The sequence below is a fragment of the Trichoplax adhaerens genome, genomic scaffold, assembly GCF_000150275.1.
Source record: "Trichoplax adhaerens TRIADscaffold_4 genomic scaffold, whole genome shotgun sequence".
NCBI classification, from domain to species: domain Eukaryota; kingdom Metazoa; phylum Placozoa; class Uniplacotomia; order Trichoplacea; family Trichoplacidae; genus Trichoplax; species Trichoplax adhaerens.
In genome coordinates this window covers 2,085,129-2,157,217 of record NW_002060946.1, presented here as the reverse complement: position 1 = coordinate 2,157,217, position 72,089 = coordinate 2,085,129, and the positions used below count along the sequence as shown (strand labels likewise).

At 33.2% G+C, this 72,089-nt stretch overlaps 10 protein-coding genes across 10 annotated transcripts in view; 4 read left to right on the top strand and 6 right to left on the bottom strand.

The window, feature by feature from the left end:
• The window catches only part of TRIADDRAFT_24662 (uncharacterized protein), a gene marked incomplete at both ends in the record, with an annotated part of 1,204 nt that extends 1,153 nt beyond the window's left edge, over window positions 1–51 (top strand). The window contains one exon of the mRNA XM_002111858.1: window positions 1–51. This exon is cut by the window's left edge and continues 260 nt beyond it. Within this exon, the coding sequence (XP_002111894.1) occupies window positions 1–51 (51 nt within the window).
• Window positions 52–2,348: 2,297 nt separating this feature from the next.
• TRIADDRAFT_2382 (uncharacterized protein) lies at window positions 2,349–3,467 on the bottom strand (the record flags this gene model as incomplete). The annotated part of the gene is made up of 1 exon (XM_002111364.1): window positions 2,349–3,467. A coding segment is annotated over one exon (1,119 nt), but the record flags the coding sequence as incomplete, so codon positions are not given.
• Window positions 3,468–7,388: 3,921 nt separating this feature from the next.
• On the bottom strand, window positions 7,389–8,780 carry TRIADDRAFT_23741 (uncharacterized protein; the record flags this gene model as incomplete). Its single annotated transcript, XM_002111363.1, has 1 exon — window positions 7,389–8,780. One exon carries the CDS (start codon window positions 8,778–8,780, stop codon window positions 7,389–7,391), a length of 1,392 nt encoding a protein of 463 aa, XP_002111399.1.
• A 3,757-nt stretch (window positions 8,781–12,537) lies between these two features.
• Window positions 12,538–15,766, top strand: TRIADDRAFT_24087 (uncharacterized protein; the record flags this gene model as incomplete). Its single annotated transcript, XM_002111857.1, has 10 exons — window positions 12,538–12,581; window positions 12,975–13,083; window positions 13,510–13,727; window positions 13,962–14,246; window positions 14,435–14,715; window positions 14,836–14,865; window positions 14,984–15,096; window positions 15,169–15,338; window positions 15,491–15,583; window positions 15,679–15,766. Coding segments are annotated over 10 exons (1,431 nt in total), but the record flags the coding sequence as incomplete, so codon positions are not given.
• A 9,078-nt stretch (window positions 15,767–24,844) lies between these two features.
• TRIADDRAFT_55371 (uncharacterized protein) lies at window positions 24,845–30,491 on the top strand (the record flags this gene model as incomplete). Its single annotated transcript, XM_002111856.1, has 23 exons — window positions 24,845–24,961; window positions 25,150–25,249; window positions 25,429–25,567; window positions 25,795–25,866; window positions 25,953–26,018; window positions 26,167–26,197; window positions 26,635–26,724; window positions 26,827–26,946; window positions 27,030–27,113; window positions 27,654–27,730; window positions 27,833–27,924; window positions 28,013–28,064; window positions 28,162–28,217; window positions 28,293–28,366; window positions 28,434–28,490; window positions 28,570–28,617; window positions 28,704–28,736; window positions 29,183–29,361; window positions 29,447–29,560; window positions 29,643–29,717; window positions 29,793–29,999; window positions 30,087–30,198; window positions 30,387–30,491. 23 exons carry the CDS (start codon window positions 24,845–24,847, stop codon window positions 30,489–30,491), a joined length of 2,100 nt encoding a protein of 699 aa, XP_002111892.1.
• A 533-nt stretch (window positions 30,492–31,024) lies between these two features.
• Window positions 31,025–33,670, bottom strand: TRIADDRAFT_23499 (uncharacterized protein; the record flags this gene model as incomplete). The annotated part of the gene is made up of 13 exons (XM_002111362.1): window positions 31,025–31,281; window positions 31,387–31,507; window positions 31,615–31,698; window positions 31,924–32,031; window positions 32,164–32,238; window positions 32,391–32,471; window positions 32,597–32,671; window positions 32,778–32,829; window positions 32,936–33,033; window positions 33,143–33,223; window positions 33,294–33,362; window positions 33,436–33,499; window positions 33,600–33,670. Coding segments are annotated over 13 exons (1,236 nt in total), but the record flags the coding sequence as incomplete, so codon positions are not given.
• A 5,216-nt stretch (window positions 33,671–38,886) lies between these two features.
• TRIADDRAFT_55369 (uncharacterized protein) lies at window positions 38,887–40,822 on the bottom strand (the record flags this gene model as incomplete). The annotated part of the gene is made up of 7 exons (XM_002111361.1): window positions 38,887–38,979; window positions 39,071–39,116; window positions 39,345–39,442; window positions 39,644–39,784; window positions 39,875–39,931; window positions 40,130–40,198; window positions 40,766–40,822. The coding sequence occupies 7 exons, from the start codon at window positions 40,820–40,822 to the stop codon at window positions 38,887–38,889; spliced, it is 561 nt and encodes a 186-aa protein (XP_002111397.1).
• Window positions 40,823–51,313: 10,491 nt separating this feature from the next.
• TRIADDRAFT_55368 (uncharacterized protein) lies at window positions 51,314–52,402 on the bottom strand (the record flags this gene model as incomplete). Its single annotated transcript, XM_002111360.1, has 1 exon — window positions 51,314–52,402. One exon carries the CDS (start codon window positions 52,400–52,402, stop codon window positions 51,314–51,316), a length of 1,089 nt encoding a protein of 362 aa, XP_002111396.1.
• A 6,879-nt stretch (window positions 52,403–59,281) lies between these two features.
• On the top strand, window positions 59,282–61,772 carry TRIADDRAFT_55367 (uncharacterized protein; the record flags this gene model as incomplete). Its single annotated transcript, XM_002111855.1, has 7 exons — window positions 59,282–59,341; window positions 59,442–59,693; window positions 60,062–60,247; window positions 60,429–60,627; window positions 60,885–60,931; window positions 61,214–61,462; window positions 61,572–61,772. The coding sequence occupies 7 exons, from the start codon at window positions 59,282–59,284 to the stop codon at window positions 61,770–61,772; spliced, it is 1,194 nt and encodes a 397-aa protein (XP_002111891.1).
• Window positions 61,773–62,543: 771 nt separating this feature from the next.
• TRIADDRAFT_24498 (uncharacterized protein) lies at window positions 62,544–65,246 on the bottom strand (the record flags this gene model as incomplete). Its single annotated transcript, XM_002111359.1, has 14 exons — window positions 62,544–62,687; window positions 62,775–62,832; window positions 62,925–62,977; window positions 63,070–63,213; window positions 63,308–63,386; window positions 63,513–63,601; window positions 63,697–63,786; window positions 63,933–64,058; window positions 64,177–64,241; window positions 64,353–64,443; window positions 64,535–64,616; window positions 64,723–64,804; window positions 64,957–65,101; window positions 65,193–65,246. Coding segments are annotated over 14 exons (1,302 nt in total), but the record flags the coding sequence as incomplete, so codon positions are not given.
• Window positions 65,247–72,089: the final 6,843 nt, after the last annotated feature.

The following is a 72,089-nucleotide window of genomic DNA, read 5'->3' as shown; positions in this document are numbered from 1 at the left end:
GTTATACAAGGTGGTTGTAGGATTGCAATCTGGTTATCAGAGAGGATCTAATATAAGAGTTGGAATGTGCATACTTTATTAATCTATTAAAAGCGGATGATGAATTGAACATAGCAATACTTGAAGAATCACTCGTTAATTTTACTTTATAATTATACTATATGTATACTTCCGTATTGTCATGCTGTTTTATTAAATCAATTGCTCTTAGTTGCTATGTGTATTCGATGATAATTTATTAACTGTTTTCATACCCATGCAGTTTTAATACTAGCGAAGCTTTAATCAAAAATAAGCTATGCTTAATGGAATACTGCTGTTAAAATAAGATGAAATTCATCAACAAATGGTAGTATCGAAAGGGTACTCTTCACTATTTCTAGTAAGAATGACGCTTGAAATAAAGTCAAGGATAGCATACCTTGGGAAAGCAGCAAACTAATTCATTGCAGATTAGACACATTTATATGATTAATAAAATGTAACAATTAGTGTAAGCAGATTTATATAAATGTGTGTTTCAGCGTAATACGTATGTGTCATTATCATGATCTTTACCGTTACGTAATTATAAATAACGTCTACTAGAACGATTTGCTTCATAATACGAAGGCTAATTCAGCATCGTTAATGTAACAATTCGAAATAAAAAGATTTTACAGTTGCAGACAAATCCGTTTTGTGCTCATGTGATGATTTACTATAACGTTAAATTATTTAAATTCTCTTAATTGTAGTCTCCTCTAAAGTTTCTCTTTCGCCGTTTCTTAAATATACAGTACTAGACGAACGTATACTCGTATTTCAATTGCAAATATGTACAGTACAGTAAGACATGGGAGTATTTAGCATCCTACAAGCTACTTTAACGGATTGATATTTTGATTAATTCATTTACGTGATATAGCCTTGCAGAAATGTTACATATAGACACGAATTGGCATCATAACTGGCTTACGATTGCCTGTTGTTATCTTAGATCCTTTGTCAGTAAACAACATTATTATTTGATATATCAATCCTTTATTATCATATAGTACGCAATTTTAATGATTCGCATATACACGACACGTTTGATAAAAAACAGGACTTATGCAAAGATCTTAAGATTTGAGATGCAAAATTGTGCATTTCTGCAAAATGATTTACTTCTTCCATAGATAGGTCTGGTCATAAGTAGTAAAGTCAGAATTAAAACATGAAAAGCATACGATACGTATTTCATCTGGTGCTGATAAGCATGAGTATTATCGGTCAATCACGTTATCGTATCATTTTGAATAGATTGTAAGGTATCTAATTGTGTTCAGCAGTTCAGTATCATAAGTTACAACCATACGCTATTAATGACATAAATTAAACAATAATATTCACAAAATATATCTATGCGCTATATACTGTATAGATGATTCCCAAAGTGCCACCATAGATACTATATAATTGTTGCAATGCATGATAGCATTGCAACGGATTATTAACAGAAATAGACACATTAGTAAGAAGTTCAACGCAATTGTTATGTTTAGCATAGCTGAATATGTATATATATATATATATGTGTACCAAACTTCACATCACTAACTACTTATAAAAGTCGATTTTATTGAATCAGATCTCTAAATCGTTAACAACAGTTAATCAAAAAGCTACACTTAATGTAGAACTAGTCAATATTATCAAGTGTGTCATAGATCACTTTTAAAACACAAGTATCCATCGATTTTGGTTGGCGAATAATTATATTGTAATTCATTATCTGATATAATGAATACTTACAGCGATCATGTACCGCGTGAACCTTATTAATGTATTCCTTTTAACAAGTTGTGCACAGATAGAAAAATTTCATTGATAGCGGAAATAGTAAACTGTTATATCTACACGAAACATTACAGTACAGTATTATACTTTCAACGAATGAAAATTGGTTGTAGTAATATTGTATACCGAATATGAATATGTCATAAGGTATAGAAACTACCATGAACAAGCAGGATTACGATAATGCATCGGCTTCTTTGGCAAAATACAAGTCTAACTCTGACAGGATTAATAATTGGTTATATCAAACTATATATTTTTTATAATGTTATTCACTTAATTAGAGGCAATAATGACAATTAATTGCTTGCAATTTTAACTATCTGTTCAGCCATTTTTATAACCGGACCTACTTTTTCATCGATCCACGCACTAGTGACCGACTTACTATAAACTTCATCGAATGATGATTCGGCATCTGCCTTTAATTGCATGACTCGTGTGTGCATATCTCTTGCTTTACTAACTTGTTCCTTTTTACTACCTTTTTGTGCCAATATTTTGATTTGAGTGTGCAAACCCTTGGCTTCGTTACGTAATAAATCTAAGCGACTAACAATGAGGAATACATCACTGCCAGGAAATCCACATTTTTGGACTTGATAAGTACCAGAGCTGTCATCATAAATTTTACCAGCACAACCCAAAGCATCTACAGATACAGTATGTATGACCTCAGGATTTACACTACCTCGATCCAAAGCTGTCAAGCACAAGGCTAATGATGGAAGACCTGCTGGTAGTAATTCACATAGTGGAGAAAAATGATCGAATCTTGACCAACCAGTTATAGCAATGCCAGGAATTTCCATACCATCTAAGTTGGATATAATTTTTAACCACTGTAACTGATTTTCAATATGCTTATTGAGTGGAACGATATCCGTATCTTTTCTCAATGCGCCTTTGAAAGCACTCGCTATCCACACTGATCCAAATACCTGCTTGTAGTTTTTCCACATCGTCTGAGGAAAGTATTTAGACAAGTTTTCTTCATAAGCCCAAACCATGGGGGTTGCTAAATTTTGTAGCGTCAACATTTGATCTACAGACCATGAGCGCAACATATCATCCCACATCAGAACAGTTAACTCAGGCCAAGATGATTTAATTTCTGTAAGTAGCGGCACCATATGTAATAAATACATGTCATGTTTTTTATAAGCTAATGCTTTACACTTGGTACATTTCATTAAGTCGTAGATTTCGTCACCACCAATGTGCAAATATTTGGTATTGGGATGCAAGGCAATGACCTGTTTTGCCATATCCAGCAATATTGGTAAGGAAGAATTTTGGCAAGGGCATAGCGCCTTCTTGGAAGTACTGAGAGCACGTAAATGTTTAAATTGTTGATGCTTTAACATAAATTCTAGATGGCCAAAAGTTTGGATTAAAGGAATTACAAGAAGTTTAAATTCTTCAGCAAGTTGGACAATTGCATTGACTTCGCTTTCCGTGTAAGCGTCAGTACGAGCTAAAACTTTTAAATTATCCTTATACGGAAACATATCTTCATACTCAATGAGTACTCCTGTAGCACCAAGCGAACGCAAGAAAGGAAAGAGCTTTTTATAATAGGTCATCTTAGGAGGAGCTCCTTTTAAATCTAAATGGATGACTCTATGTCCAGGAAATTTGCGTTCACTAGGCGGTGCATTAGCCGCTGCATTATTATCAGCAGGTGCTGGTTGTTGTTGTTGTTGCGCCTGTTGCTGCTGTTGATCTGCAGTTTCTTTTGAAGGATGTTTCAGTTTTACTATATTGGAATTGCCTTTTGTAGATGGTTTAACATAAGCCTCAGGCTTATTGGTTTTAGATTGAATACGTGCATTTATTTTGTTGGCATTAATGCTGTGGTTGACTTTGTTCCTCCTCAAGGGAGGCTGAGTCGCGAAAAGAATTAACCCAAAAAGGATAGCAACCAATAAAGCAATGGCCTTAATATTTAGCGCCCTTAAACGATATCTTACAGAACGAATCATTGTATCTAGGGATCTATTTTAGTTTTACAATTTGAATAAGTTAATACATAAACTACCACCAACTGCATAGACGACAAAACTAAATGTTGTAATTCCCAGTTGGCTCACGGATTTTCCATAAACCACCTCCTCAATGCTTTCTTCCAAATGTTGATACGTACAGTATCACGTGAACGCTATCGTATCATACAGTCCACTGTTGTAGTCATCCACCACCAGCCGTTTTCCACTATACTGTCTTCAAACTACCGTCGATGCCTACTTGAAAACACTGTCCTCTGGTAACAACGTCGACACTGACTAAGACTGTACAAAGCATTTATTGCTACAGTATGTGGTGTAGGTACTTCCAAGTACTCTACAATTAATAATCACCTGGCGCGGCGGCGTGAGAGGAATCCACTTGGCACTTTCACAGCAGCGTCCGAGGGCTATTTCGGCAGTCTATCTGGTATTAAAATAATAATTTCGAACCTTGTACTGGTATCAATCTCTTGTAGTATCGTCAATTATAATTTAGAACTTTACAAATTACTTGTCAGCACATCCAATGCCGTAGACCATGGAACTTCAAGGATGAGAGGAAATTGAATTTTTTCTCTCGCAGCATTTACACTTTTACAGTATATTGGACTGGACGTTGCAACTTTTAGTAGTCCTCTTTCCTGGGGAACGTACTGTCTGTCTGCTTTCCGGTTGTTCGTCCAGTTGAGTGCGAGGCCAATCCCAGTGTACCAGGGTAACTGTGCTACACCTTGTACTGTACAGTACTATCTGTCAGCACTCTTCATCCAGTACTGTACACTGTACACTGTACACAAGTCCGATGGAACTGGTGCTGCGTCCTAAACGTAAAATTTTTCCAGAATACAGCTGCGCAAGTCAAGAAATGGTAAACTTTGAGTGCAAAACACGAAGACTACAGTACGTACAGACAGACTACATTGTACGGTACAATAAGACTTGCTACCGGTACCAGACCAGTACAGCACTGTATCCACTTGTGACCGATAGTTTGTATTAGTAACTTTAAAGAAGATTACTCAATACTGCAATAAAAAGTAAGTAATAAAAATATCAAAAGCCAATTGTTCAAGATTGTACTGATCTGTCTTTGTGGAATTTGAGCCTAATTTAAATTTGCATTTCTTTCAAAAATTGAAAGATGATCTTTCAACCTCAAATACAGTACGGTTAGTCTAACCGGTCACGTCGTATTACCCTTTCTATTCAGTACAGTATTATGGCATCACTGGTTTCAACTTTTGAAATTGACGTTGCTGCGTTAATGACTTCACATTAATACTGAGGCCAATGAAAAATTGAGATACTGTATAACTAGCAATAAACTAGCTGAGGGTGCTGACTAGAAGCATCCAATATTGGTTCACAATGATCAATTTTTTCAAGTTTGAGTCACTATCCTGGCTCAATCACCGTACAATTATTTTATCATGATGCCGGCGTTAAAGTTTCATTTTTACTTATTATTGGTTAGCGTTGGTATTAGACCAACGTAAAGTTATCATGGCTTATCTTGGTAAGACAAGAATAGGTTAAAACTAGTTCTGATATCTTACGCTCTTAATGCTTATGTTTAACTGTCACACACCACTAGTGACAAAGTAGTCTACACACGCCAGTGCTTACGAAGAACGCCTCCTACTGACTTGAAGAGGCGAGATTCGCTATATCACCAAATAATTCAGTTCCAACGACCGAATACTAGAATATAATTATAGCGTTACTGATAGTGTAGACGAGGTAGTCAGAGATTTGACTACTGTTAATTACTCAAGAAATCTAGACAACCAAGATTATTGTATTGACAATTCAATAGCAATTGACAAATTAGTGGACCAACTAACCGACTAACTAACTAAAAAGTGGTCTTCAGGCACCAGCCTTTGATAGTCTCGTCAGAAACTCCTGGTGCGCATAAGTAAAACTATCCTTCAAAAGTATCTCTATGTGTTCGTATGTAAAACGCCAGCCTAGTTATCGGTGTCTGCCTGGCTCGAGCAATAAAGTTCAACCGTGCATCTACCGCACTGCGTTTTCTTATGAACCATTAATATTATACTTATGTTAGCATACCCCGTATATTATTTACAATCAATCACCGCTGGTCAATCAACATAATTGAGTTAATAAACCGCTACATTCTAGTTCACAATATAATATCAATCAATTTATTTCGTCAAATCAAGGGTATAATTGATTACATTTTAATTCAATTTAATTAATTGATAATAATTTATAGTATACAAGAATTATATTGTAATTCTTATCATGGACCTTGATAGAATACTAGAGGATTTAAAATTACTACAGGTAGACAGATATAGGGTCAATTGAACACATACTGTCAATAGACATGGTACACAAGGAATCAGATAAAATGCGCAACGACCAATCAAAATAACACACACATATAAATCACTCTAATATGTACTGTACTAGTGTAAAATAGTTCAAAGTTTTATTCAACAACCCACACTTACTTAACATTGTCCTTTGTAAACTTCTCTTCATGGTGGAATCATAATAATAAAAAACAAAGTGTATAGCTCATTGTAGTAACGACGAGCAGTCACATAACACTATACAATCTTAACCAAACTAGTCCCATAGTTACTGCGTATTAATAGGAATCCTTACAGACGTACAACATTAATTATGTTGTGTTAGCTAAATGACGATTTCCTATCTAAAGTTAGTCTATAAAAAAATGCTACAAATTCCAAAAGAATGCTGTAAAAGTACGAATCTATAATAAAGTAGAGGGAGATATCATATCAGTCATCTCAGTGATATAAGTACAGCATAAATAAGTATATGAGTAGTTATTTTACAGTGATATGCCTTTACAGATTCCGGAGTACATTTCAACAGGCAGATAATTAGGATCGAAAGTAAACTTGTAAGACCCGACATTGCAATTGCTATCGCATCGAACCGTATTCTATTATTTTTCGTTGATGCTATTTCTTCAATTATATTATTTTAATAATTCGTTGAAAATACATATATAAGAGCATGCACAAGGGCATACTTCCCTTTCCCTTTACATATGGATATCATTACGTTGATGATGATTTTTTCAAAGATAACAATGATTAACTACCTAATTCTACTTCTCTTGCTATACTAACATACTATAAGTATTGTATATGGTCATGATGTAATCAAATATAAAATAAAATTACTAGTGTAAACCAAAGGGCTAAAAATTCTAAAGTAGATTGTACTTTAGTAGTCGTATCTGGAGATTTTTTTTAAATTAAGTACTAAATAATATAAGAAATGCCAGAACATAAAATTATCCCACTATTTAACTAACTTGACAAAATTACACCACTATGAGAGAATCTTGAACCTTCAATAGGTATCATTGCAATGTAGATCTTAAAGTAACACAGGTGCTGATACCAGTCTTATAACGTAACAATTTTGTCGGTGCAATACTTACATTTATTTATTGACAACGTATAATGTATAGCACGTGATATGATATCCAGCAAGATAACTAAAGATAAATAAATAAATGTGCGTTTCCCGTCAATATACCACAGTTGAGGGTCAATTTGATGAATATTGCTGTAGAGAAATTAAGAGGTCTTTAGCTGCTTTTTTCTTCGATGCTACCCATTCATTCACCGTATTTGGATAATATATCTCATTTAAAGCCAAAGTTGCTTCTGGTATAAAAGCATTTATTCGCTGATCTAATTCTCGAATACTCTTCTTAGGTTCAGCCAGGATTGCTTTGTCTTTGTAAACATGGTAGCCCATCGGATCGTTAAAAAATCTTCGAAGTACCATGAGATCACTATAAATGACCTTCCATTTACTGATAATTGCAAATGTTTTACTTCCAGGAAAGTGACACTTCTCCTGGATATAGTCCTGAAAGCTAAAACTTAAAGAGATATTTTTCTGACATCGAAAAGCATTCGATACCTTCCGAACTAGTTGATTGTTAAGGTTTCCGAAATTTAAGATGCCAATGCATAATGCTAGCGATGGGATTCCGGCTGGAAGCAACTCACATAATGGTTGGTAATGATCGAAACGAGACCACCCAGTAACTGCTATACCTTCAAACTTGATCTTTTGATAGAATTTAATAATTTTCATCCAAGATAAATGGTTAGAAGTATGATAATCAATTGGAACAAGGTCATTGTCAGGTGCCAATGCTCCCTTAAAGGCACTTGCAATCCAAACAGTTTGAAACACTTTCTCGTAGTTTTCCCACATATTATCAGGAAAAGCATCATCCAGGTTGCGACGATATGCCCAAACCATTGGTACAAGTCCTTTCAATTTTTCCATTTCCGGTATTGTCCACGTTCTAATCATATCTTCCCAAAATAGCACATTTACATTTGGCCACTTTGATTTTATATATTTGTAAACAGCTATGACATGGCGGACATAAATCTCTTTCCTAGATAAATTGTGTTCCTTACACTTTGCGCATTTAGCAAGTTCGTATACCTCGTCACCTCCAACATGAAAGTATTTGGTGTGTGGATGTGACGTCATGACCTGATCAATAAGCTCCTTGAGCATTACAAGGGATTGATGGTTCGATGGACAAATTGCACGACGAGGTTTTGGAATTTCACTCAAGGAACTAAATTTGTCATGTTTTAATACAAATTCTAAATGGCCAAATGTTTGAACAAGAGGAATAAGTTCTAAATTCTTTTCCTCTGCCCAACGTTTAATAGTTTCTATTTCTTCATTAGTATAAGCTTCTTCACGCCTAATGACCTCCATGCTACCGGAATAAGGGAACATATCCTCGTATTCCATTAGGATACCGTCAACGCCTAGTGAGGCCATTATTGAAAAGAAAGGTTTATAGTAACTTAGCTTGGGGGGAGCGCCCTTTAAATCCAAGTGGACGATCTTTTTTCCTTTGAACTGATGTGGACCATCATGATCGTATATTTTAACGTCCATCTCGAGCTTATCAACGTTGTTAAGGTGGCCATTATTAAAAGCAATGATAACACTATCAGAAGCGTTGAGATAGGCGTATAACAAAGTCGTCAAGACCAGTAGGACAATGAATAATCCAAATTTTGCATTTGAAGCGTTCAACCTGATAAAGCGAAGCAGTTTCCATTTCAGTTCACGAAGCATAGCTTAGTTAACCCCTATTCAGCGCAGTCTATTATTGTACAAGTATGTTAATTTCTAGATTCGTATCACTTATTAAAACAATATGACTAGATTACATTCCAAGCTCAATGAAGAAGTAAACTCTTCTCCGGACACGGTATCTACCTACTATCTACTGTAGAAGTTAACAGACGTATTTACAACTCGATATCCGCATTATTCGGTTGGTATTTAGAAGAATCGATAACTACGTAGATCAGTACAGCAACCGTCCAACTAATCCAACTAACTTCTTATAATTTAGAGAAGCCGGCCAATACAATCAATGATGGTAGAGTAGAACGTTAATTAATAAATGTTCTTGGTTAGTTTGCACGCTTCCTCTGCTGGCATTCATTAGGGATGGAGCTTACTATACAGCCTCACTCTACTGACCCAAGTGTTAAGGTCTCTCACTCTTCAGACTTTAGGAAGGGAAAGTTATGGAAGTCGCTGGTACTCTATTGTTAGAGTAGTGTACAGTGTACAGTGCTTCAGAAGTTCTGAAGCTACAGTACGATTGGCTGTACTGTACTGTACTGTACTGTACAGTGCAGTACAAACACGTGGCACAGTACAGTACATAATGTACTGTAGCAGAACTGAACACAACTATTGAAATCTGAAACGGACGAAGAGCTGTCACTTATTAGTTAATTGAGACGAAAAGCCATTCAACAATCAACAATAGGATTCTAAAATAAGGGTCTCTACTGTACACAGTACTGTACCACGTGTTGTGTACAGTACAGTACTGCAGAGTCAATACCGTACTAACAACCGTATTGAAGGTTCGTACTACTCTCAATTAGCTTGGAGAAAAGAAATTGAAACAGTACAGTACAGTAGTTGAAGTTATAGTAAAACTAACTACAGTACATTGCGTTATAAGTGTGAGCTGCGCATGTACAGTATTAGCTCCTATTCTTATAAGTTATGACATTATTGTATTGAAAAGCGGCGGCTTACATACTGTACAGCGTACACTGTACAGTACATGCGCCGTTCACACTTACAGTACTGTACTGTACACTACAGTAATTAAGTTCGTGTAACAGTAGATTCATTAGTGCACGCATTTACTACAGCACCATAGACTACGTACAAAATACTTTCCGAGAAGTACAGTGTATCATCGGAGATATCCTTCTAACGGGGGTGTACAGCATTTAGTGGTTCGTGACTGTACTGTACTGTACTCATCATTTTCAGATGTGTGTCCTGTCATCCGTTTTCCGTACAGAGGTACACTGGTACAGTAATGTAGCTGACAAGTCACCATGATGGAGGTAATAGTAATTTAGTGTACAGTTCAAAACTGAAGCACGGGATGTACGATTATATATCAGCTTTGAACGTAAGCTAAATTACAGTACTATTATTACCTTCATCAAAGTGGCTTGCCTCCAACGATGAAAAACGGATGGCTGGACACCCATCTGAAAATAATAAACTTTACTTACAGTTAGTAGTTACTAGTTAGTACCATTATCATGGACATACTGTACAGTACAGTACATAGTGTACAGTGTACAGTACAAGCTCTTACGAGACGTAAATACTGTACTGTACACATAACCGGCCATCAGCTTGATTTCAGCTGATCCCTACTAAAAGATCACTTAGTTATTTACATAGGAGCAACCTTGCATCGAATAACCTCTGTCCTCACCTCCACTAGGGTAAACATCACCGGACTTTGAAGAATTCACTACCAATCTGCTCCAAAAAACGAGACTGATACTGGACAGTGTAAAGTACAGTACTGCAACAGTAGAGTTTGTACAAAGAATGAAAAAAAGTTTTTTTCGAACTTCTCACTCGCTCTTATTGTTTACACTATTGGCAAGACAATATACTGTACAGTCAGAATCAGCCCTGCCGAGCAAGACTGTACCGTGTACAGCCATACTGAGTGATAGGCAATTTTCACTTGCACCATCGCTTTAATTAATCAATTTTCTCCAAACGACAACACAATCAACAACAAGCTGCTTGCAAAGTGCTGTGTCATTCCATTGACGAAGTAGGAAATATTCTTTGATCGATTTGCTACATTTACTGTAATGAATAAAATAAGATAATTGTTGCACTGATAACTTCTGTAAAATTGAAATTGCTGTAGATTAACGTTCGATCGCATCACCATGAGCAAGGCAGATTCTCCGATACCTTTAGAAGATCCTACTGTGCTAAAGAAACAGAGTGAAGATCAATGTTATTGCGTTTTGGTTTTAGGAGCATCGGTAGGTAGCGATAGCTAGCTGATATTGTGCTTGCATAAGAATTCAAAATCTGTGTAGGCACTATTGCACATGATGCTTATACCATTTATCGTTGTACTGAATTATTTTACTCTTCGACTACGCCATGCATCACGTCGCAGTATTGGCATCCAGCCCTGTTAGTGCATAATTAATTAATTAATTGAATTGTTAATAATGATTATAAGTAAAGACAGGTATATAGCGATCGAAGCTCGGTCGAGTATGCCTAATTCCTAATTTATTTTGATGCAGCAGTAAAGTATATGGAAAACAAATTATAAGTTCTCCATAGACTTCAATCATTTTTATTGTGCTCAAAAAGTCTTGCTGTACGTACAGTACAGTAGCGCAGATGTACTCGTGGCGTAATGGACGTAGAAAAGATACGATGTTGATGTAGCTGACAGTTGCCTTCATAATTGCAGCTAAAATGGAAGCTTTTCCTTTAGTTCTGTATAGGTAGTTCTGTAGCAAGTCATACTCAGCGATCGAATATATCGATATGATCCGTATAGCGAATGCATGCAGATAGTCATCTCTCATATTAGGAGACTTGAACTCTGAAGATTTCTACCAAATCTTATATTCGTATGTCAAGTACCGAGCTCAAAAGTAACCGAACGTTTTAAGCAAAATTCATAGTCAGCTATTTAAATTCAGTTAACTGCTGTATTAACTTTCACACTTTTCGTAGCGGCGCAGCTATCGCTGTATTGTATTTACTGTCAATCTGCAATCGCGATTTGCAATATTGTTAATTCTCGACAGTCAAATGGAATGCTGTATAAACTCTGAAGTTTTAGCATTATACACTACAATAGTTGCATACATGAGCGGCTTTGATGGGTTTAAATGCTATCATGAGTTTTTCTTTATTAATTGTGAATGAAATTTTGCTGTTTATGTTGTATCTATATTTCAATTAATGTTCCGGTTTTATCTGCAAAGGTTACGTATTTCGATCGAGATTAAGGGTATTATATATATATGTTATATTACAAGTTATAGCACCTGTAGCGTAGATATTGATGGTTTGAGGTTGATCCTCGGCATGATGCCTATTTGTTTTGACATCGTAATGTAGCTTACTAACAGTGCATCCAGCACGAGATTCTAAAAACAGTAACTAATCAGTTATATACGATTGCACAATATCTATATGGATACAAACGTAAATGCGTGCCTCTATTCACAAAAGGACAGATGCGTATTTACTTGGTACAAAGTTATAACTATTGTTCTCGCTTACTCATTACATTCTAATAATTGCTGCTCGTATAATCGATTTATCAAAGGGTGATCTTGCAAAGAAGAAAATTTATCCAACGCTATGGTAAGACTTCTACGATACCACTTGCTTGATCATCCTATTGACTGGGACATATAATTTTTCATTTGTTTTTCCGTTATCTCTTACGAATTTAATTGTAGTAAACTAATAATTAATTATCAGTCCTTTTTCCCTCATACACTACAAGTATATTATTATACGTAAGCTGATAAATACAATTCTTGTATAACTCAGTAGTACTGTATTTACGCGTACATATATACTTCTTACTGCGGACCATTCAAAAATTGGTCTAGTAGTCCACCCTATTACCGGCTCTTAACGGTTTGCTGTGTAAATATCATATTAGGCGTAGCCAGTGCAGTAGCGTTATAACTTTTTGCTAACGATTGATGCTAAAATACACTGTATTCAATATCGCAATTGCTACCATAGGTTGCTTTACCGTGATGCTTTAGTACCAGAAAATACTTGGTTTGTTGGTTATGCTAGGTCCCATTTGAGTATGACTGAATTGCGCTCCCGCATTCAGCCATTTTTAAAGGTTAGTCTTCTAACTTGTGTTCTGTCTTAAATGTATACTGTATCTGTTTTATTTTTATACTGTACTTAACTTCAGTTTATTACATTGCTACTCATAACTCTCATGTGCTGAGAATACTTGTAGAATATAATCTGCCAGTATATAGCATGATATTTAAGACGAAAAGTTTTATATTATAATTATCAGCAACGTTACTGTATACTTTTATGTTCATCGAGTAGGATTGTGAAGCTGTAAACTTATAAAGCTTAATGTAATTATAATATTACAGATTTTACTAGGTTATGTAGTATGTACTGTAGATTTAGCATAAGTAGCCCATTTGTAGTTATATAAACAATAAAATAAATAATAACTGTGAAAAGTCAGTTCATGAAACAATAAGAATTTCTAGATAGTATCTCATGTAGGTATACTAATACTCAGGTCCGCAAGGGAGAGGAAGAGCGAGTTGAAAAATTCTTCGAGCGCTGCTCTTATGTAGCAGGCTCTTATACCGATAGAAGCTACTTCAGTAACCTCAACGATCATGTCAAGAAAATTGAAACGAATAAAAAAGGAAATAGAATATTTTACTTAGCCCTACCTCCATCCGTATTTCAAGACGTTACATCAAACGTTAGACATACTTGCATGTCTGGGAGGTATTTTCTATTCACCATTAACTACATTTTCGAAAAGAGTCAATTACTCTACGTTATTTGCGCAAAAATTGTGCGTGTACGGACAACATTAATATAGAGATATATCCTCAACTTGTAGTAGAACGAGAATATTACTGCACGATTGCATGGTTTTTGAACGCAAGGAATTTGACAATAAAATAAAATTTATTCCAGCCATCATACAAATATTTTTATTAATTTATTGTCAATTAGCGGATATAATCGCATTATTGTGGAAAAACCTTTTGGAAAGGATCTCCAATCCTCGAATGAGTTGTCAAATCATCTTTCTGGCCTCTTTAGAGAAGAAGAACTGTATCGTATTGATCATTATCTTGGGAAGGAAATGGTTCAAAATATTTTGATGCTGCGATTTGGCAACCGAATTTATGGACCAATTTGGAATCGTGATAGTGTTTCAAGTGTTATGATCACATTTAAAGAGCCGTTTGGTACACAAGGAAGAGGCGGATATTTCGATGAATTCGGCATAATAAGGTGCTATTTCAATTTTCATGCTTCGATTTTCTATATTATACTATTTACACTATGTAATAATATGCGCGTATAATTAATTAATATGTCGAAAATCAATTATGCCATTGCGCATATAATTGTAACAATACGCAATATGTGTTGTATTTCTAATTCGTAAAATCCTTAATATTTGTTATGAATCAATCTAGAGATGTTATGCAGAATCACTTATTGCAAATCCTTTGCCTAGTTGCAATGGAAAAACCTTGCTCCATAAATTCTAATGATTTAAGAGATGAAAAAGTTAAGGTGTTAAAAAATATGCAAGCAATTAAGTTAGAAAATACTATCCTTGGCCAATACGTTGGTGATCCAGAAGGAACTGGCGATGCTAAGAACGGCTACTTAGATGATCCCACAGTACCGCCAGGCTCTAACACACCTACTTATGCCATGTCTATATGCTATGTCAAAAATGAAAGATGGGATGGTAACTTACATGATATCATTATCGTATAGCGTTACCGATATTTAATCATTAGTTATGTGTTGCACGAAATATTGAAAAAGGGTGTAGGCTAATCAATTTCTTTTCTTTCTAAATCAATAGGCGTCCCGTTTATCATGAAATGTGGTAAAGGTTAGTTAAATAATATTACAGATTCTGCTGATAATAATCGTTGTATTTCTAATTTAAGGAGATTCTTACTTTATAAAAGCGTGGATAATAATGCAGTATTACGCTGTTTTGATTATAGCTTTGAACGAGAGGAAAGCAGAAGTAAGAATACAATTCCGTGACGTACCTGGTGATATATTTAACGGTGCCTGCCAGCGTAACGAACTGGTCATCCGTGTTCAACCTAATGAAGTAAGTTAATCAATTAAGGAAGGTGATTTAGGTTAAAGCATCGAATTATCCTGACCTTAATATTACTTACAGGCTATTTACATGAAGATGATGTTGAAAAGCCCAGGAATGATATTTAGGCCTATGGAATCTGAGCTTGATTTAACGTACAAGTCCAGATACAAAGATGCCTATGTGCCTGATGCTTATGAACGTCTTTTGTTGGATGTCTTTGCTGGTACTCAAGGAAATTTTGTAAGAAGGTAAAACAACACTTTTACGCTATTTATTGATTATTTTATTTGGCTATCGATTCATAAAATTGTCCAACTGCAAATAATATCAGGAACGACGACAGAATATAGTCAGATTAGCAGAGCTAAAATTTTTCTTAATTCTGCTTATATGTATATAGCGACGAGCTAGCTGAAGCTTGGAGAATATTTACTCCTATCTTACACCAAATTGAACAGGGAAATCCCGAGTTACATAAATATAGATATGGCAGGTTTGTGTAGTTGTAATAGCAACGGCGTTGTACTTTTAATAAAAAGGATAAATGATGATAAGTTAATACTTGAACATTTAATTACGATTTTTTAGTCGTGGACCGGAAGCCTCAGATAAGATGGCATCGGACAGCGGCTATATCTATTCCGGTACTTATCAATGGGAGCCACATCAGAACTAAATACTCATTTTACTCGACCTGGACTATTCGAGTATTTAGTAGTATTGTTGGTCTATTGGCGCTATTGTGCTTAGTGATTTACTTAAATAAGTGATTATATTAGCGTTATAGAATCTTATGGGCGATATAGCGATGTCCATTGATAGGCGTATGGTACTGGTAGTAACCATTTCATAGCTTAGCAATAAATTTGACTTAGAATTTGCAGCACTTGATTCTGGTTTCTATTCTTGTAATCTTATAATGGCACTGATTGTATTAAATGAATATGACTTAGCAGCGATCTCTTTATCAAATTGTGTAATCATTTTCCTCACTTATTAGATGAATATTAGCTACATTATATAATCGTATGCATGATAGATTGTAGAACGATAGCGATTATGTCGATAGTGTAGAATAAAATTTTATTCTGTGTTTTTTTGACACCCTAAGCGAAAGCAGTCAGTGTTACTATGTCTTCAAATAATATGATTTCCATATTTTGTGCTAACATCTAGCTCGAGGGTATACGTACCGTTGTAACGGGATCCCTATTCCCATTAATATCTAAAATTTATTCTCTTTAAATTTGATTGCATGCTATTCATTTATTCCGACGTTAGCTAACTGCAATCGTTAGAAAATAGACTTTTTTACAGTATTGTACAGTACTGCAAAAATTTCCTTTTACTAGCTTTTTTCGTAGAGAGAGATGCAATTATCGTATAGTAGACCTTCCTACTGTAATGCAAGAAGTTTCCATTTTATTCGCTTTTCCCCAAGAGAAATAGAATTATCGTACAATTGGACTTCTTTAGTGTAATGGAAGAAATTGTTCATTTTATCAGGCTATAGAGAAATGCAATCATTGTAAGATAATGTAAGAAATTTGGATTGGTTTTAATAGCTCGTAGTAAAACGAAATTCAATCGTTATGCAATAAACTTTCCATCAGTAAATGCAGTCAATTTCGATTTTACCAGCTTGGAATATCAATCAATGTCATTATCATACTCTATAGCATCTCATAGACCTCTAACAATCCCAGAATCTTCTGAGATTTTAGAAGTCCATGAACAAGACTGCGACAGTAATGGAAGAGTTTCGATTGCAGCAGTTTTAATCGACCTGCTGGAAAAATGTCAGAAATGGGAATTTCAATTTGGACAATTTTTAGTATGGAGAAAAAGGTGCAATACTGTACACTGTATAATCGAATGTATGCAAATTAGCACTTTATAACTGTATCATACAGCCAGTCTACTAGACGACCTAGTCTAGGGGAGGCCGGAATCGGCTGTTCATACAAGCTATCCTTTTGTCGCTGGTATTCATACTAACATTATTTGAAGTGTCTACTGTATTGTCCACTATACTCGATCGCATACTGGGTAAAAAGGATTCTACTGTACTTACTATTAGTCCATAACAGTCAAGTCCATAGCACTACCGCGGCGATCTCTTCTAAGACAGCATAGAAAAAAAATAATTCAGATCCATATTCTAAGTGTTACAGCAGATCAGAGCACTTAGCAATTTATAGAGTACTGGAAAAACTTTAGGGTAAGTGGATGATAGCCAATTTCATACCATGTTTGCCATCCTTTGGGTGTAATTATTTGAGAACTCAATCTAAACAGACTGCATGGTACAGCCATCATGACGTCATGATGGAATAGAGAAATTTCTCTTGGCCAACAAGGACAACAAAGTCATCGAATTTCATTCAGGAATTAATCGATTCTTGCTATTAATTTCGTCTACTTGCTAGCTGTAATATCTTGAGTAGCTATTCTGTCGTAATCGATAACATAGTCATAGCTATCTACAGTAATTTATTGTTTAAATTCGCTGAAAATTAATTCTAATTAGAAAGACGACCACCAATCATGACAGTGGAGTAGAGTAGAGTGGAGTACTATAGAGTTATGTGCGGTTTAATTAACTTTCCATTCTTTTCTAATATTTTTAATGGATTATAATCAATCTACTTGCAGAGCTACCGATATCCAATGTTGAGTGTTAAACAAGCAATACGTAGAAGAAAGAAGAAAGGAGACGATCACGAAACTTTAATTGATCCTATCAACCAAAGCGATAGTCATCACGACAAGCGCAACAGTAATACTAGCAATAGCAGCCGTAACGACGATGATTTTCAAGCAGATTTTGTAACTGAAGAAATGGAACAGTTTGAAGATCAAAGCGATAATGAAAGCATCAATTCTAACCATCAAGACCAGCAGCAACATCATCACGCTGCTAATAGAAATGCAGGAATAGCCGATGTAACGGAAGATAGCCATTCCACAGGGAAAACTGAAACGATCTGGGATGATCAAGAGAAAGATATTTACGAAAGTCAATTATTGCAGCTGCAGGAGCAGTTGGTTTCGGCAATGATTGAAAATCAAGCGCTAGGTATGATAATAATACTTTTTGTAGATGCGATCGATAGATCGCTTATATAAATTGTACAGTAGCGCTAAAATTAAAAGTTAATCGATTACTTATTAAATTTCTAAAGGCTGTCTTGACATTCAACTTGACGATCTAAACATTGCAGTATATTCCTGATATTTCTCCGCGATATTATTCCATTTTACTTTCGAGTAATGTAGATCATACATTGCCATTCTTGCTTATTGCTTTTAACATTAATCAGAAAATAGGACATATTTAGCATCCTGTACTTGTACGTATTGGTTGTCTAGCGGCATATTGATAGCATACTTATATAGTATTATAGTGCATGCAGGAAACTTGGGCTTCTTACATGTAGTACAATAATAATATATGGAGTGAACTTCTATGTTGTTTTTGATGAAAAATATTACTTTATGATGTTTACTTTCGCTGATTATATTATAGATATGAGAACAATGTCTGACATAAGCCCGATATAATATAATTATATCGTTATAAGATTCCCTTATAGATAATATATTATTATCTATTATGAGAATGTACCCAAAAAATATCCTATCTATATTAGCCTACAAATATCTTATTCAATGAAGTATTCACAGTGCATGATGAAATCGTAGATTCTTGATAAAATATTTAGCAGTATGGCATGCTGAATTGTATCAAATTGTAGTATTTAAAATAAGCATTATGAAAGCTTTCTAAATAACATTATTATTATTGCAATCTGACCACTTTTATGATGGATTACAGCTAGCCAACTTGAAGGCTTTAAAAATACCGATACCTCAACACTACATCAACAACTCCAAGTTCTGCAGGCAAAAAATGCCGAACTGGAAAGGTTGATGAAACAAAGTAAAGATGAAAAAGAAGCTATCAGGTAGAGGTTATAATATGAATGGCCTATAGTGCCTATAGGGTAAAAGAGAGAAATCATGCTTCAATAGTTCATACCTGTTAAGCAAATAATTTAGCAATAATTTATCAACTTTTTACTAATCGGATGGCATCTAATTATTTTATAAATATTTCAATTAATTACCATGATATTAGTAATTAATAATTACTTGTCATAAATCAATGATTACCAATAGTATAGTGTCGATAGTGTCTTATTCGAATTACAAATGCATATACAGTAACTTCCATAAATGTTTTAATGTGATAGTGATACATCAGTGTAATGCATTAGTTCATCCTTAAATTATATAGGCTATGGTTTAATTCTATTAATGACAGTCAATTTTATTCTATCCTTCTCGCATGAATATATTCACTTTCATGTAAAATTATTATATGAACGGTACCAGTTATGAAAGAGAGATTCATTCAGTCCCAAGTAGTAGCTTTAACAGATCCGATGCAACGTTAGAAGTACCAGGTAAGTTGTACTGTATACTTTTTGTTTCTATCGCAATATAGTAGTCATAACAAATAATGCGAACGAAAGGCATCTTATTTCTCTTCTCGTATTTAACTAGCAGGAAGCCAGGTTACACCTTTCGAAAAAGCAAGAGAAGTAGTAATAAATTTCGTAAGTTAAATTTTATACTCTTTCCATTTTGTAGTAGTATTAACAGGATAGCGTCGCAATCGGGTTTTACTGTATTCACTATGAGTTAATGATGTCTCATTACGTTTCAATATTCCAGCAAATAATACTTATCCCAAAGTTGCGAATAATATTATTAATAGACGTTGTAATGTATATATACATGAAATAAAGTATAACTTATGGCATAAAATATTGCTGTTGCTTTCAGTTTTATGATTTTATTGCGGACTTCTTGGAAGATGTTGAAGAAGAAGCTGAAATCAACCCCGATGGGCAACAATTATCAGTGAAAAGGTAATTTTCTGAGAGAAGTTTAATATCAACTGAATTTAAAATGTGTACTGTATCATTACGTTAACTCCTTCTCAATTTTTTGCTCATATAGGTTAAAGGAAAATATGAGACGATGCGGTTAGTAGTTCGTTAACAGCAGAATGTTGAATTCTTTCGTATGATTTACCTTGAATACGGTGTAGTTTACTGTAACAAAAAGCTGCATTTAAATAGTGATCTTACGCATTATAAATGGTTTAAATCTAAATTTGTAACGTTACTACTTGTTTATGGTTGACTTATTCAGCTCGAGCATATCGTCCTTTTTCCAATTGTATACATTCTATTCAAGATATCGTCTTATGGCGAAATCCACCATTGTCGATATTGATATTTCTAGTAAGGATTATTATATTGAATTTACATAAATAATTCACATCACTGTAGCTATATTTATTTTTAATTATGAGCTTTATAGATATTCTATTTATTTGTGTTAAATAACATTTATAGAAAGCTACTACATTGTGATCAAAATGTCCTTTTATTAATATTTCTACGTCAATGCTTAATAGCTACAAATGATGTCGTAAAATACTAGCGCATCGTTGTTCTGTTCTTTGTAATTGAGTATCCAATTTGCATAACAGTTAGAGCCACGTCGACTTAGAAATCATTACATTTCTAATTTTTAACCTAGTAATATCTTATTTGAGTTAAATATTTAATTGGCTATTTTTCAGGTTTATATGTATTGCATTTGGCATGGACAATTACTTACATTTATTTTGGGCCTGTTCATACTGCAGTTGACAATAAATTATCTTCACAACAAGTACGTGAGTCCATTAACTTTTCAATAAAACTTTACTTCGACTTGACCTTTAGCATTATGAATACTACTGTTAAAGCTAGCTTACATTTTCTTTATCAAGTGACTTTCAAACTGGTTTGCGTTTCTTTCCATTTTACAACGGTCCAAAGACGGATGTATGACGAAACCTAAAGGATTTTAGCTGTAATGTCTTGGTATTCTACCAAATAAGATGACAATCTATGTATTTTATGATTTACAAACGAGTAGGAAAAGACGGTGACAAGAGGGCTCTCGGATAAGTTTCAGATTGTTTTGCAGATCGCTAGGAAAGTTCAGGTTTGTTTATCTTTTGTGATAAAAGTTTTATTATACGTAATGAAAATAAGATATAAATCCTCCGTTGTTCTCAAATGCGACTATGTACTCTTGTAGAATTTCTTAGGATCTGCAGCAAATATAATGGAGAAAATTACAAAGTAAGATAGTTTGACAGATGTAAATATTTCCTTACATATCAATTTTGTCAGAGCTAGATGATGACAGTTATCTTAAAACTGATAGTTTCATGCTGTGGAAAGAACCGGATGGGACAAAATACTTATTGAAGATGCTTTGCTTAATGTTTGCTGGATCTATTCTCCTTTCGTCTCATACATTCTACTTAATCATCGGTCCGATTTATGTGTTCTATCTGATCAGTCTAGTACGCATATTTTCCTGTAAAATAATATCGTGCTATTGGTTTACAATATAGGTGTTGTGGCTGGACTGAAATTATTCATAACAACTCCTGTCTACCACAACTTTCCAAAAGTAATGACAACATGAATTTCTATCAGACTTCTGCGACCATAGTCATCATTACATAGCATGTTTTATTTCCTTTTTAGGTGAGACATCGATATGATACAATTTTCCGAATATGGAATTCGTTGCCCACCAATGCTGAGATTGAGGAAAGAGATAGAGCTGCCCTAATTGCTCGTCGTGAGCGAAAAAAACAGGTATGTGTGCTCACGCCTAGCTGCTGCCAGTTGTTAAATGGAACCTTTTTCATCCCATATTTACTTTACTTACTCTAGGGTAACATCGAGCATAATTCTACTGATGAAAATCAAATATCCCTTATCTATTCGCTATTTTCACTCCCGGCTAGTGAAAAATTAATAGAAGGTAGGTCCTTTATAAGAATTGCAATCAGCTATCCATCGCTATTGTTCTATAATTTGTTTTGTTGATATAACTCTATCGCTACAGGCTGGGAATCTGGATGGAGATGTGTCTTTGTTAGCAAAGAAAGAAGTATACCGAGTTATAAAAACGGTCGATTGTATTTAACTGATAAGTACGCGTATGAAAAATTTATTGGATTAATAATATACTGAATATTGATGAGTATACTTTCACCAACTGATTACTATTTTAATTGTAACGTCAATGTTCTATTTTAATTTCTAGCTATATTTGCTACCAAAGAGTTAGCGTATCGGGAATGCGCAATGTAAAAAATGATCACTTTAAAATTGCTCTTTCATGTATTACGAATGTGAAAAAGGTAAAATTTCGTGATTCTTGGAGGACACGACAGTATGCTTATTCTTACTTTCTGTTATCTGATAATCGTGGAAAAAAACATTAACTTGTAAGAAAATATACTCATTGTACTAGCAACGATAAGTCTCAAGAAATATCTATATCTATTGTGCATTTGATAGGCAAAACAACTTTTCTTTTTACCTGGAACGGGAACTTCACTAAAAATATATTCAAAGGTTGAATTTAACGACGCAGTGCAGGCACGTGTATTAAATATATGTATGATTATACTGTATACCATTTCCAATTTTATAGTAACAGTAAACAGTATAAAATGTAATATACTTTATTCGTATGCCAATGTTCTTTTCGGTGTGTTAACCCATGAATTTTAATGTCTGTAGGCACATCTATTTGGAATATTGTATCGCGATGAGGCTTATGATAGTATTATGAAACATGGAAGAGAACGAAATTTGCCATGGGCCACTTAATAAATCTATAGATGACTGTCTTAGGATAGTTATAGTAATAGTTAGATTAATTGACAATAACAGATCTATTTTTAAATGCTAAGTATACAATACAGAAATTAATTTTATGTAGACTATTAGGTGAAGCAATTTCTTAGTTCGAAATTGGTTTCAGTTCTACATCGATATGATTTTAAATGTTATCTATTAACTAAGACGGTATTCATAGACTGTACGTCGATAAACTTTAGTCCCTTTAATATTCAAAAATAGAAATATGCCGTACCTACATTTTTTCTGAACATCGAATAATTTAGAGTATAGAGTATTCATTGGAGGGTTAAATGGTACCTTTATTAGATGTAGGTTGAATCATAAATAGATACGGCTTTGTTGACATTCATATTTACAAATTTGGCTCCGATATCATACCTGTTAGTTGATGATCTGTTCTGCGTAGCAGGCAAAGTATGTAATGTCCTCCATATAACACAAATATTTCGAATAACATGCAGCTCTAGGTGAATTTATTCAGAAATACTTGGAGTAGTTTCAGGAATAATCTGTCTCATGTATAGTCTAATGCTATAGTATCTTTCTTTTATTGATAGCTTGCTTAGTAATAGACACACGTGCGAATGCTTACTGCTCGGTATATACTTGCTTATAGTAGTAGAAGCATGTTATGACTCATAAATATTTCAGCATTGGTTGCGACATTGATCGTGCAATTTTCTTACCTGATATCATTAGGTCAAGAACATTCTTATACATTTTTATTTGAAATCTAGGGAGATTGAGTAGGCATATTAGCCACTAGTAATATACGCATATGTATGAAAGATAGTTCTTGCTACAGCTAATAAAGTTGGAATTTATAGAAGAATAATAAATCGTAGCGTGTACGTTTGTGTCTGCCGTATTAATTATGAACATTAGCCACGATTACAATACCAAAGTAACTACACAAGTATTGATACCCGTTGTATAGTATCATAATTAAAAAAATGAAAATTGTTGAATTAATATATGATGTGCACAATTTGCAATGTAATACGTATACAGTTGTTACGGCACTATGTTGCCTAAATAATACTTTCTATTTCAGTGTTATAGTAGTTGTGAGCCTTTTACAAGGGTAGTTCTTAGGCGTTATAGCAGCAGTTCTATATTCTTGCTAGATCTTTCGACAGATTAGGGTAGTAATCTGTAGAAGCAACTCAAAGTAAGTGCTTTGCGTTAGACTAGTAAACTTGTCAGGAAGTAGTCCATGACAACAGTACTGTGCAAGCTCACTTTTATCCTGAAACACTAATATGTATAATGTGAATTAGCATGGAACAGGTTGAATATAGCATCAATTCAGGTATAATCATACAGTCCTTTGCTATAAATGACCAGAATTATGGACTACCACTAAATGAATATTTAGTAGTCCATGCCAAAATAGATGTAGAATCATTTGTTGTTGCCTATATGTAAGTTTGCATAAATATAATAATTAATTATAATATAAACTATCTGCGTTGCCCTTTCCGAAATTGGGTATTGCCTATAGTGAAACGAAATGATTTTGCAAGGGATTTTTCATGGCAGTTGCAATATTCTATACTATGCACTACATTAAACTACGGCTATTGCAGAGATTCCAAAGTACTGCTACTTCTTAATAGCACTTATATTTTCCTTCTTAGGCAATTCTAGTCCTTAGTCAGCTACTCTAGCAGATTAATTAATTATCATAGCTGCAAGCCAGCGCCCTAGACAGGCGCAGTATACAGTACTGTAGTACTGTATACAGTATATAGGTTCAAGACCAAGCTTAGTAGCTATACGGTACCATTCAGACGTTACTGTACTGCACTGTACACTAGCCCCACTGGCAGTCCCTACGGAGCTCCTTTGCAAACGTCCATTTTTAATTAGGTTTATGGCTAAGGAAAGCATTTATCTGCTGTAAGACTTCAAAATTGTAGTTCTTCCTCTAGGTCAATCCTATAACCTTAGTCACGATGTCTGATAGCGTTTGTTTTAAACAACTGCAAGATAAATCACTGCCAAGTCATGTCAGTTATGTTCGCTGGTCGCCAAAGATGGATCTAATAGCTATGGCAACGGAAGAAGGCGAGGTAAGGGGGAAGGAATAGCGGGAAAATTCAATAGAGAAGAAATAGGCTTATGGTGTCGAATTTTTCAATCTCTAACTATAGCTATGTAGTGTACAGTACAGTAGTTGACAAGCATTTATATTAAGATTTTAATGTATTGAAATGTGTAATGGATTTCCATGGTTGACTATTCTCTCCATCTTGTCAAGATCTGGTTATATCGACTATCATGGCAAAAAGTATGGACTATTGCTGCTGAAGGCAATCAATGTAAAATTAATTGTTTCGCATGGCAACCTGATGGTAGAGGTAAGCTTAATTCTAATGATACTCTCTACTTGTCTTTATATTGATGAGTGTGTAAGCTGACTTCATATCATATCAAGGATAATGGGCAAACCTGTTGCTTATGATAGAGCTAAAAAAATCTCAGTCAATACAGCGATGACATGCATCATTCAACTAGTATAATCCATTTTTTACTCCAGTCTTAGCTGTAGGTAGGAGTGATGGTCACGTCAGATTCTATGATGTAGAGAAAGGAAATATATTAATTAATTGGTCACAATGGAAAGGATTAGCTCCAGTGATTTTGATGGATTGGATTGATGTTCTATACCAAGAGACGTAAGTACAAGCATCGTAAGCGTCATTGGTCTGGTTTAAGGGAGTCATCAATCGCTAAGAGTAGTGTAGGAGTAACGATTCGTGATAATTACTAAAGACACACAGTATAGACTTAAAATTGAGATGACAAACTACTCAGTCTAGTACTGTTGACGCATACGCATCCTGTAAGATGTAAATTTCTTTATGTATCATCCAACGTTCATTTGAATTTGCTCTTGATGTAGACCTGCTTCAAGCCAGTTTTTGATTGATCCAATTTCCACTTATGCACCTGAACTACCTCTATTACTGGAAAGGTTTGCCTCTTTCAAATTATCGTACGATATTATCATGTAGTACAGTAGCAGTCCTATTCTATCCAACTGTGTCAATATCTTTACAGTGGTAGTGCCTCCATTTTCAACGATTCGACGAATCAAGTTATTTTAGATAAATGGTTGAATACAAGGTAAGCAACGAACATCATCCATTCTTAATATTGCAAGTTCCTACATGTCAGTTGAATCTATCGTACAAAATTAAATTATATTTTTTACTATTTTTACTGCAAAAAGTGTATTAATGACATGATCAATTTCTTAAACACTTAATAATAGCTCGGCAACTCTTTTAATTGTTGGCTACCAGGTAAAATCAATATTGTGGCTGTTAATACTTGCATTATATTATTATGAGAATGATCGGCTACTTAATATCGCAATTATTCATCCGTAGACAAAGTCATTATCAAATATATGCCTGAGCTATTAAACAAAATATTTTGCATATTACTTTAGTTAGACGGGAGAAATATATCATTTTTGATGGCAAGACCATTCTGTAATATATGTATGACATATAGAACTTTAAGTACCGAAATATCGTTGCTTCAGCAAGTGTGCAGTGTGTGAAACAGTTCAATAAATTGATAGAATCGCAGATAGAACTGATACTCCAGTAAACAACTGCGGTTCAACTATTAAAAAAGTTAACTGCTTATTACTTTCAATTGCATAGAACATTCAGATAAAATTTTAACAAAACGTAAAAGTTCAAGTAAAATTCTTTGTCATTCACTTTTACAGGATGGAAAGATACATATTCTTCAATATGGATTATATTTAATTTTCGCTATTGATATTTGTCGATGTCATGATGCATTTACCAATGTCAAGGTGATACCATTAGTTGTAATAAATATGTTTTTCATGATGTAGTAGCTGCAAGTTATAACTTTCCTTAATTTACATAACGTTGCTATTTAATTCTTATTATAGCTTTTCAATATTATAAGTTGCTGCTATTCGAATGCTACTTCAACCTTCAGTATTATATTTGGAGTTGCGCCGAATAATGCCGGTAGTTTGGAGAACCATGAAGTTATAGTTAATGCTGTGGTATGAGTATATCTGTAATACTCTCAAACAATCACAGTAATACAATGACTATGGTCTTAATCAATATTGAAATTTAATCTTAGTACGATGTAACCATGCTAACGAAGCACAAGCGGCAATTGACTCAAGTGGCTCGAAGATGTGTTTCGATACTGTCCTTATTGGAAGTAAGTAGCGCGAATAATTTAGTACTGTCTAGTACAGCCACATACAATTTGTATATGTATAGCCTATATTCTAAGTATCCATTTTTTTCAGTATCTAAATTATCTATGCAATAGCATGAAAGAGAACTGGGAAGATATAAAATTAACTATGGATTCAAGACTTCACGAATTGGCCAAAGTGACTATAATTTATAACAGACTGCCATTATAGCACAATTCGAGTTACACCGCAATTTTAATCAATTTTGCTATTCGATGTTATCTTTATCCTGAATTAAATAGACTATAGGTATTCGTCCTGGTGATACAGTCTACGATCAGTTCCTGTTATTATTTACCCGCGGAATTACCAGGTCATTTTATTTCATCAAATTCTTTTGAGATGCAGTCCTAACATCTATATTATGTTCGTAGTGCTGAAATGGAAACGTTTCTAACTAAAGATTTATCATTACGGGTGAGATATTGCTGTATTGTTGCCCTTGAACCTTTGTGGTTGATAAAGCGTAATAAATAATAATTTATTTCTTAATCTTCTAGAATTATCGAAAATTAAAACAATCTATTGAAAATTCGCATACTAAAATTTATGATCTTGCCGTAAAGCTGGTGTTAAAGTAAGATTAACACATATTCTAATTTTCTTGAACGGATACATATCCATAGACTTATCTCCGTAGTTCATATTTTAAATTAGCCTATTTTATAAATTTATCTAGCGTATGGCCTACACTTTTATTACATTTGTTGGAACTAAAAGGAATCTTTAATCAGCCTCAGTTTCCCAACGCTGTTGTTAATTTTGTGAATGGTAATATTCGATACCTTATGACAACGCTGACACATTAATCATGCACGCTATTGATAATCTTAATACGACTTAAATCATATTTATTTAGGGTGTGTTTGCAATGTTGGATCGTTAATATTGAAAGGCCAGGAATTAATAGAGTAAATTTGTAAAGAATTTTTTGTAGCGATTACAAATATCTTCATCAAGTCTAATTGCGAACAACTTATTTTCCACTATAATTGACAATGTTAATAGGGTTATTAACAATTCGTCAAGAAGATACAATGCCTTTTTTAAGTGGTTAACCATAGGTAAGTTCAGGATTCACTAATCAGAAAATAACATTTCAAATCGAGTATGATAAATAAATAATTGCTAATTAATAGAATTTAATCATCATATTTACGCTTTTAAAGTACTCGCAAGATATAACGAAGACTTAGAAGTGATTGACAATCAGGTATATTGAGGCTTTCAAATAATTATTTTATTTTGATATGCATTTTTAACAGCATTTTACGAAATAGTTAAACAAGGAAGAACGCACCTCACTTATGGAATTTTTACAAGAGCTACTGCCAGAGGTTAGGTTTAGAATACTTTTTTTATTGTCTAATTATCGGCGTTAGTCAAGAGAATAACTGACTTAATTACCTTTTTTAGAATGAAAGTTACGTACAGCAACACTTTGTTAAGGAACGAATTGGCCAGGTACATTCTTATTTTATGAAGTTAAAATGTTTTTTGATACGTGCACTAACTGCATCATTATCAAACTTACCCTTTTTGCATCGCAGTATTTCCTGGAAAGAGATTTGGAAATAGTTCAGGTATGCTGGTTGTATTATAAATTTTCTCACAATGTATATATAGCTGCTAAAACTGTATTCTACTTTCATATACTCTAGGATAATAGTAATACATACTGGAGTAAACTCGCGCAAGAAATTCCTGAATTAAAGAGTTAATACTTGATAACTTTTCCTTCAATCTTCTCCTTATAAGCTTTCTCATTTTGTTTAAATTTGATTTCCTTAACATGTCGACTTCAGTTTCTAATAAAATTCACTTTTAGCTCTAGATAGTGCATTCGTATATCAACATTACCCCGAAAAATCTTTGATTCAACTATTCAATCAATTGCAAGAAAATTTCCGAGAAATAGTTGCTACATCTACGGTGACTAATGTTTTTGGTGTATTCATCATCTTTTATTTTCATATTTTTTATCGCTAAAACCTAGATAATGTAATATTTATATTTAATCACCACTTAGCTGCAAGACGTGGCCATTTCTATTAAGCCAGCATTCTTATTTCCTGTTACATCTAAGTACATATTAGTTATTTATCACCTTACCCTGCCCATTGCTTCTTGTTGTGTACTCAAACGATCTCTATTTGTTTTATATCCTCACAGCATTAGTAGAGAAGATAGATGTTTAAATGCATCACAGTAAGAATTTATTATATATTTTATAACGTTCTTATGACAGTAAACGAAGATAATACCCTGATAATAACGAAGATTTCTATTATAGGTCAATTGTTGAAATTAATGGAGAAGATTATATATACGGAATTTACCAAATACCTGAACGTGCGACATCCCTTCTTGTGATACGTCAGAAGGATGTAGCTAGGGACGAGGAAATGTAAGGATCTGAATATCTTGATGTTTATTAAATTTACATATCAAACAGTAGTGAGTGTAATTATGTAATTATGCTTTTACAGTGATGATGATATATGCTGGAATTCTGTCGAAGCCGCCCTAATAAATTTAAAAAATTTCGGAAATAGTGTCCTAAGGTATGAAATGTCATTTATTGTACATGTTTAATCTTTCAAACTCTTACATCAACTGAAATATTGTTAAATTTTCAGCGAAGACGCTCGGATTTTAGATTTTGCTACGTATCGTGAAGATCAAATAACTACACTACTCTTTTCAAACGATCATCAAAATTCTCTGATTGGTCAATTATCGTTAACGGAAGTTGGATTATCAGATTCTCATCAGTTTACTACTTTTAACGTAGAAATGTTAAATTCTTTTTTCGGTGAACACTTTATAGACAACACCAAGACATTGTAAGTAGCTTTTTCTCTCTAGTTTAAATAATTCTATGAATATATGATCTAAAGATAATATAAAATTGATTATAATTATGCATCTAGACTTGATAAATCACTGAAATGCTACGAAGCCAATCTGACTTATCATTATAAGCTAATAAAATTTTCGGGAGGCCTACTCGACGTCAGTGGGTCACGCCGTGTCGGATGCATCGTATGTACAATGAATTTAAACTGTGTAAAAGATAATAATTATTACTTAATATTACTTCAACCGGTATTCAATTGTGGCAGTACACATACATGTTTATTATAAGTTATAACCTCAGTACATAATAGTAGAAAGTGCCTAATGATACAATAGATTGTCACTCATCGTCCTATTTACTGGATTTACTACAGCTTTCTAAAAGTAAACGACGAATTTGTTTCTTGGATATGGAAGCAGAAGATGAAGAAGCCTATTCTTCAGAAAATGTTTCAATGGAAGATCTTCAAAATGATTAATTCTTATAATCATCTGCACAATAATATTTAACTGCCACTAAATTTGATAGCAAATATTTTTCACAATGTCTTATTTGTAAGTTATGTTTATAAGAACAAATTGTACAGCGTAGCATTACCATCTTTTATGACAATTATTAACTTTATTATCATAGAAAGTGTACAGTAACTTTGTATAATTAAAATGCAAACTATCTTACATATTGCCGAAGGTTGTTTTAATCAAATACTAAATATTATCAGTAATAAAAAATGACAGCGCTTCTTGTGTATATTTGATACGCAAGCTATCTATTAACAATTCGCTGCGAAAATAGCATCAAACATTGTGACATACGTAAATAACTGAATTATATTCGATCATAATTAAATTTGAATAAAAATGTAATGGTTATAAATTCATGTGCAGTCGATAATTAGATCACGCAATCTAAAGGCTAAAAAATCACACATCCATTTGTTAAAGTAACATTTCATTAACATTCAATGATTGCTTTACTATTTTACAATTTAATGAGCATAGACGAAATATATTAGTGAGTACATAGACTATCCCAATTTAAGTTTCGTTGATGGACCTCGTTCTCTAGCCACTCTTCATAATTTTTAATAAAAGCATCTGCAAATTGTATTTCCTTAGATAAAACACTAATCCAATTATTATCGTACGGGAGACAATCTGGTAAGACTTCCGATTTTAGATCACTATAGCGGCGGTTATTGAATCTTTCAATTTGTGCTCTAAGGTCGCTCTCTTCCACTTGGTAATCCCAAGGTTGACTGTCTTGATCTAAAACATTTTGAATATAAGACTAAGATAAGAGTATCTTCAATGTTATTAGAATATTCAAATTTAGCATTGCACTTTTCCATTATAGATGCTGATGCTACATACCAACTCCGTATGCCCAGTCATCATTTAAATGATGACGAACTCGTTGATAAATCATTGATACAATTTTCATGTTCGACTTTCTCCAGTTACGGCCAAGATATCGTGTCTGAGGTTTAATCAGCTATCGTGGTCATTACAACGAACAGAAAAGTTAGTACATTGCCACAGTACTTTACGTAACTATGCTGCGGTATTTATTTCCGTTAAACTCTAAGCATAGATATCAACCTTCAAGAGATAAAGCTGTAACGTCTCTTCTTTCAGCTTCAAAGCTCGCTTTAATATTGGAGCTGACTTGAAGACAACCAGCATCTGTCGAGAAATCACAATATATTTATTACAGTAAATACGCTTCTTAATTATTAATGAACCTTTTCAATTAGTGTATATATATAGTATCAAAAAGGGTATCACCACCTACAGTGAAATAACTCCTATAGCATAATAAAAAATAAGCTCTATATCTTAATATATTGAATTCAAGCATAGAGATAGATGCCTAAGTACGTTAATCCACATCAGTTCATTTTCTATTACCATGATGCGAGATGGTCTCCATTTTGTTAATTTTTGTAAAATTCGCGTCAAGTTAATGCACGAAAATATGCCTCGCCAACTATAGGTAGGGTTCTCCTTGTCATCGTGCTGCAGATATTTATATAGTTCCAATTTTAGAAATAATACCAAATACGTATAAAGAACAAAAAGTATCGTTTATTTCGAAAAAGATAAACTCCAAGATCAATGTGAACGTATTTAGAACCCTATAGTATCTACCGATAAAATATTGAATTTGTTCAGCACACAAGCAGGGAATTCTAGATTTTCTGTCCCACTAAACAAAATTAAGTACTTGGTTAATAATTATAAATACTGTACATACAAAGAATTATAAGATAATACCATGCTATACTAATGTAGTAAACGAAAAAATATTAGCTATATCATTACTTTGTCATATTTTTGATAATTTAGAAAAGTTACCTATCCTTTACCGCCAATACATTAACAAGATTTTGGTTCAGATGTTTCAAGATCAGAGGAATGCAATTTGCAAATACTAAATTCTGAGCCATATGTTCGAACTAAATGTTAAGTTAAGATAACATCAATAAGAAATGTTCAGAAAAATACCCATCAGTATATATACATTCTTGTGTATCGCAGCTACGTCGTAGTACATGTATCAATAAGGATCCGTAAATGATACCTGAAGAATGTGGTTTACTTTAAAATGCTTTAGCAGTAGCAATAAAATTGCAGAAATGGCTTCTACAATGATTTCCTAAGTATTAACAAACATCTAAGTAGGGTAAAACCTTTAAATAACTGCCGTTTTAGCTGCAATAGATAAAAGTCAACTTTAAAAGTAATAGCTGAATTATTTTTACTTTATGTCTCTCAGCATCTACAGCCACTTTCAAGGTCTGACGCATTGTAGATCTAAAGAAACATCAAAATTTTTTTAACTTTTTGAAATATCATATGCGAATACTGTGTTCATGGTACAGGTTTATAGATATACAGTCGGATTCGTATACGAACTTACGCATTTGCTTTGGGCAATACTTCAACTAAAATATTGAAGGATTCGGTTTTTGATTTTGTCGTAGGAGATGCTACTAGTAATATCTTCAATAGCGCAATCTGTAGCAAGATTGATTTCACGCAAAGATGTTCTTTTAATAGTGGGTAGTATTAAGGCTAGCTATAGGGAGATATCCTTCCCGTGCATAGCAAAAGAGTAAATAGTTACCATATATTGCTGAATTTTGGGTAATATAGCTTGATACAATATTTCCGTCGGATTATCGGCTATTTCATCTTTAAATATATTCTTAATTGTATAAAAGAATGTATGTTTGAGTAAAATTTGCTAATAATATTTTCAATTAAGCTAAACTGACCTGTATTGCATCCTGAGTTAATTTTTTCTCATTCTTAATTTGCCATTCACCATGTGAAACGTAGAGATACTATACAACAATTATATCGAGTGTTAAACATCGCATATGAAAACTTTTTTAACGGAACAGATATGATACAAACCGATTTTAATACTTTTAGTCCCTCAATAATTGAAGTTGGTAAACCAGCATCAGTGGAATTATCCCTTAAAGTAGTAGAATACAACAACATTGAAAATGAGTCTTTTCAACAATGCAAGAGATTTACGACAATTATAATTATAAGAACTAGCACATAAAATTTACCCTTCCAACTTATATCCTAAAAACTTTAGCCGAGCCTTTTCAAGAAAGTTATTGATATCGTTTTGCCTAATCAATAGTAGAGAATTAAACAGTATTTAAAAATTATGAACAGAAAAATTTAGTCGTTAAATCAGACTAAATGATCGTACTGACATATTTTCTCGCTACTTACCTAACTTTTGGTTTCAATAGGGCTAATTTCTGAGTTGTAAGCTTTCCCTTGTCTTCAATTCTGTGTTCTCCATTTATATCAGTCAGTTCATTTGTGGACGATATTAAAAGCGAGGGAAGTTGCGGTTTTAAAGGAAGAATATTAGGTGAAACTTTGTCGTCATTCCAATCGTCTAATTTAGCGGCTTGACGAGCGTCATGCTTTAATTGATGTATTTTATCCATTCCTCCTAGAGATACCTGTAATAAATCGCCATTTTACCCAATATATATAAATAGGTAGGCAAATTTCCGATATGAAGTTGATCAATGGTTAGATACGATACTATTTACGACTATCTTACCAAAATAGTTTTCCATAATAGTAATACAGTTTTCTTAATTGAAATTTCACTTAAACTCCCACTACAAAATTTAAGAGCCATTTCGAAAAGTATGTAAGCCAATGTTTCATTTCCAGGTGATATTGGTCGGCCTGCATGATTTGTTTTATACGCACAATAAGACCAAAAATAATAAAAAAGTTACATAGGTAAGTTCAAGCATCATTTTTACCGAGCTCATAGATGAAATTCGCCCTCAAAATTTGTTTACGGCTGTCGACTTCGTCCTCATTATTTCCAATGGAAACAACTATACAATAAATTATACCTAGATATATACTGTAACAATAAATAAATACAAAAATTACATGCTATACAGCATAGCCTATATTCGTATTCTACACAATACGCAGGCAAACGATTAGGTATGAAATACAAAATCAAAAAATGTAGCCATAGCATACCTAATCCTTTTATTGGAATTACTTTCACTAATTTGATCTTCACCATAAAAAATTGAACTGCAGTAAGACCCAAAAATTGAGTTAAAGGGCAAAGTACTAGTGCATAGTATCGTTAAATAACTATGGTGATATGCTATATTTCAAATACTTATTCCAGCACTAATACAGAATATAAAAAGGAAATAAGCAATAGCCAATTTCTACTTACTCTACTTCTCGATTCATGTTTTGGATGCAGGTGTGAAAAGCTTGATACTTATACAATAGGTAACAGTTTTCAATAGCCTACGATAAATATTAGATAATTGATTGTATAATTATGCATTGCAAATTTTAGTAATCACTTAAAATAATAACTGAACTATCTCCGCTCAATTAATTTTCATATGTAATCATTAGTAGTAACCAGCAAAGTATAAAATGAAGTATCGAAAACGTATACAGTATAAAGATTAATAAAATGGAAAGAACGGTAAAAATATACCAACATGTCACATACACAAACAAAATTATTTTCTATCTAATATAGGGCTAATACGAGTATAGCTATTTTAAGAAATTATACTATTTTTGCTTCTATCTTACGCATTTTTGTAGCATTTCTTCCGTAGTATACTCGCCAAATACTCCTATTTAATTATAGCAAGAATGCTATTAGAATAGGTCTGTCAAATTGTAAGAGTCACAACTAAGTAGAACAGTATGTAGTATAAATGATATAATGTAGTAAAATTTTAAAGTCTACAGTGTTTGGCGAGGTTAGCTCCTTGTTATATTCGTATACCATATATTCAAAAGTAATTTATTAATGCTAGATGGTCGTATATGTTACCTAGAGCAATATAGAGCATTGCCCGACTACTTGAATCTCGAACAACTGGATTAGCAGAATCCAGGTCATCTAGTAAGCGTAAAATAATTCTCTTCCGTTCATTTTCCGTCACTTGCAACCATAATTCATCATTATCAGGGTCTGCAATAGCAGAGATGATTATAAAAAAGAAGTACATAAGTCAGACAACTTTCATGCCTATGAGAATATCATACATCACCATATTTACAGTATTGTACATTACAGCATTATTTTTATCATTTAGCGCTTTAGACTGGATTGAAGTGCATAACTATCCGTACAGTAGTCGCTCATTATCTACCGTCAGTAATGGTGAAAGTTTAAAGCCTAACAACGATGGAAGTTAAATTGTAGTTATACTATATCGTAGTTTGTTCCAGTATAGCATCGTGGGTACAGTCAGAAAGCATATATCAATATGTAAATATTGGATGTCTACTACAAAGTTCTGATTTAAAAACTCATTTCACTTCAATCCGATCATTTTATGTAAAGAGATTGTAATATATTATTTTCGAATACGCATATCTGTAGCATGACGTAGCATACTATTATCATTACTGTCATTCATTCATTAATTAATGGAACGATATCGAATGAGACCTACCGTACTACTGTACTGTAAAAGAATAGACTTTATTTCAATTTTTGATATCCGTTAGTGTAAATAAATGATGACCAATCACTAACTAGTAACATCAAGAAATTTTATTTTAAAAGCAGGAATGACTACTAGATGAATTTAATGATTAATTTACCATTCAAAGCATTACCAATTGCTAGTTTATATTCCTCATAACATAAACGATATTCCAGGAACTCAGTATGTTCCAAATAACTGTAATATTCTGCAGGAAAAGACCAATACAATAATTGAATAGTCACGAATGATTCAATGAATACGATTACTTGATCGAGCAAGAAACCACTACAATATCTTGTTTCTCAGTACCTACCGCCTAGTTGCGTTAAGTAACTGTTGGTATCCTTATAAGCAAATTCAATTTCGGGAGTATCAGGCTAAATGGATACATAAATAACAACATGATTATTACAAGGCAAATTATCCTGTATACGCTCGTCAAGGTATCCAATCCATTGTGTACTTCTACTTGTAGTGAATCGTAGGTACCTACGTCTACTCATTTTGACTAGATTGACGTGATAACTGTTTTAAGATACTACATGACTACGACAGTAATAATGTTGTAGCAAACTTTGCGCTATCGCACATTAGCAAAGTACAGCAATACGTAATATGCTGGTAGAAGAGAATCGCAATTGAAGCATTTTAGTACAATGTTACTCCTTGATGATAACAACTACAAACTTACTTCTTCCAATTCTCGTTTCTGAGCTCTCAATAACTCTCTCAACTTGGATAAATTTTTAATATGGGGTCCTGCATTAGCCTTTTGTGGCGCTTCTGTGCCATCCATGTTGATTAAGTTGAAAAGCAGCAAATTCCTGTTTCCTAGCTATAGACAGTTGTAGTCGTGATGTTGATCCACAGCGAAATGCTGCGCTGTGGTCATGGACTTACTTCTAGTACAGTACAGTACTGTAAATGCATCTACTGTACACTGTACACTGTAAAGTATTGTACTGTACAGTACAGTATGTTCGGTACAGTACCCTACCGTACCTACTGTACGCTATGTACTGTAGTACAGTCCTAGTCCGATACAGTACAGTACAGTACAGTACAGTACGTTAACGCCCGTGTTTTTCTTCGATCTCTACAGTACTGTACTGTAAATTCGTACTTGTTGTGCAATGGAAGATGCGTTGATTTTCGTTTCCAATTTTTGGATGGCAAAGTGGTGTGCTGTACTGACAGTAGAGCACACTAGTAATTATTACTGTACTGTGTACTCTTTTCCTCGATGAGAAACTCATTTTTAGACTCTGAAAAGTATGGGGATTTTCATTCAGGTTATGAATGAGAACCATACACACAGAGGCTAGTAACACAACTGGTCTACTATACTGTATAACATACAGTACAGGACAGTACTAGAGACAAGAGACACTTCTCAATTAACTCGTACTGTACCGTAGTTGTCAGTCTAAGCAGAGGTAAGGACTTCCCTATATCTGACATCCAACAATAACGCTCTCTTTTACCATTATAGATTTTTTGGACATTACCTTACTTTACAATACAATACCTGGTGCTAATACTGTTGTGTATGATTGGTTTGAGTATGTATTGCAGTTCAACACTTGAAACTGAATCAATCACTCCTAACGCACCTGTCTACAGTATCATACTGTACGTCCTAGGTCAACAATGTCCCATGCTTTCACAGTCTGTGACAGTGATTAGTGGGCTAACGGGAAATTAACTATCATGTATTGTTGATTTCCTGCTGTAGGCTGTTAACATTTTGTCCAATAACATTAGCTAACTTCCTTTGCAAAATCGAATCATCATAATAAAGCTTCACAGTAAGGAACTATAGCAAACATCCCCGGAAATCCAATCTCGATATTCTGCGTGAAAAAATTCGTTACGGCAAGTATTACAACTCTTCTTTCATCAATTTTTTACAATCAAACGCAAAGGTTAAATTACTACAAACCAATCAACCATAAATCGATTATTATAAAGCTTTATTAACCATGTACTTAGAGATAATCACACTAAAGACTATCATGGGCGAGATATAATACAATTAAAAACGGTCATTGATCTACAATATTGATATTAATAAAACGATTCATAATATATTTAAATATTCAGGTTAGTGAAGTAAACTGTGTATAACCGTACCATTAACAGCATATTAGGACTTTGAAATAGGTAACAACAATCATAAAAAGAAATTACACTTGCGTAATCATCACAATGACAAAAAGAATTACTATCTAGCATTGCATAATCTTAAACATGACAGTAACGATTTAGATCTCCCTTCGTCAATATACTGCACTACAAATATTCCCTCTCTTACTAAACATGATATACCGGAAGCACAGTCCAATCATTTTTTTAAGCATGATATACCGGAAACACAGTCCAATATTAATCATATAAAGGAGATATTTGTCAACAGTCTATAGCAATCGCAGGAGTAATGGCCATAAATCTCAGAAGCAAAACTGTATGCTTACCATTACATGTAAATGTTATATAGAGTAATAAACGTATAATTTACAAATTTTCAACACGGTATTATTGGCATTATAATAATTTATGAAATGTTATTCTCATCGAAATATTTTACTGTCCAACGCAAAGAAAATTAATGTTTCAACACAAAAATGAAATTACGTAAAGATTTCATTACGCATAAATCACTTCGCATTTCATATTCAATCATAGCCTTACTTTCAAAAATCATTTTTTAAAGTCAAATTATTGAAACATCTCAAAACGTAATTTCAATAACTAAGTGTGCTTCTTCCTGTCAACATTTGCGAATGCCGATCCTAAATTGTAAAGCTTATAAACATGCAATAGCATATTCATATCACAGGAGGGCACAGTTATGACGTTTAGATGGCTTTTTATTACCAACTTCAGGCGATTTGCGATTAATTTGTCGGACCAAATCGAAGAATATCTAAAATAAATTGAAGGTATTATGTAAAAGGAGTAAAGGTAGGTAAGATATTCGTAGAACATTAAATATCTATCACATTCTATATACTCACTTCGTTTACATTTGTTTTCGCTTTAGCTGAGCTCTCCAAGAATGTACTATGATTGCAAGTAAACATAGATATTTAATACATACAATCCAATTAAGTAATAATTGCTATACCTAATGCCGACTACGTGAAATATAAAATTAAAGCATTTTACTATCGATGTTACATTGCAAAACAACTCATTGCTGTTAGTATACTAAAAACATGATAAAAGTCAGCTCCTTATATATATAATTCAACCAACAATGTGTTCTAAATTTATCAATGAAATAATTACCAATTATGGAAGCTTCTCGCTAAAGTTTGTCCTTGATCTTTACCAACTACACGTTCATCTTCCAAATCACATTTATTGCCAACAAGTACCATAGGTACCTATAACAGAACACAAAGGGTAATCACATAATTCACACTTTAGTCTATACAATCGAACAAACACAAAGTAGTGAAGCATGTATAACTAGTTACAGTGCTGTCGTAATACGACGATAACCAATATATTATCTTCTGTCTCAACGATATCAAGCAAACACAAAATATGAACATGAATACTCTTATTATTCCATAATAACTAACATCATCCGTATCTTTAACGCGTAAAATTTGATCCCGAACGTCTTCCAAGTCATTGAAAGTAGACTGTGCGGTTATTGAATAAACCAAAGCAAATCCTTGGCCATTCTTCATATATAAATCTCTCATTGCTGTAAATTGTTCCTATTTAATACAAGTCACAGTATGAAGCACTATCAGCGATTAAAGTTCGCTAGTATATATTATTTTTTACATTATTATTAACTTTCATACCGTTCCTGCAGTATCAAGAATTTCGAGCATACATTGGCTACTATCGACTTCAACTTGCTATATCAAACAAAAGAGTGCATAAGTATGATACCTTTTTAAAGATAGTATATTGGATATTCAAATTTAAAAAAGGCGAGGATTATCGGGTTGTACTAGCTTATTACTACTAGTAACTTAGACAATAGTAGATACAAGCAAATAATTAAGTTATTCATATTATACGTATCAAAAGCCTACGTAGAACATCATATCTACCTTTCTGTATGAGTCCTCTATTGTTGGATCATATTTTTCTACAAATATCCCTTGAACGAATTGTACTGTCTACAATCACCGAAATGCAAAGCTTCAGCTTTAATATGATTATTATAACATACTGTGGTTTTCAATTTATTTTCTAATAGAATTCTATATCAATATACTATTAATTAAGAGAAAAAATAAAAAATAAAAAATAAAAAAAATTAAAGGCTATCACTTGTATCTATGGAGTTGTGGCAAGAAAACTTGCGGACTATGATGATAGACATAAAATAAAATAGTGCTATGGTTGTTGTATCCTTTAATATTAAGACTACATCTAAAAAGATATATACTTAACACATTGGCTGCATCTGGGTCATTCATTGACTAAACTCATGTACAACCATAGGCACTACTTTAAGATTAATTTTATTTCATACACTACATTACTAGTACACTGAGTAGAATACAAATGTGTCTATAAATATCGCCTACGAGGCTAAAAAAAGTTTTAACATTTGTAAAAGGAATAATATGACTAGTGTTATTAAACAGAACTCAGTATACGTGTATATTGCTGGCAGAAAGACCACAGTATAATCATCGTTATATCAAAAGGAAAAAATAAAGAAGACAATTTAAACTTACCAATGCGCTCTTACCAACACCACCAGAACCCAAAACGACCAATTTATACTCACGCATTTTTACTTTTACTTAGTAACGATTCAAAATTCGATCAAATAGCTATGTATTACTTTAATCCTAACGTTTTCTATACCACAACTATGCCAGTAAGAATTTAGTTCAACCCTAGATTTGCAAGTAGCAAAAGTATTGAATCAGTTACCATATAAAAGAAAGACAGCCTCCGTATAAAAAATACTATTCAATATGAAATGTTGAGTATGATATAATATAATAGATCAATCAATTATATCATTATGACAAGAGATATTGATGAGAAAATGAGCAGAACTGTGTACGAAAACTAGCCTCCAGATAATTATTAATTATTTATATGCTGAACACCCCATTCCATTTAAAACAATAAATGACTAGCCGTTGCGTTTCAATTTACATATCCGTCATCCAACAAATTTGAAGTTATGTAGTCAGAATTGGGGTTGGGCTTAAGTCGATAGGAACTTTAATTTTTTGTCCTTTATTCTCAATGGTATCAGTATTTACAACTCTTTTGACGGCATTAAATTTATTTCAATGAAGCAATTATTCCCCGGCAACAGCTGCAAGCCATGTGATTCAACTTCACTGTTACATAAAAGGTCCTAACAATAGTTAGCTTCGGACGAAGTAACGAAAAATCCGACATACTCCTGTCTTTAGCTTTCTGTTATAATAAACTTTTAATCCAAGAATAAGATACTATTACCGTAAGACCAATAGCGATTTCTTTAGCAAGTATGTCATACTGAATTAAAATACTGTAGTAATATATATATTATAATAATACAGAACGATCGAATCAATAACCACAGTATAGTATTGTAATACAGTCTACATACAAGCGTATACAGTATTAGTATTATTACATTCACTGCAGCGCTAGGGTCAGTAAAATTGTGAATAACAATTTATCGCAGACTACCTAAATCAGCTTATTAGTAATAGTATGACCCTTTGATATGCTATACTTAGAAGTACGTAGAGTATTGTACAACTACTACAGTATATAATATGATAATAATTATAATTATTATCGAATCTGTCGATTAGTAGTACAGTTTGCTATTAATTGGAGACCACAGTGCACGCTCGCATTAATTGAAAGTAGTAAAGTATACATCGACGACAATTTGGTTATTACACGACCAGGAATAAAGACTCAAGTGAAAGATTTTTATAGCTTATTCAATCATGATTGCATATCATCATCAATCACATTATCTTCAATTTTTAAACCGTCATGCCAGCGAATAAATTTATCTTTTCTGTTTATCATGAATGTTATACAGGAAACCGCCGAAATCAGATTCTGACATACGTACTCTGATATAATAAGTATCGTATACATGAGGTGTTTAATATACAGTACTGTACTTTACGAATGAAGCTCATACAATCATTTTTTTCCATCAAGAGAAATTCTCTCTTCAACATTACATTGTACAGTACATAGGGCTACATGGCGGGTAGTAAAAGTTCAAAATAGCTACTACAGTAGTTGGCAATGAATACAAAGCAATTAACCACCCTTAGTCGCGTAATGAATCTTCAAGAAACGGTATACTGTAAAGGAAGCTATGAACTATAGTAGGCATCCATCACTATGGATGGACAATCTACATAATAAGAAACGCCATAACTCGCATTGCAAAGAATTTAAACATTATAGAAGCTATTTTTTACGAATTTAGGACGCTGTAGGGCGATGAAAAACTTCTCTACAGTAATCTGTATCGTAAGCTATGGATAAACAAAACAACTACATTCATAATTAGCACTGCAATACTAGACAACTAGAAAGCAACTGAGTAGCCCTTCCTGGGCAGATGGTAGCCTAACCATGTACTTAGGCATCATTAATGATAATGCAATACAAGAGTAGCCTACTCCAATGATAACTGTGAGTATGAAACTGCATACTGTACTGTACTACCCATGGTACTACCTGGTACTCTATTCTTCGCAATGCAAGTACAGTATAGTACACTGTACTTAGGTATTTCGCCTAATATGGTGGTGCGGCTAATACTGTAGTGATTACTTCTCAGTTTATAAAAAAAATAAATACATAACTCGACCGTAAATAAAATAGGAATCAAGTACATGCACATGGCTAATGAATAGCCAGTTACATTAGACACGTCCGAAATATATTCAGACTAAACCAAAGTACCTTATTTCGTAAATTAGTATATAAATGTTTGAGAATACTGTGAGTGAATAGTCTATCATATTATCGATAGTACAAATTCTATCAACTATAAACAGATAGAGATCATACGATCATTCAAGGGGTTATAAAAAAATTCCTATACGACCATCATTCACAAGATCGGCATATCATACTAACTAGTATAAAGCTGATTGCATGTAAAATAATGATATCCTGTTAACACGGTACAATGCAGCAGAAAGATAGTCCGTGAAAACCATGAAAAGTGGAATTATACAGTACAGTACTAAAGTATTTTTAAGTATAATTAATCGAGTATCGTAAAAGAAACAAAGAAACTACTAGCTTGTCTAGTCGGAGGATCAAAACTAACTACTGTCGTAAAATGCCACTAAAAAGGTTGTTTTGAATGATCGAGATGCAGTAATTATTGAGTCATGGCCATAAACTGGCGGTTCAATCTAGACTTGGTAGAGTCTAGTCGCTGTAGACTCAGTATTACGACAGTCGTTGTACAATTACAATATTATTACAATTAAATGCGAAGTGAAAACTGCTCAACTACTTGCTAATCGATTTGTCGCCCTTGTCTACTCTCTTGCCAATTAATAATTTAATTTTAGTATACTGTCCTGTCGATATCGGTACACTAAACAGTGCAGTAAAATTTATACATTACAATGACAAAACATGACGTTGTACGATCGCATTGGAATGAGTTAATGCAATCTATTATTTATTGGCAGTAAAACAACGCTAGTTAGGATGTACCGCTAGATGTACCTTTAGCAATTCCATGCCAAAATACTGAAATCAAGTCCCTGGAGTTTCAAAACTTTGCTAGTTAATGACAATATGCATGCAAGATAAAATGCTATCCGCTGTACGCTAGTCTCTTTCACTATCGTATTTTGTTTATTGTATTGTATGGTACCGGTTGAACCGTACGAACCCTGTTACTGTTGCATACAAAAGGTAAATTTTTTTACAATCCTAATCAATCAATAAATCATTGGTAGGGAACTTTATATGGGTATTGTTTATAATAGTTCCTGTAAAATGCAGTCTATAATAAAGGTGAATGTGATACAGGGCTATGCATGACAATATCTTAGAGCAAGCTAACTCACTGCACACACAACAGTACAGTTTCTATACGAACTTATAATAAGTACAGTAGTATAGTAACAGGATGATGAAGGTGCAAGTCTAGTGGACGAGTGAACGAAAGCGCCAAAATATTTCACTGTACAATAGAACAATTTATACGTACAATGGATAATTAATCAAGATCGCAGACGGTGAATGTTATGCAGAAAATATTTTCCAGCTAGTAATTTCGTCGACAGTCCTATGTATTACAATGAAGTGTTTGGTGCATGACACAGTCTCTTACTTGTAAACTACTGTACCGTACTATTGCATAAGAAATCAGTCAATATACAGTATACAAGGAGCAATGTCGCGCAAGTTATGATCGGTAGCGAATGTCAACTGCACTATCGAGTAATATTTCATAAATACATTAAAGATATAAAAATACTCAATCTACGTATGTTATCATTGTTGTACTGTACTGCACTAATAGCAATAGTATATCTAGTCCTATAAGAACTATCATAGAATCGCAATCATCATCAAAGCTAATCTACTGTATGATTTCAATTGATGTTTTCAACGCTTATCGCTTGCCTAACTGCAAAAAGTGCAGATGACAATTTTGCGAGTATCGCAATCCTATTCATCACTACAGTAACTTTTTTTCTTCAAAAATTGGGCGATAAATGGGCATGCAACAGTCAACTTCCATTAAAAACAATCCTAGTAGTATTTAGGCTACGGTCAATGGAGTAACTGACGAGTAAGCCATTTGCTCGTAGTTGTAAAAACTGTCGCGTTCAATATTTAGTCCCAACCCAACAAAGAGAGCAAGAATAGCTTCCGTCCATACTATACTACTGTACAACGTTAATGGGTCTAGTATGTGCAGTGCTACTGTACTGTATGTACGTACAGTACTAGCCAAGCGTCGATCGATAAAACACTGTACTGAAATCGTACTGTAGGAGCATGAAAGAGTTCGTAGGGGCCAAAAAAAAAGTGAAAACGTGCTGTACAATACAGTAACACGTCGTCCATGCATACGCACGTAGAGCAAGCTCCTGAATCGTCCGTGTTACACGTCGTACAGTATTGCTATTGATCGCGTGCTTGATACGGTTGTCCGCACTATACAGTACGGTATAGAACATAAGTCCACTATTGTAACAAAAGAGACGAAATGACGCTCTGATCGATCGATCGACTCGTAAACGTATCAAAAGCTTATCAGCGCGTTTCAGCTCCTGCCGTGTTTAGCAACCAACTATAGGGATAGAAGAATACTGTAGTACTAAAAGGGCAAGGCTAGCACAAGGTTATTACCAATTCCGAATATCTTCACTTTTCAATCCTAGATACATTACTCAGATCGACATTGAACGGTCCTTTCTAAGCACTAACTTCCCTTTGAAAAGGAGAGTTAGAACAATACAGTATGATAATGCTTCAACAAAGTACACGGACTGTAATGTACGCCTAAAAAGTGGATACCAGGATACCGTAGTTCCGACTTTTACTGAAAAATACAACCTAGTGTAATGACGATCCTAAGTGACACACTATGACACTTTACAGTCCATTTCATACATTTAAAATTAAATTGTTGTGCACAACAGAATAAGACGTAATTTGCTCATCCTTGACAACATCATACAGCAATAAAGAGAAGAAAAAATTGTCCTGTCTTGACTCGAACAAATTTACAAAAGGATAGCGTCATTTTAAAATTGATAGTGGACGGCGCAAAGTTGAACTTTGTATGTTTTTGCCCTATCATTTGTGACTGGGATTCAACACTAAGTGAATTCCTTCGTCGCCCTTACTCCTATCATTATGGTTAAGGAAATAGATGAATATTGCAAACGATAGAAGTTAATATCAGCAATCTATTTTTTTAAATCATAAAGTGTATTAGTAAAACCGAAATAGTGTAGTAAGCCTGCCTCGGATAATATAATTAATGTTAATGAATACGTATACAAAAGAATAAAAGCGACATGTCGGTTATCTTTTGCCTCAACTATTACTGTGATTTATAATGGCGTCAATATAATTAAAAATAGTCCATTTCCATAACACCGCAAGTTTAAGATCGTATTCATAAAGTCATTCAACTTACCTGGAGATAGAGACCAAGTGATATTTGCGATGAAGAAATGCGTTTTTATCTCCACACAAGCCGTGGCACTCACTGAACTTCTACAGCGATTCTGGTAACGAGACTTTGAAACCTTTTTCTGTTACCTTCCTAAGGTCGTCGTGTTAGAAAAACAAATGGACGTATGCTAGTACTGGACACTGAGTACAGCACGTTAGCGCATTGCACAATTCAGTACCCAGTATTTTCTACTGTATACTACAATGTTTGTACGTTTCTACTTCTGACTGATACAGTACCCCCGCTCTGCTCAGTACAGTACAGTACAGTGCTGTGAAAGTTCAACTCAGAATACAGTGTACAGTACTGTACTGTACACTGTACAGTATTACAGTACACTGTACTGTACGAGCGCTTAGGCAATGGGCACGCACTGGATAGTGTCTTGCTGTGAGCACTCATTCAACATCCAATAGTTATAATAATTATTACCATACTGGTGAAGAAGTACCGGTTAAGGTACGATATACTGTAGTACTGTACAGTACAGTACTGTACTGTTATACTGTTTGTATAGTAACACCCGTTCGATAACGTCTACATATGCTTACGTTTATTCCTACTGTACTCATAAGCAGTCAATCGATTCGTAGAACATAGTTGATAGTTGAGTTGCAAGTTACTATTTCTGTAGTTGCCATTAGAATAGAATCTATTCAGTACTGTGATAAGCTAATTAATATAGATTATAAGTTGTAGTTATATAGAAAGTTACAGTAATAATAAGTAAATTCTTAAAGATATTACGAGATACACTTGTTCTTATTTGATCATTGTCTGGCGTCAAGTCAGACTTTGAAATGACGAGACTAATAACTGGGAGTACTGAAGCCTTGATTGTTTCAGTGCCATGACCATAATGATGTGGAGGTGATGAGGATGTTCTTATCGAAATCGATTACTCTACAGATACAGACTTTGGTCTGTTAGATGTAGGTGTATGGTATGATGTGAAATTACAATCAATCCCTGATCCACTTGTTACTACAGTATTTATCTTGCTCCAATTTATCTCTGCAGTCCTCCATTCGGACCTACAGTATACAGTTCTGCAAGTGTAAACCAATGCACTACTCGAAACGATACTCTGTACTAATAGTTCATTCATACTAAACAGACGTTGATGCCTAGACACTGCAATATATAGACTAGTGTTCATTATCATTTAACTTTCCTGTTAAATAGTGCAATAGAGCCTAGAAGAAAATTTACTGCCGTCGTTACTACACATTTCCATTTGGGTGGTACATCAACACGATGACGATGACCGCTCGCTGGCTGTGGAAAAATGCAAATTAAACGTACTGTACACTGTACAGTACTACAGTACACACGCTCCACGGTGCCACTATGTACTGTAATAGCTTGGCTTACAGTAGTATGAACTCTATGCTATTGCAGACTGTAGTATACAGTCCGTTTGCGATGTGGCACTGTATCATTTGTACCATAAGCAAAGGCAGGACTATTTTTAATGAGTTTATAAACATTTCGCAAACATGTTTAGATTGGCTCAGGACGAAGTCTAGGTCGTTGGTGTCGTACTACCACGGCACAGTTCTCTCTTCTGAGAGAAAGTGATCTAACGAAGCCACCCTTTCAAAAAAGACTTTATAATTATTAGGGTCTTTTTTTGCAATGATTTGTAGATGACGAAATTCTTTTACCCTCTGGTAGTTCACACTGTACAAACCTCTTTTGCTGTAATTAGAGAATATAAATGGATGAAGGATTGTAGTTAGCTCTTGAGCCAAAATAAAGCTCTTATCCACGATTTTGAAGCATTTTTCGATTCGTTTACAGAGACAATAGTTGCATTACAGTAGTTGGCTCTTAGGCCAAGTAAAAGCTCTCGTCTGCAAGTACGAGGCATTTTTTTTAGCTTCGTTTAGAGAGAAAATGGCCGAATTAGTTCGTTCTTAGATCAATAGCAAGCTCTAATCTACAAGTACAAGGCAATTTTTTGATTCGTTAGGAAAAAATGCTCGAATGAGTTAGCTCGTTGGGCCAATATAACGTCCTATCTACAAGTATGAGACATTTGCTTCGTTTGGAGAGAAAATGACCGAACTAGTTACTCCTAGATCAATAAAAAGCGTTAATCTACTAGTATGAGACAGTTTTTGCTTCGTTTAGGAAGGAAAATGGTCCAACGAGTTAGCTCATTGGGCCAATATACTGCAAGCTCTAATCTACAGGTACGAAGCATTTCTGGCTTGATTTAGAAGGAAAATTGCAGGATTAGTTAGTCCTTACGCTAGTAAAAAGTTACAAGTACAGAGCATTTTTTTGCTTGGCTTAGAAAGAAAATAGCAGAATTAGTTAGTTCTTAGACCAATATAGAGCTTTAATCTACAAGTATAAAGCATTTCTTTTGCTTGGCTTAGAAAGAAAATAGATGAATTAGTCCTTACAACAGGTCACTAAAAACACTAGGATACAAGTAACGTAGTGTATACAGTGCGTACTCTATCATGATAAGCTTACCCTTGCGATACGCAGAAGGCTTTGCTTAGAGGGATGCCCACTTTCCAAAAGGTCATAATTATTAATAAGCAAATAGATGCAGTTAAAATGTCTTTTTACTGTATTAATTACTTACTAAAGACAAATATTGACCTAACGAGAGAGTAGGGATTAGTTAAAATGTCTTTAATGACAAAGGTTAACCGGACGAAAGTAGGAGCTATTGTAACGAAAAGCATTCACTGTACAGATTCGAATTCATCAATAAATAATAAGCTCAACTGCAATGGAAATAGCAATAATTCAATTCAATTAAATTACAATTACTCGCTACTGATGAATATTGATCGGATAAAGGCGCCTAAATGGATTACTTCTACGTTATAACAAGCGAATACCTGAAGTTAAATGGTCTTACTCGCTATTGACAAATACTGGCCTGATGAAAGCCAATCGTTACGAAGATTCCATGGATCTATAATAAGCAACAAACGTCTTTCGCTTTGCCTGAACATGAAATTATCTGACAAAGTCACTAAGCCAACTGTACTGTACACCTGCAGTCCAAAATAGATCCGTATTTGAGCATTCTTTTGAGAGAAATCGTTGTAACTAAATCCAGATAGGATAAAATAACACACCATTCATTTCCTTGTTGCTATAACTGAACGGTAAGATCTTTAGCACTTTAGCCCCTGATGATCTATAATTTTAGAGGCATTAGCCACTAAAATAGATTACGCTACTTAATGGCAGAAATTGCTTTGAGAAAATACGTATCATAAATTGATCGTCACTGGATCAAACTGCAATAGCTTATCAAAGCTAAATCCTATTACACTTGCATCCTCTCCAGTTAAATTGTTCTTACGAAGCCGTCCACTGGGTAGCATTAAGATGTCTCAGGATCGGTTATATCAAGATTTGTTTTGACATTAGAAGACATTTAATACAGATAAAAAATATCTTTCATGTGCGGTCATTGTAAAATCACAAATTTCTTTGCTGCCCGCAAAGAGAACTAATGCAATGGATCCAAATTGGGAGAGGGAAAATCTCATAGTTGAAGCTCTTAGCAATTATTGTAAGATAAGTCTAGCAAATTTATTTGCTTTCAAAGTCCCGTTGTAGAATGACTACCTTAAATATCATATTTGGATTTTTAACTAAGTTATACCTATTAATGCGCAACTGATGCTCAGCAAAACAATTTATTAGACATCAATTTTGCCCGCATATAAAACCATAAGCAGCCCGAATATCCCTACTCAACATAATTGGTAAAGCGCTTCCATACATTTTAGCATAGAGGAAAAATAGAAAATGAATTTTTGCTTGATGGTATGATGGGTTGACAGCTTATAAAAAAAATTCTTTTGCTCATTCATTAAGCCATATGGTAAAAGAACAGCTACCAATCATAACTCCATTATGTCGGATCTCGGCAAATTCACTACAATATAAGCTAATTAACTGATCGATTTTATTGCTCCCGATTAAGGTAAGCATCACTGGCTAAGAAGACTAATTAAAAAGGTAGGAAGAATTTGTTATCAATGGCAATCTAAAACCTAACAAATACGAGAACCTTTCCCCTTTAATGAGGAGGAACTGATTTAGCCAACCCAATCAGCAAAAGGATTCTACTGTGTATACGAGTGTACGCGCTCAATGTTACTTTTTGGCAAGTGGAAGTCAAGGCAATACGTGAACTTCTTTCCTAATCTTACTATGAAACTTTGAAATTAAACTGTGAGAGTAGTAAAAATTATTTTCAAATCGATTGACTTCTCGGTAAATATTCAAGATATTGAAGGTTAATTTCCCGTATTCATATATCACTAATTAATACTCGTATACATGTATAAAGTGATTATGATCAAGACAGACATTCGCATACGTAACGTACGTATGTTGTGGCCTAAAATGAATACGCTACTGTAGTTAACCAACTGACAATACGTGGTATATGATTTTACTTTTCTATTTTAGTGTTTCGATTTCAATACTTTCGTCAATATCGTTACAGAAGCTCAAAATTGATCATGTATCACAGATTTAAAATCCTTCTCATTGGATACTTTACTCTATTTTTAAAATCGATCAAGGTCACTCTTCTACATAAAGCCATTTATTCAGTCGTTTTAAAATATTAATCCATTAACTTATGATTACTATATCGTGCATTGAAGGTAGAGAATGGAGAAGTAAAATAGATGATTTCATTACGTATAACTATTATGCATTTAAGACAGAATTCATAGAGTGCAAAAGTCAAACAAAAGATTTTAATCCAGTTGCGTCTCTAGCCATAAATATAGAATATTCATCGATTTATAAACCCACATCAACTGTCTAATCAAGTTAAGAATAATTATGAGTTATGATTGCGTGATCATGCAACATGAAAGACATATATACTGCATGTACGGCTTATCTAGCTAAGGTAGATCTTTTTGCGGGAGCGTTATTTGAAAATGTCACCTTTGTAGTAGAGAAGAAAGGCTAAAAGATGACAGTGACAAGAATTTTCTCAGAATTTTTAATAAATAGGGATACACCATAACAGAATTAATAAATAAAAATGTATGTAATAAGCATAAAATAATCCTTATTCGTTATTTAAATTAGAATTAAAGATTGTTGAACAATCGTAACCATTACTAGCTATATCATTCATTTTACTTTGGATACTGTTATATACTGAAGCTGGAGCAGACGGTATTGCAGGATATATTCGATGATGCGGTGTAATAAATTTACTCATAAAATGACGATACAATTTACGATAACCAAGACGGAAAGTTTTATGAGAGAAGCCAAATATGAATGGATTGAGTGCAGCATCTACATAAAATGTCCAGAAGCAAAATAAATTATAGATTAACGGCTCTGAAATAAGACGATGTGACATGATAGTAATATAGATGATGATAACAGCTGGTAAAATGCACATTAATGATGCACCAACAACAATTAATGTTGTCTTAACTGATTTATGACTTGGTGCCGGCAGTGATGATGACGCAGGATAGTGAAAAGTAGGAATAGTAGTTATGCGTCGTAATACGAGTCGCGCTTTAATTAACAAAATACTATAACATAATACCACAATAATAACAAGTACTAAAACTGCTGAATAAGTAATTAATAGAAAGACTCCATTTTGCCGATAATTGCCCACATCAACCCAACAGGAATGGGTATAATTAACATAGTTGTAATTCCCTAAACCATGGCCCAACGATAATAACGGAATCATACACCATACTAATAGAAGGATCCAAGCGATGGCGAGTAGACTAACAACTGTCTTAACTGTAATGATACGATGATATTTAAATGGATGATAGACTGCAAAACAACGATCAAATGTAATCCATGCTGTAGTCCATAATATAATTGTAAAAGGATAAAATGACATAAAGGCCAATATTTTACACGCTAACGGATTAATATGAGCATCATCGATCCAAAAGATAATGGTCGAGCCTAGTAATGGGATACTTGTTAAGAGATCGCCAACAGCAAGGTTAGCTAAGGCTACTCCTGCTGGATCTTGTAATGATTTTCGTCGATAAATAACGAATAATGCTAAAACATTACCGATAACAATCAACAAAAATAGAAATGAAAATATGACAGTAATAACAATATTACTCCATGTTGCTTCACGAAGATACGTATCGTCGATACTCATGCTTCATCAAGGGATCATAGAATATCGGTTCAATAACATCGAAGATAAGACCACACTGTCTATATCTCGTAATTGAGTTTTAAAAATAGTTCTTAACCTTTGTTAGTAATTTTCACTATTTTTTCTTGATATTCTTACAATAGTCAACGAAATAACTTTCAATCAACAAGATGGGTCAACTTGATCTTGAAAATCGAATAGCTTAAACCGTGATAATAAACAATATAACGGCTCTTGAAGAAGGTTGGATCAAGAATTTTAAGCAACAACAATTTGACGACGATTTGGAGTCATATTATAGCCAAAATAATCGTTTTGATAACTTTATTGCGCTCGATCTAAAATGGAAATACTTTAAACTTACAAAATACAATATATGTGGCCTTGTATCTATGTAAGATATTTCTTCCCCAATATCAATTTTTACTTGTACGATACGTTGCAATAAAGACTTACCAAATTCGATAGAAATCTTCAACGTGACCAAGAATTGACTATCATACCCATAATTATGTAAACTTCTTCTCTTCTTTGATGATTGTAATATCTCATCAATAACCACTTAATTTTATAACTGATGATAGCATAAAAAGGATACTTTTACAAAGAGAAATTACAGTTCTTTATATCTCTACCGGTATTGACTTTTTTAAATCGAATATCGACTACGAAAATCAAACCGAAACTGCGTGTTCAAAAGTAAAAGACTTCTGATGGTTTCTCCCACCTAGTTAAAATATCCTCTAATGATTGCCTATTAAAGTTAAAGGCTATCGTATCTCATATTTATGTAGATTTATAGTATAACGTGCTGATCAGGATATAATAGATAGAAATGAAGATAATAACATTTTTTATTATTGCTGCCCTGCCAACGAAGTTTTATCTGACGTGAATCCCATTAACATCATTATCTATTTAGCGCTAATAGAATATTCATATTCTTCTAATTATCCTATTCTTAAGCTATAACGCTATTACTGGAATAGAATCGGTGTTAATCCAGGAATATAAAAACATGGAATATTTATGATAAATTACAATCAATACAAATCGATTTGCTCAATGCCAATTAATGACCCATCTGAACATGATCATCATCTTTCCAATCATTTATTCATGCATCCACATCAATAATTCATTTTAGACATAATAAGATATAATATCCCATTTTTGACCTTCTAACTAAATAGCGATCATGAATAAATGTTGTCCGCTCTTTACTTAATGTGAGATATTCATGTTCAAGAATACTTGGCAAACATAACCCATTCTGTCAGGCTATGAATTAGTTATGTTTACAGCATGAACAAGTTAATTTCATTCCTATTACTCAATTTAAACATATTACGAATAGGATGCAACGAAATATGGTTCTTAGGATACCCCGTATACTGACGTTATTTAATTTTCGGAATACATGCTGGATAAAAAGAAATTACGGGGTATGTGATGAAGACTACGTTACCAAATACGAGCAAGTATAACTTGAAAGGAAGTACGATTACGGAAGATAAATTTATTTGTAGTTAATGCTATCAAGTATTATTCATAAAATCATTGTGTTTCTTCCATAGGCTATTTACTATCACCTCTCCATTGATTGACATACCATTCTATCATATAAATACAATGATGTACCATTTTAAGGCTACAATTTAACCTAAGGTATCCAAAAAATACTCAAAATAAGGTGCCGGTCCTTATTATTTACTTAAAATCAATAGTTCTTGCATTAAAAAGAATTTTTTCCCTCTGTTTTTGAACAATATTTATTTACAGTGGCAGATTAAAACATAACCTAGAACATTTAAAAGTTGAACCAAGGACAGATGTAGTCATAATTTCTAAGCAGCATTAACATCTCCTTCTTTGAAATATTAGTGTCTTTCATGATGTCAAATCATGTTGACATACTGTAAATGGTTAAGATTGAAAGAAACATCTCAAAATGACTTAGAATTGAGCAAATATTATCCGCCTGGTTCAATTTAAAATCCTTCGGATTAAAGGATTAATTTCATATTATTATTATACATGTATAGTCTATTGGAACAACTGTATGGTTTTATTTAATTGCAATTTTGCTTAAAATATCAGAAAGTTGTGATCGCGTATGTTGTACTTGTTACTTTCTACCTACAATTAATATCTCGCAAATTAAAGGATATACCTTCATTTTTTATCATATAATACGTATTGATTTATTTACTAAAATGAAACTAAAATTGAAATTTAAAGTTGCAGAACATAAAACAGGGTATGTCATGTTCTCATTAGAAATAAATTAATATCTTATGACTTGTTTCTTATAGGTTAAATTGCATTTATGAAATCCGTAAGATCCAGTGATGGTACAATCCAGATGAACAATTTTATTTTCGTGAAATAGCTTAAACTTTAATTAATCATGACATGCGAGTATTTATATCATCACGTTCAACTTAGCTTGCTCATATGAGATTTCGTAACAATAAATTTGCTAATTAAATTGATCTAGTTCGCTGGATGGTAAACAGAATGATATCTCGCACCAAGTTTACCTCGTCGTTATTTTAATGAATATTAAAACAGGGCTAAGATATTCCCATTAGTTCGATCGTTATTCCTCGTCTTAGAGAATAATAAATTAGCGATCTCAAACAGTCAATTAGAATTGTTTTTATCGTCATCGCAATATGGAGTGCTAGAACAAGAATAAAAACAATTACTAATCATAAATGAAACATTATTAGCAATCTGCTAACATATCCTATTGCTTATAAGCTAAAATTACTTATTATAATGCAAGCATAAAAGCCGGATACACCCGTAATTAACATCGTCTCAATGATGATGGAATATCCATTGATGGACATTATTCCAAGATTACCTTCCAGTTATATTATACAATTATTTGAAGAAGATTATTAAATAATAATGGTTTACAGCGACTAAATGGCGATTGACATATACGCGTAGTCTTTTGTTACTTGAATTCCTAGCTATCATGAGTGTTGAATGTATAGGAGAAGATTTAAACGAATTGATAATTAACGACTTTCACACTAAGGTTATGAAGTAGAGGTGTTTAATCAGCACTCAATCCTAATAATTAATAATGCAATAATTTTATATATCTCAAATGGAATTACTAGAAATAGAACAACAAGCCGTACGGCAAGGTAATCAAAATAATATTTAAAGTATAAAAATCTTTTTTAATATTAGTTGTTACTTGGTGATTAATCTTATTACAAGTTTTTGGTTCAATTCTAGTGTGACAAAAAGAGGATTATAGCAAACATTTCGGCCTTGAAGAAGATTTGCTCTCTGTTTAGCTTCGATTAGGATCATCGTATTCCATTGCTTTTTTCCCCTTTCAGTTAGACCACCCAGATAAATTTAGTCCAATAATTATACTAAAAGAATTCTAACGTACCTGTTACTGTAAGCAAGGAAGCTCATAAATTTTTAAATATTCCTTTATAAAGTAATAGCAGTTGATCTCTACATTGCTTTTTCTTCAATGCGCGCCATAATTTATGATTTGATTGGCTTATTATTTACAAATGTTGCATTAATATATTATTAAATTATGGAATCACTTAAATGTCAGATATACTATATCACACATAATTTAGTCAATGCTAAGCTGAATACTGGATATAAATTAAAATCATATCAAGTAAAAATTCGCTGCTTCATTTTTGTTCAGTTAGTTAATACAGTGGAATAAATGTCGAGATTTTCCATCTAACCGTAGCTCGGAATAATCCACCTCGTATCAATACGTCTGTGATCTAATAATGTTCTTACAGACCACAGCTTTAATTTCATTACGTCACTTCAAGAAATTGGGAGGATTGAAGACTAATAAATGGATGAAAGCAGTTGAAATTTATGACATAGGAAGACTTAATGATATCGCTTTGTCACAAAACTGCTCTATTAATATGTGCACATTCCAAAAAATAGTCTTTAGGAAAATACCATAATGAATATTAATGTATTATTGCCACTAAATTTGTATTTTTCTACATTTTAACTAAATACAATAGCTCAATCAAAAAACTATGTATGTAGACTATATAATTATCAATTTTAAAACGCCTTATAAGACCGTAAACCTGCTATTACATACTGATATCTTTTCAATATCTTTTCTGCTAATACTGCATTTGTCACAATTGGCTCCGCCAGATAAAATATCTATTGAGCAGTTAACTTTAAGCATCTCTGTCAATATCATATGATCTCAAATTCGCTTTTTAATAAATATAAGTGGAACATTGGCTGATGTTAATTGGTGCCTGAGTTTCGACTCCCACTAGATACGATATCAGATCAAAGATTTACATCTTGACTAGCTGCGATTATTGCTTTACTCGTATATCAGCTTTTGCAACTTATCAGGGGATGTGTAATGAACATAGAAATTAAATATAATACATATAGAGTTTCAATTAGTTCTTGCTTTCTCAACTATATTCACAATATTTTGGGATATTTAGATATCGGATATCATGATTTGAATATTAGAAACACCATATATTATTCAGCACGATTTAATTTACCTTAAGTGAGATATAAAAATACAAAAATTCTCTAAATTAAGTCAGTGTATGGCTTTAGTTCAGCCTCAGTTTCCTTGTGGCATAAAATTTGCAAGATGAACAATAGCTAAATAATATATTCCATTGCAGTTATTAAACTATAATAACATAACCAGAGATATGCAAAATTTTGAAAGCCTTCATTTTATGAAAACGATATCGACATGTTAGAATTTCATCATTAACGTATGCATCTCATTTTACATTGAGCTTTCATTTTGCGCTTTACTAATTATTTTAGATTCCAGTAAAAAGAAACCAATTCAGGACCCCTCAGAACTATGCCTAGACGCTAAAATTGCGAAAAGACTTTGCAATACTTTATAATTGTCAAAGTACTCAATTCATGTTTGATACAGTCTAAATTATTTTAGAACGAGAAACTATGAAGCAGAGATACGTATAGATCATTAAAAAATTTTGCCTTAGATTTACTAACTTTTATACTAACTAAAATGCCATAATTCACTCTCAACGAAATCATTTTAGCACACTAAAGTTCATGCACATTATGCAGAAGCTTCGGCCTTATTTCGTTTAAGTTTTATTCCGATCAAACGGTTTACCTTCGCTGAGATATTAACTATCTAATAACTACCTTGAAAATCATAATAGCAGTCTTTTTAATTCTCGAATTATCAAATAACGTTAACGATGGATGTTGGATAATATTGATAGCTTATTTACTATTACAAACTTTATCCCGTTGGAATGATACTAAACAAAAAGCAATTTAAATCTAGCAAGGATTTTCAGTAAGTTTCTGTTATAGATCGATGCAACATTATATCTAAACATTAGTCTATCATGAGAAACTTGCTAATACCTATATTCTTCAACACCAGATCCCATTAAAATGTTAAGCAGTTAAATAGCACCGCGTGTATCTTAAGGTTAAAAGTTATTTAGTCAATCAAAAGATAGTATAATTACATCTATCCTAACTCGGTGACATCATCTCATATTTATGATTACATCATTGATGTCGGCAATAGTTTATTTTCTTAAATCACGGTTGGAAGCTTGTTATGATTACAATCATACCGCGGATCATATTGGATGACTGTACTGGTTAATTATTGATATTTGGTAACAATGACGCATTAAGGATTAGCTAAAACACTTAATCCTTCATAGCCAAAATAATGACGGTATTGATAGATTTCATTTATACAACGTGGCAAATTGGACTATCTACTGTTATAGTCAAAAGCCTAAACTGATAGAGGCATAAACAACATCAAGTTTTCTATTTGCTGCAATTAAAGCATGTCTGAGCCTGTTGGACATATAAACATTTTGGTCATAACATAGTCAATTCATGAGTACATTGAAAATAACATCAATTATAACTTAGATTGACACGTAGTTGTAAGTATTAGAGACAACATCATTTATCAATGATAAAGATTTTATATATAACGGAATAGTTGATTACCTATCTAATTAACAATATAATACCGTATACGAATCCAGGATTTCATAATGAACTCATTGCAGATTAAGATCACAAGTAATATTTCAAGTAGATATACAGCGTTAATAATAGTAATAGGGAGAAATTTAGGTAACCATGTTGAAATCTTGATCTTACTTGCTAACAAGCACAATCAGTAAGAACTATAGATACAATATAAATATTATGAGGATTTGCAAACAATGTAGCGGACGTATTTCAACTTAGGCCTTCTTTAAATTATATCCTACTTTAGTTTGTATAGTATAACGATTTAATAGGATATCTTTACTTATAAATTTAATTAAATACTATTTAGTTTAAATATAAGGATCAATCCTTAGGATAGTCTATGATATATTGTGTAATCTCTAGTAATCTATGAAATGTTCTTCTACATGCTTTTAGTTAGTACTTCTTCTGTATCAACAATTTACTCCAAGAATTTTATTAATAACAAGTTTAAATTTAGTCTAGATATTCGTCATAATTCGAATCGCTTAAATAATCACAATAACAGAATAGATGAACTATCAGAACAGTATGCGCGGGTGTATCCGCAGATACGTTTTAACCCACAACACTAAAATTAGACTTAGTCATCGTATTTAGCATTAATGATAATTAATTAGTTTACAGACAGGTAAACAGACATTCCGAAGAATATTCTATCAAAATAAACAGCTGATTTATTTATTCATGCTTAATAAATCAATCATGCTGATGAAATCGAATATATAAATCCAGTCTCTCATAATCTTCATAAATCTTACAAAAAATTTCACACAAGTTCAGTCTAATATTTTTAATAAGATATTCGACTCAAAAATGAAATTCACTTCGCATCTTGGCCTAATTTTTGTCTTAGTGATGGTCACAAGTTATTCTGTAAGATTATCAATTTTTCACTTCTAGTAAAGGTTGTAATTTCTAATACTATAATAGACTGATTCGTTAATTTATTCTTCAAAACTGCCATGGTTTATAGGCTTCTATTGAGGCAAATCCTCGTCACCAACTTGAAATCGTGCTTAACTTATACTATAATTATGATGGCAAGGATGCTGCTAGCAGAAATTGTGATCATCATCCCGATAATCCAAAATGCGATTACCTCTTTACAATTTGTGTTGGGCACAATTGTCGACATTTGAAACGTGAAGTTGGACCAATTTTTAATGCAGAAATCATATCTCGACCAGATATTCGTCTTAGAATTAATATCGATGGCATTTTACCGGTAAGATATTCTTTCTAAAAGTTAGCAGTATTTTAAGATGATACTAACTTATTCCAGCTAGTACTAATGAATTCCTGTTAGAATAAATATTTTATTACGTTACAATTCTTCTCATGTATGTCGCACAGTAATTAATTAATCCTAATAGAATCGCCAGCTGCATTAATATCTTATATAGATAAGCTAAAGTTGTTAAAATCGCTAGTTTAGCTAGGAAATACCTCATCTTATAATTTTAGCCAAATCAGAACCATAAATCAAGTAGATCTAGGTAAAGCTACATGCACAAAAGGTGTTACTGTAGAATATTGTAGTCAGTATTATTAAATAATATAATGTGCACTTATAAATATAATATAAATATATAGTTAAAGCGAGAAAATAAAGAACTCGAGTCAAACAATAATTATATAATAGATGCAAATTCATACATATACATATGTATATCCAGTAAACGAAATTCCCAAAAGTATGGTAATACTGGATGTAAGCAGAGCAGAGATGCAATTAGTAATCGAAAAGTTTTAACCTTTGCAAACGGGTTAGTAGCTAAAGTACGTTTGAGCTACATTCAATTAATTCATAAGAAAACGAAAACTTCCATGAGATACGTCAAGCTAATATTACTCATCTCCTAATATACCTGTATCTATCTCCATTTAACGGCAATATCAAAGCATTAGTTACTTAATTCTATATCTGTTAGTGAATTAAGCCTACTTTTCATAATCCTAGGCCTATATGCCAATCAAAATTACTGTTCGAGATTTTGATACTCTTCAACATGATGATATTGATGTTTTGCATGGGTATATTCCATTAACTGGAAATATTGGTCCTATTCCTGATCGCCTATTCGGCAAAAAAAGTATATTTTACATACGAACTAAAGTGACCTGTGCAAAAGGTTATTCAGGCCCTCGATGCATTAAAGGTAATTATCCACTTGGTACTGAATAATTTAGCACTCTATCAGGATACTATCACATTGTAACAGTAAAATCAACTGCAATTGTTATAGCTAACAGCGCCAAAAACGAATTTTTCATAAAGTTGCAAATGAAATGATTTTGCAAAATGAAGCGAATTATTATACCAATTACCTCAAAGTCTTACAGAGGAGATGCTAATAAAAAATTTAGTAACTCTGTATAACATCTTTCGAAATTTTAATAATTTATTCCTATATAGGTATCACTTCGCAGCAACAAACGTTATACTACTTTGGACCCGAATACGTAAGTAATCGATTTTGTTCTCAATCATTCCAAATGTAGACTAAGCAATTAGTATGTAATTTAAATATTATTATAGCTTGCATCGTAATCAAGTATTAGATCATTTTTTCATACTGTTATATATGGTACGTATGCTATCCGATCGAATGTACATTGTACAGTGTAAATTTCAGTAGCATGCGGTATCAATCCAAAAGCAAATATTTTCAAAAAGAGAAAAGGAAAATACACATTGCTACTTTCAATAGCCTATTTTCATCATTTTTTTCTCCTCCTATTTAGGCTCATGACGTAAACCAATTACGCGTAAAGTTGGTTCGTTACTTGAACCCTGGAAGCAGAGATTCTGGCGATAATGCTTGTGATTACTGGCCCTTAGATTCCAGATGTGATTACATTTTTAGTCTATGCATTGGAAACGATAACGATCAATGCGGCTATAGCCGTTCAACGCATAAGACTTTTATCGATGCTAATGAAGAATTTTACCCTTATCTTACTATTCCAGTTCGATTTACAGAAACTATACCGGTAAAAAATACAGAATACTAATAATTTTTTATTTCAATATGGTATCATAAAGTTAATAAATCAGTTTATAACAGTTAATCCTATAATTTTGTTATTCTACTCCCATTAGAAATACGTGAACCTACATATGGAGGTTTATGATGATGAGGCAATACAACGAGATGTTCTTGTCGATATTTTTGATCAGAAAGTCGAAATTAGGAAAACATTAAATCCATACAATATCGTCATTCAAGGTTTACATACAACTGCGGAATTTGAAGTTACAGCAATTTGTAAATATGACAAAAAATGTTTTAGTGCCCACTAATACTGTATATTGCAATCTATAATAATCGTAAGTATAAATAACAACCATCATAGGTCTTCTGATCTAACACAATTAGTGATATCTCACCGGCAACATTAATTACAGATGCGCATAGAATTATGCAATACTCGTTAGCGGGTCTAAAATTGTAAATTAAATTGAATCAATATATGTACACTCAGTTTCGTGTCGTATTATCGAAAAATCTACAGCGTATGTTTATATTCGTATATATAAAAATTTACGTATTCCATAATACGTCGTCAATTGGTCATTAAGTAATTTTTAATTGAAGTAGCCAAACACTACTTGAAAATCTAACCTGTATAATTTATATTATCGAATGAGAAAATCATTTACAAGTAGGATATTTTATATAAATAGTAAATTCCTTTTTGTGAATCTATTGGTGCATAGCATCCTTAATAAAGTATTGAATTAATTTGTCGAATTTTGTTTGATCATATGTAATGTAAATTTTATAATAGCAACACTTATAATTAAATTTATAAATAATATTAGTCTGTCTAGATGAGCACTTATAAAATTTTTAGCGATCATTGTGATAATCTGATTCGGGTTAGTAAATCATTAGGAATTAAAAAATATAATTAAAAATTTACAGAAAGGTTGATATAGATAGAAATGGAAAACAGATAATATAGGATTTACTCACTACCTCGAAGATAAGACGCAAGAAAATTATTTTCATTAATAGAACTAAAGGCATATAGTTGTAATGGAAATTCATTATCCCAGTAATAGTTATAATTAACAAACAGAAAAATCCCATAGTCTAACACTTGTATCGTATGAACCAGATACAATAACTCTATCGTTAAACTGCAAATGTGTAACACCATCTTGGTGACCAACGAATGTCGCAAGTCTCTTACCAGACTTTAAGCACCATACCTAATTTTAAGATCACGTAACAAAGTCACAAACAGAATATTGTGTTAGTACTGAGATAATTAAGAAGACACTATATCATCAACGTACCTTGATAGTTTTGTCGTCTGCTGCACTTACGATACGCCAATGATCAGCTTGTAAACATCTAGTTATAAAAAAGCGATAGCATATAAGAGCAGAGTAGAAAATAATGATGCAAATATGCTAGATTATTCGCAATTTATTGTTGATAATGACCGGATTGGTGCAGTATGTCCCTCTGAAGTGATCCAATCCAATTTTCTGATGCACTATAAGAAAATTTTCAACTTTTTAATATCTATTTCATCTTGAAAGTATTTGTATCGGATACATAAAGAGAGTCGAACATTTAATTACATACTTCGCCGGTACGAAAATCCCAAAACATTATATTGCGATCAACAGAGCCACTAATAATTTGCCCATTTGCTATCTTGAGACAAGTTACTGCCCTTTCGTGTCCTTCCAGAGTATTCAAACAAATACCAGTCTGCATATTCCAAATCTATTACAATAATATTACCAATATACGTATGTTACGATATAAGTTGTCCTAAAATGAATTACTTAAGCTGTTGATCGTAACGATGAGTATATACCTTTATAGTGCAATCGTAAGAACCAGACGCCAACAAATTGTCTACATAATGTAGGCAAAGCACACAATCTGTATGTCCCCTGCAATAGCGGGTATCAATCCAGTAATGCACGTGCATACGATTACAAAATTAAAGGAAATAGCCGTCATAAGTTATTTCTACAACTACTGCAACCGAAAGGAAAGTAAGTATTTTGTATTATTACCATAATATTTTCATACATGTCTTAGTTCTAATATCCCAAATTCTTAATGTTCGGTCATATGATCCGCTAATTACAAAGTCACCTTCCATCTGTCGAATTTCAATTTATTTATTAGTAATTGTATGATTTATAACCTTAATATTATCAGTAAAGACAGTAACTGCTTAGCAATTATAATCTTCACCTGAAGACATCTGACGGTATGCTGATGTCCCAATAACGTAGCTCTGCATACGACGCTACTCCAAGTTTGGGACATGTGCAAATCCCAAACCTTATATACAAATACAATCACGAGAAATTAGATATTAACATGTAAGGCACTTAAGACATACAGAAATAGTTAAAATCAAAAAGCATCAGGCGTAATAAGGTAGCTAAAGTCTGACAACCGTAAACTGGTTATACTGGATTGAATACCTTAATTGTACAATCGCATGACCCAGTAACGAGTCTATTCTCTTTTAAATCCATACACCTAACGGTGCCTGTGTGTCCAGTAAGAGTCATAGCAGACCATGGTGAATTAGTACGAATGTCCCAAACCTTTCAAAATATTAAGGTAGTGCAACAATTTATCGAATTTCAAATAGGATATGATGAACAATAGTCATCCTGTTAGATTAAGCGCATACCACATAATGTCAGAGTGGTTATTGATTACCTTAACTTTTTTATCATATGAGCTCGTAATAATTCTACTCTCATCAAATTTGACGCAGGAAATTCCTAAGGATTAGAAGCAGATAATTATGTATTCAGTATATATATATACGCGTATTTATATTCGTATTCACTTATATACAACGACGAAAATTTAATGAATATTTTAAAAATTACCCTGGCTATGACCCTCAAATTTTCGAATACTACAGTAGCCCTTCATCCAGTTACGGTAAAGGCGATAGCGTTCACCAAAGATCATTTTCCACTATTTTAAAATGTTTAAGCATTTATCCAATATTACATTTAAAAGCAGTATAAATACCTCACTTATTAATATTAAGTAGAATATTATTCACAGGTACATTTTGTTGGTCATTGTTCCAGCCTTGAGCGTATCGCTTTACATTGGCATATTCAGAAGGTATCCACTGTGGCTGACTAATAAATATACTATTATTTAATCATTTTATCTTCTAACTGCATTTCTATTAAATTTACAGTTGTAACTAAGATGTAATATGCATATTGCTATCGTATGACGTACTTGCACAATCTAATCCAAAGCTTTGGATCATTTGCCATACGATACCACGATCGATTAACAAGTGAACATTGACATAAGCTAACTGGGATAGAGATTCATATATATTGAATTTAAAATTAAATATCAGGACAGTATGTAAAGTGGTTATTAATTTATTTCAATTGTATGAATATAATATAGCCATGACGAGAATAACTTAGCCAAATAAAATGATTCAATGCATAGATTAATTACCTGGATCTAAATATACCAAAATTTTGTGCGCAATATGAGTTGGAAGCCAAGCTAACATATCTTCACAATTAAAGGGGCAAGTCTTATGTAGAATAGGGGCCATTACCATTGACAACATATGCATTTGCGGTACTTTACATCGATCCTTTTACCATTACCATCGTTAAATAAGATCATTAGAATCGAACCATAAAAATTTCCGATATCTTTCAAAATCCGCAAATTTTAATACTTACTAAGAGTCCTCTTAATATATAATTGCGTTGATTATCATTGCAGCTATCAAACCAGGATTCCAATTTCTAAATCATTGCGAAAATTCAATACTTTATAAATTTTAAGTTTCCGAGAGAAACATTTGTATTATTTATAGTCCTTTTTAACCTTAACTTTCAGGGCAAATGAGTTGCCTACGGGAAATAGCGTCGTCGCTTCGCACTTATGTGTTAATTCGTCTTGCTTTTCACGCTAAGGATCGTTAATGATACATCAATAAAACATTGGCCAAGCATAAAGAGAATTATTAACAAAGAATGTAGAAAACCAGAAAAAGACAAGGTAAGCGATGTATTTACCTGTGCTAGGTCGTCATTCATGCTGATATTATTAGCAAGTGAATAATTTCTAATAAAATCATTTTAAACGTAAATTAAAAAACACTTCACTTCTTCAATCGAATAACTATTCTTCTAGTGATAGATAAGCATGACTCGTTTCGCTAGGAAAAGTATACTATCAATTCATGACTACATAATGATCATAAAGCTTGCTGATAATGTAGAATATACGAATTTCACGCAAGTTACTATTACCCGTTTATCAAAGAACTGAACGCAATTTCTACGACATTTAGCTACTATAATCCTATATTTTATTACGATGAAGATAAATTACAACAGAGGAAGGTAAAATAAGAATTCAATCAGTGGTGTAGTCATTTTATGTTGGTAGGTGATGTCCCACCATAATCTCCAATTCATGGCTACAGTGATAATATAATTGGTAACTTACACATTATTACAGAAACACTTTGTATTATCTTCTCCTGCTGGATTGCTAATAGTGTTATCGAAAGAACTTGAAAGAGCGGCATTTCCTTTACAAACAATTAAGCGACTTGAAACATAATCCTTAAGACTTGGCAAAATTTCCCCTTCTTTCGTAAATTCCGCATTCATGAAGTAACCTTTCTCATTAATCGATTGTTGCTCAAACTGCCCTTGACGACAATCTAGTACATCAACATCACAGCTAGCAGCTTCGTTCACCATACCATGATTCGATGAGAATATCTTTGAAGACGTAGGCATTGACAAATTATCCTTCAAGGACGGGGCAAGATGATTCAAGCGATTCTGTTGATAGAGAAACTTTCTATCATTCTTCCAACGGTCTTGCCAATCTTGCCATTGACGAATTAATGTTAAATCATTAAATGTAAATGAACGCTTAAGAATAAAAGTTCTTTGATTATGGTCCGGTAGAGAGCCTTTCCTGCCTTCGATTTCATAACTCGTGCTAGTTAAGTTATGAAGATCATTACGACAGCTTAGAAACATACAAGAGCATCTTCTACGTTGGATATATTGAGATTTAAAAAAATATTCCGTTTCCTTTTTATAGCCTTCACTTTTTTCCATTGCTTTGTTCCTCTATTAATCATAAGTACAAAGGCAAAAATTGCAGTTTATCAATAGTAGGAGGTAAATAAGGATTAGAATTACTATCTACCCAAATAACTATACTGCGAAGAATTGACATAAATTGTATCTACTTCTATATATCTCTTTGACTTCAGAAGTAATATCAAAATTTACCATCTTATCTGCAATATTATACCGATATCTGAAGGTAATTTTCGAATGATCTCGACTGCTGCTACTAAAGTCTGAAATGTTTAATCAGATGTCGAAGAACTAGTTGCAAGTTGCGAGGCATTGTAAGTTAATAGGCTATCTAACAGAAAGCATCTCGAGATATTTAAGTTATCCGTCGCTGTTAATTACAGAAGTCCGATTCATCTGGAAAAGGTTAGCTTTTGAAATTTTATTAGTTTGCATAATGTACGTGAAGCGAGATTAATACCTAATAGCATTATACGCGTAATAGATTATTTTATTGGATATTTCCTAAAGAATCCTTAAAAATGATGAACCCGATGTATCGGTACCAAAGAGTCATACTTCTTCCTAATTACGTTCAATTCTCTCTTCATTCAGTTGAAAATCATATTTTCTTAATGGACTAGCAAATTTGATTAGTGTCCATGGCATCGTTGTTCACTGTATTACATTAATGGGTTACATTAATCGCTTGCATTTACAGTATATTCATTTTTATGCCACAATCTATGCCTATGGTATCCTTTACTCTCATTTCTAGCTGAAGATTTTAAGTAAGTATGACGTGTACAAGGGATGCATCTACCTTATAAATAATTACGCTAACCTACATTTACTAATGTACTGTAAAGAAATGCAGCATTTTATATTAATGCATAATTTTGTGTACAGTATCATTGGTACTTGAAGAAAATTAAATTCTTGTTATCTCATTCTTCAATTTGTTCTAAACATAGCATGCGTGGTTCTGGGTGCGATTTTATTTTACTACGACTGTGACACCATGGATTCCCTTTAAGCCATAGTGGTGGAAATGATGACAACATTCAATTTAATGACTTTGTCATATTCGTTGAATTTTGGCAGTTTACTTGCGTTTGTACTGCTATAACCTCTAGCAATCGAGATTGCACTATTCTAGTCTACATAATTGTAGAGGATAGCACGTTTATACAAAACTCAAAACACTGTATACAGTATACTACTGGCCCATTTATTCAAGCAGGCAAGCAATATTTCAAATTGACTCTGATGATCATTGGTAATGAGAAGATCTCAAGACTTTATCAATGAAACTGTTTCAAACTCATAATCTGTGTTTATGGACTCTATTAGGCATATGAAGGAATACAATCTGGTCGTGGCAATTCTAGTTCAAACTAATTGATGAATTTATATTAACAGTCAAAATAGTTATTGAATTCCAAGTGTGCAACAGTGATGCAAAGTACACGTCGAATCCAATTGCTGTACAATTCTAGTTCAAACTAATTGATTAATTTATATTAACAGTCAAAATAGTTATTGAATTTCAATTGTGCAACAGCGATGCAAATTACACGTCGAGTCCAATTGCTGTACAATTCTAGTTCAAGTTAATTGATGAATTAACAGTCAAAATAGTTATTGAATTGCAAGTGTGCAACAGCGATGCAAAGTACACGTCGAGTCCAATTGCTGTACAATTCTAGTTCAAATTAATTGATGAATTTATATTAACAGTCAAAGTAGTTATTGAATTTCAAGTGTGCAACAGTGATGCAAAGTACAAGTCGAGTCTAAGTGCTGTACTAGCCCGTCCATATAGTACACTGAGTGCGCAGTACAGCGCGATTAACTTCGATGGCGTGGAACATTGAATATTGCAATTTGTTAACACTCCTGTTGAAAATCGATATGAGTTATTGGGCTACATCTCCATATAAGATTTTATCGGCTTGGAGGTTGATTTAGCCTACACAGTTTAATTTCCTTAATGCCACCCAAGTTCATGGCGTTGTTCAAAGTATATCGTATCGCGTAAGCAGCTGATGACGAAGTTGCTTTTCTACTGTACCGTACAGTACTTACGGTATAGTGCTAATGAGGAAATGTTGGGTATTGTACTGTAGTAATTAAAGGTAAAGGTATTGGTGCTGAACTGGTACTTCTTGGAAACTACATACCAGCAGGTTACGTACGCGTACAGTACTACTGCTTTATACTGAACCCTAGCGATACTCCATGAATTATGTTGCATAAAAGCGATCATGCCTGCTTGGAGAATACTGCTCCCATATAATTCTGCAGGAAGCTTTATAGTCTTACAATACAATAAATCCGAATTTTAATACTTTCTATCTCTACTAGACATCCACTTGAAATGCAATCATAAGCAAGTTTTCAGTGAACACTGTCTGTTATCGATAGGCAAATAGTTGTTTGACTTGCGTTCTATATTTACTGTTTCGTATAAAACCGATTTGGGTCCAAAATCTACTGATAAAAAAGGGCTAAACTGTGGTAGAATAATTGATTGATATAGAATACATCAGTTTCCACTGAAATAGCAATTCATTCCCCAGTTTGAAATGGTGATATAACTGATACAATAAATATTGAAGGCTATCCAATGTGGCGTTGTCAATAAAGTACAGGACTGGGTATATTGACGTACCGTAGGCACTAGTGTTGACTTTACACCAGTCAAGAATTAATTAGCTATTGAGCACAGTCCACTCCAGAAGAATGTACAACGGTCAGTATCAAAACAAATCGCTTACCTTGACTACGGCATCCATTGAAGAAGATTATCTTGCGTTCTGTGAAAATTTGATCACAAATTCTCCATACTAGCTAGCATAGCAATTTTCAAATAACGTCATGGAAGCGATCTCATCCGCAATATTTCCGCTGGTAGCGTTGGTCTTTCTTTTCTGTTTGGCTAAAAGGCCTAAAAGTGAAATGAATAAAGAAATGGAAGCACCACACTAGTCATATACAGTCGCGTACAGTACGCAATACCTCATTGCTGTACTATACGCGACGCTGAACATTCGTCATATCCCAGTCTGTTCTTTGATCGCTGCCTCTGTTTACAGTACGCTACTACAGTGGATTGTACAATGTACGTACTGTACACTGTACAGTACATTCTGACTACGATACTGTACTGGATTGGACAGTAACAATACGCTATTACAGTGGATTGTACTGTACACTGCACTTTAGTCCTGTACTGTACAGTACATTCTGACTACGATACTGGACTGGACAGTAAGCCTACGAGTTCCATTCAAGATTCATACAGTACAGTACTGTATAATAATAATTAATTAATAAGAGAAAGAAAGAGAGAAAAGAAAATCTTTTTTTAGTAGTTCCTGCTACATTGCTGTAATGAACTGTAGTAGGACAAAGAAAGCCTTGTTGCTGTTCTCTTACTCACCATTGAATACTATACTTTAACAGTTTAAAACCATACAGGAATAATAGTTTCATTTTGAACTCTATGCTTAGAGTTGAGAGGCTTTTAGAAGTAATATTTGAATTTCTTTTCAACAAATTTGTGTCTGTCTGTCAACTATGTCCACTGAAAGATTCAAGACCATATCAATAATTAGAGTAATGACGAAAGACTATCAAACTCAATACCGTACCCATGGTATTTGTAACATGCCGTTAGTAAACCGCTAGCTTTGTTCGACTGCTAACGGTATAGTATTAAGAACAATGAAGTTTAGTTCAATTTTCTCGCTCTACTGGGTTCGTCTAGGGATTTCTAGCAAATCTTCCTTATTACAAAGTAGAGGAGTTTCGAAAACGTAACACTGATACTGTAGAACGTACAGCAGGACCGCAGTTGCTTATAATGATATTTTCTTTCTGTACTATGAACGTGCTTTCTTCTTTTCTCTTACCTTAAAGATCTATCTACACTGACTGTCCATTGTTATTAGAATACATGAAAGTTATGTAATCATCCTCGAGACAGGGTTATATCCCATAACCTTTTATAAGGTGTATTGAGTTTAGAATTTTATAAAAAATAGTGTTCCAAAGTTCAATCACCTTCGAGAACAATGACAGGTTAATATTGCAATCTATAACCTTTAAGATACAGAGTTTAAAATTTTTATAAAGTTAGCAATCCAAGGTTAAGAGTGAAATTAAAGCTTTAAATATTTTGAGAACGAAAATAAACTAATGCTTTATAACCTTTGAAATTCGCGTATAGAGTTACATAATTTTACAAAGCTAATAATCCAAAATTAAGGATGAAATGAAATTTTCAACCTGTACTAATCAATCCCTTGTTATTGGCAGGCATATTTCCTATTAAGACAAATCAACATCATAACCTTTAAGGCAACCCTTTACATAAGGATAATTTTATAAAGTTTATCAATCAATATTCTCCTAGTAGAAGGCATATTTCCCATTAAAGTAGACTAATTTCATAAACTTCAAGATCTTGGTTTATAGAAAGCTGCTAAACTAACTAAGCCAACAATTTATAATTACGGATGTAAATCGAACTTTTCTACACCGTACTAATGAGCATCTGCTTTACTAGAAACTACATTCCCTTTTTAGCAATTTATGGAGTTGTGCAGGCTTTCTATCACGTTACTTCATTTCTTTGTTTCTCAGTACAAAATATCGTACAAATTCGAGCCTCTGTAGATGCTCAGATAACTATAGACGAATAAAATTTAAGTGAATTATATATTGTACATATAGAAGCAAACATAGATAAATTCTAAAATGCCATTTCATAATGACAAAACTAACAAGACAGATTTTTTAATACAATTTCCACAGAGTATAACTGTTTTAAGGAATATCTAAAATATTGGACTCTGGTAGTTGATGTACATTGAAATGAACCCTAGTTTACGTAGATATTTTGATTTCTCATGCTCGGTAACTGCATATTGTGTACTTTATTACAGAGGCTATCTTTTGCCTTTTAATTAAAGTGAATAGTATTGATAGTAAAATAATTATAGCGTTAATGATATATGAACAATCTAGCAGAGTCAGTTAATCATGCAAAGATTGCTCATGTAATGCATATGTTGCACTTTGAGCGTCTACCACACGTAGTTGCAATTTGATGCCAGATTACATTCTAGCACATTGACCAATATCAGTAATCTAGGTTGCAAGTTAATTGTTAAGAAAGTGATAATGCCATAGACTCTATACTGATAGAAATTTGTTATAGAAAGGAATGGGGTTGAGATGTTCATCCCTTTACAATACTGCAAAGATAAACTGAAACAGCTATAGCGCCCAGTTTTGTAGACATTTTTGACAATAAGCATGCAAGTATAAGAGATGATTACATTACATGACTCAATATTTTAAGTCTAAGATAATCCTAATAATAATTGCGCTAATAGTCATGTTGTTCATGCCTAAGAATAGCAACAGAAATACAGGAATAGAAGAGCTAATTTTACTTTTACAATGCATAATTTCATATAGCGATGCAGTAGCAATTTTAATTGTAAACATTTTCATTAA